At 47.9% G+C, this 72,089-nt stretch overlaps 1 protein-coding gene, 1 long non-coding RNA gene and 1 pseudogene across 2 annotated transcripts; 1 reads left to right on the forward strand and 2 right to left on the reverse strand.

Moving 5' to 3' along the window:
• Positions 1 to 25,960: 25,960 nt before the first annotated feature.
• On the forward strand, positions 25,961 to 30,715 carry LOC147984044 (uncharacterized; annotated as a pseudogene).
• Positions 30,716 to 38,734: 8,019 nt separating this feature from the next.
• Positions 38,735 to 42,192, reverse strand: LOC147984045 (uncharacterized). Its single transcript, XR_015615821.1, has 2 exons — positions 41,646 to 42,192; positions 38,735 to 40,678 (listed from the first exon to the last, which is right to left on the reverse strand). It is a non-coding gene; the product is annotated as an uncharacterized LOC147984045 (long non-coding RNA).
• A 2,163-nt stretch (positions 42,193 to 44,355) lies between these two features.
• On the reverse strand, positions 44,356 to 52,587 carry LOC147984046 (uncharacterized). The gene is made up of 3 exons (XM_087543328.1): positions 52,219 to 52,587; positions 44,609 to 44,738; positions 44,356 to 44,426 (listed from the first exon to the last, which is right to left on the reverse strand). Exons 1-3 carry the CDS (start codon positions 52,585 to 52,587, stop codon positions 44,356 to 44,358), a joined length of 570 nt encoding a protein of 189 aa, XP_087399454.1.
• Positions 52,588 to 72,089: the final 19,502 nt, after the last annotated feature.

The raw sequence follows: 72,089 nt of genomic DNA on the forward strand, positions 1-72,089 counted from the left end.
GAAACCAATGTCAGCAAATTGAGTATGACGCTGGCTTATTGACCTGGATTTTCTAAAAGGAGGAAATGACAAGGACTTAAGGATGATCAGGTGCCGGTTTACAAGAATTCTTAACCCGGAGCACAACCTGTCAAGTTTGTTCTTGTGTTTATTTTACAGGATCAGTTTAACATGGATAAATCCAAATTAAACTGGGGGCTAATGTCGGGGATATACCCCGTGGCGTAAACCGGCCGGAAGTATAACCCGGCCGGACTGGACGACTCACTGGTAACCCGCCCAGAGCTTGGCGGTTCATTAGTAACCCGGTGGGCGGGTCAGATGGATGAGGAGGCCCATGGCCCAGAAGGCCGGTTCACGTTTAATGATGGGCCGGTTTATGAGGAAAGCACAAGGAATATTCCCTTACAAAGGAAGCAAGACTAGGACTCCACTTGTAATAGAGTAATCCTAATCCAACTAGGACTAGTCATGTAAACCGCCCCTTCAACATATATAAGGAGGGGCAGGGCTGACAGGCTACAAGCAAGAAACAATCTCTAGGGCGAGACACAAAGAGCCAGTTTACGGCGTTTCCCTCGTGATGATAATGAGACCTAGCCACAAACAGCATGTAGGGCTATTCCGGATGATGTTTCCCGGGGCCCGAAGCTGTCTAAATCCTTGTCTTGTGTGTTGATCCGCCCTGCATCTCTCGTCCCACTCAACCCCTCTCAAGCTACCACATAGATGCGTTGGCCTCGCGACTAAGTCTTGACACTAAGGACATCTGCCGTGACAAATCCACGACAGATACTTGAGGTGACATTGGAGTATCTAGGTGACATTAGGGTTTTGGTTGATTTGTGTCTTAAGGTGTTATTCTAGTATGAACTCTAGGATAGATTGAACGAAAAGAATAGCTTCATGTTATTTTACTACGGACTCTTGAATAGATCGATCAGAAAGGATAACTTTGAGGTGGTTTCGTACCCTACCATAATCTCTTCGTTTGTTCTCCGCTGTTAGTGACTTTTTGTTACATGTTGAGGGATAGTTATATGATCCAATTATGTTATTATTGTTGAGAGAACTTTCGCTAGTGAAAGTATGAACCCTAGGCCGTGTTTCAACGCATTGCAACACCGTTTGTTCTCACTTTTTCCATTAGTTACCTTGCTGTTTTTATATTTTCAGATTACAAAAACCTATATCTATCATCCATATTGCACTTGTATCACCATCTCTTCACTGAACTAGTGCACCTATACAATTTACCATTGTATTGGGTGTGTTGGGGACACAAGAGACTCTTTGTTATTTGGTTGCAGGGTTGTTTGAGAGAGACCATCTTCATCCTACGCCTCCCACGTATTGATAGACCTTAGGTCATCCACTTGAGGGAAATTTGTTATTGTCCTACAAACCTCTGCACTTGGAGGCCCAACAATGTCTACAAGAAGAAGGTTGTGTAGTAGACATCACCCCCCCTCCCCCGTATATAAAGGAGTGGAGGAGGGGGAGGGACGGCCCCTCTATGGCGTGCCCAAGGGGAGTCCTACTCCCACCGGGAGTAGGATTCCCCCTCCCCTTCCCTAGTTGGATTAGGAGAGGAAGGAAGGGGGAGAGGGGGGAAGGAAAGGGGGGCCGGCCCCCCGCCCAATTCGGATTGGGCTTGGGGGGCGCCCCCTCCTAGGCTCCCTTCTCCTCTCTCCCACTATAGCCCAATAAGGCCCACATACTTCCCGGGGGTTCCGGTAACCTCCGGGTACTCCGGTATATGCCTGAACTCACCCGGAACCATTTCGATGTCCAAACATAGGCTTCCAATATATCGATATTTATGTCTCGACCATTCCGAGACTCTTTGTCATGTCCGTGATCATATCCGGGACTCCGAACTACCTTCAGTACATCAAAACACATGAACTCATAATACCGATCGTCACCGAACATTAAGCGTGCGGACCCTACGGGTTCGAGAACTATGTAGACATGACCGAGACTCATCTCCGGTCAATAACCAATAGCGGAACCTAGATGCTCATATTGGTTCCTACATATTTTATGAAGATCTTTATCGGTCAAACCGCATAACAACATACGTTGTTCCCTTTGTCATTGGTATGTTACTTGCACGAGTTTGATCGTCGGTATCTCAATACCTAGTTCAATCTCGTTACCGGTAAGTCTATTTACTCGTTCTGTAATGCTACATCCCGTAACTAACTCATTAGTTATATTGCTTGCAAGGCTTATAGTGATGTGCATTACCGAGAGGGCCTAGAGATACGTCTCCGATACACAGAGTGACAAATCCTAATCTTGATATATGCCAACTCAACAAACACCATCGGAGACACATGTAGAACATCTCTATAGTCACCCAGTTATGTTGTGATGTTTGATAGCACACTAAGTGTTCCTCTGGTATTCGGGAGTTGCATAATCTCATAGTCATATAGGAACATGTATAAGTTATGGAGAAAGCAATAGCAGTAAACTAAACGATCATTGTGCTAAGCTATCGGATGGGTCAAGTCAATCATATCATTCTCTAATGATCTTATCCCGTTAATCAAATGACAACTCATGTCTATGGTTAGGAAACATAACCATCCTTCACTAACTGATTAACGAGCTAGTCAAGTAGAGGCATACTAGTGACACTTTGTTTGTCTATGTATTCACACATGTTCTAAGTTTCTGGTTAATACAATTCTAGCATGAATAATAAACATTTAACATGATATAAGGAAATATAAATAACAACTTTATTATTGCCTCTAGGGCATATTTCCTTCAGTTTCCCACTTGCACTAGAGTCACTAATCTAGATTACATTGTAATGATTCTAACACCCATGGAGTCTTGGTGCTGATCATGTTTTGCTTGTGAGAGAGTCTTAGTCAAAGGGTTTGCAACATTCAGATCCGTATGTATCTTGCAAATCTCTATGTCCCCCTCCTTGAATTGATCGCGGATGGAATTGAAGTGTCTCTTAATGTGCTTGGTTCTCTTGTGAAATCTGGATTCCTTTGACAAGGCAATTGCACCAGTATTGACACAAAAGATTTTCATTGGACCCGATGCACTAGGTATTACACCTAGATCGGATATGAACTCCTTCATCCAGACTCCTTCATTTGCTGCTTGCGAAGCAGCTATGTACTCCGCTTCACACGTTGATCCTGCCATGACGCTTTGCTTGGAACTGCACCAGCTGACAGCTCCACAATTCAATAAAAAATACATATCCGGTTTGTGACTTAGAGTCATCCGGATCAGTGTCAAAGCTTGCATCGACATAACCGTTTACGACGAGCTCTTTGTCACCTCCATAAACGAGAAACATATCTTTAGTCCTTTTCAGGTATTTCAGGATGTTCTTGACCGCTGTCTAGTGATCTACTCCTGGATTACTTTGGTATCTCCCTGCTAAACTAATAGCAAGGCACACATCAGGTCTGGTACACAACATTGCATACATGATAGAACCTATGGCTGAAGCATAGGGAATGACTTTCATTTTCTCTCTATCTTCTGTTGTGGTCAGGCATTGAGTCTGACTCAACTTCACACCTTGTAACACAGGCAAGAAACCTTTCTTTGCTTGATCCATTTTGAATTTCTTCAAAACTTTATCAAGGTATGTGCTTTCTGAAAGTCCAATTAAGCGTCTTGATCTATCTCTATAGATCTTTATGCCCAATATATAAGCAGCTTCACCGAGGTCTTTCACTGAAAAATTCTTATTCAAGTATCCTTTTATGCTATTTAGAAATTCAGTATCATTTCTGATCAGCAATATGTCATTCACATATAATATCAGAAATGCTACATAGCTCCCACTCACTTTCTTGTAAATACAGACTTCTCCAAAAGTATGTATAAAACCATATGCTTTGATCACACTATCAAAGCGTATATTCCAACTCCGAGAAGCTTGCACCAGTCCATAAATGGATCGCTGGAGCTTGCACACTTTGTTAGCACCTTTTGGATCGACAAAACCTTCTGGTTGCATCATATACAACTCTTCTTTAAGATATCCGTTAAGGAATGCAGTTTTGACATCCATTTGCCAAATTTCATAATCATAAAATGTGGCAATTGCTAACATGATTCGGACGGACTTAAGCATCACTATGGGTGTGAAGGTCTCATCTTAGTCAACTCCTTAAACTTGTCAAAAACCTTTTGCAACAAGTCGAGCTTTGTAGACAGTAACATTACCGTCAGCGTCAGTCTTCTTCTTCAAGATCCATTTATTCTCTATGGCCTGCCGAGGAACGGGCAAGTCAACCAAAGTCCACACTTTGTTCTCATACATGGATCCCATCTCAGATTTCATGGCCTCAAGCCATTTTGCGGAATCTAGGCTCATCATCGCTTCCTCATAGTTTGTAGGTTCGTCATTGTCAAGTAACATGACCTCCAGAACAGGATTACCATACCACTCTGGTGCGGATCTTATTCTGGTTGACCTACGAAGTTCGGTAGTAACTTGATCAGAAGTTTCATGATCATCATCATTGGCTTCCTCACTTACTGGTGTAGGAATCACTGCAACTGATTTTTGTGATGAACTACTTTCCAATAAGGGAGTAGTTACAATTACCTCGTCAAGTTCTACTTTCCTCCCACTCACTTCTTTCGAGAGAAACTCCTTCTCTTGAAAGGATCCATTCTTAGCAACAAATATCTTGCCTTCAGGTCTGTGATAGAAGGTGTACCCAACAGTCTCCTTTGGGTATCCTATGAAGACACATTTCTCCGATATGGGTTCGAGCTTATTAGGTTGAAGCTTTTTACATAAGCATCGCAGCCCCAAACTTTGAGAAACGACAACTTGGGTTTCTTGCCAAACCACAGTTCATAAGGTGTCGTCTCAACGGATTTTGATGGTGCCCTATTTGACGTGAATGCAGCTGTCTCTAAAGCATAACCCCAAAACAATAGCGGTAAATCAGTGAGAGACATCATAGATCGCACCATAACTAATAAAGTGCGGTTACGACGTTTTGACACACCATTACGCTGTGGTATTCCAGGTGGCGTGAGTTGCGAAACTATTTCGCATTGTTTCAAATGAAGACCAAACTCGTAACTCAAATATTATCCTCCATGATCAGATCATAGAAACTAATTTTCTTGTTACGATGATTTTCCACTTCACTCTAAAATTCTTTGAACTTTTCAAATGTTTCAAACTTATGTTTCATCAAGTAGATATACCCATATCTGCTCAGATCATCTGTGAAGGTAAGAAAATAACGATACCCGCCGCGAGCATCAACACTCATCAGACCGCATACATCAGTATGTATTATTTCCAACAAGTCTGTTGCTCGCTCCATTGTTTCGGAGAACGGAGTCTTACCCATGAGGCATGGTTCGCAAGCATCAAGTGATTCCAAAAGCCCATCAGCATGGAGTTTCTTCATGCGCTTTACACCAATATGACCAAAACGGCATTGCCACAAATAAGTTGCGCTATCATTATTAAATGTATATATTTTGGCTTCAATACTATGAACATGTGTATCACTACTATCAAGATTTGGTAAAAACAGACCACTCATCAAGGGTGCATGACCATAAAAGATATTACTCATATAAATAGAACAACCATTATTCTCTGATTTAAATGAATAACCGTCTCACTTCAAACAAGATCCAGATATAATGTTCATGCTCAACGCTGGCACCAAATAACAATTATTTAGGTCTAAAACTAATCCCGAAGGTAGATGTAGAGGTAGCGTGCCGACGGAAATCACATCGACTTTGGAACCATTTCCCATGCGCATTGTCACCTCGTCCTTAGCCAATCTTTGCTTAATCCGTAGCCCCTGTTTCGAGTTGCAAATATTAGCAACATAACCAGTATCAAATACCCAGGCACTACTGCGAGCATTAGTAAGGTACACATCAATAACATGTATACCAAATATACCTTTCACTTTGCCACCCTTCTGCTCTGCCAAATACTTGGGGCAGTTCCGCTTCTAGTGACCAGTCCCTTTGTAGTAGAAGCACTGAGTCTTAGGCTTAGGTCCAGACTTGGGCTTCTTCACTTGAGCACAATTTGCTTGTCGTTCTTCTTGAAGTTTCCCTTCTTCCCTTTACCCTTTTTCTTGAAACTGGTGGTCTTATTGACCATCAAGACTTGATGCTCCTTCTTGATTTCTACCTACGCAGCCTTTAGCATTGCGAAGAGCTCGGGAATTGTCTTATCCATCCCTTGCATATTATAGTTAATCACGAAGCTTTTGTAGTTTGGTGGCAGTGATTGAGAACTGTGTCAATGACACTATCATCAGGAAGGTTAACTCCCAGCTGAGTCAAGTGGTTGTGGTACCCAGACATTCTGAGTATATGTTCACTGACAGAACTATTCTCCTCCATTTTGCAGCTGTAGAACTTATTGGAGACTTCATATATCTCAATCCTGGCATTTGCTTCAAATATTAACTTCAACTCCTGGAACATCTCATATGCTCCATGACGTTCAAAACGTCGTTGAAGTCCCGGTTCTAAGCCGTAAAGCATGGCACACTGAACTATCGAGTAGTCATCAGCTTTGCTCTGCCAAACGTTCATAACATCTGGTGTTGCTCCTGCACCAGGTTTGTCACCTAGCGTTGCTTCCAGGACGTAATTCTTCTGTGCAGCAATGAGGATAACCCTCAAGTTACGGACCCAGTCCATGTAATTGCTACCATCATCTTTCAACTTAGCTTTCGTTAGGAACGCATTAAAATTCAACGGAACAACAGCACGTGCCATCTATCTACAACATCATAAACATGCAAAATACTATCAGCTACTAAGTTCATGATAAATTAAAGTTCAATTAATCAAATTACTTAAGAACTCCCACTTAGATAGAAATCCCTCTAATCATCTAAGTGATCACGTGATCCATATCAACTAAACCATGTCCGATCATCATGTGAGATGGAGTAGTTTTCAATGGTGAACAACCTATGTTGATCATATCTATGCTACCTCTTGAGCACTGCGTTGGTTTTCCCCGAAGAGGAAGGGATGATGCAGCAAAGTAGCGTAAGTATTTCCCTCAGTTTTTGAGAACCAAGGTATCAATCCAGTAGGAGGCTACGCGCGAGTCCCTCGTACCTGCACAAAACAAATAAATCCTCGCAACCAACGCAAATAGGGGTTGTCAATCCCTATAAGGCCACTTACGAGAGTGAGATCTGATAGATATGATAAAGATAATATTTTTGGTATTTTTATGATAAAGATGCAAAGTAAAATAAAGGCAAAGTAAATAGCAAAGGAAATAACTAAGTAGTAGGAGATCAATATGATAAAGATAGACCCGGGGGCCATAGGTTTCACTAGTGGCTTCTCTCGAGAGCATAAATATTCTACGGTGGGTGAACAAATTACTGTTGAGCAATTGACAGAATTGAGCATAGTTATGAGAATATCTAGGTATGATCATGTATATAGGCATCACGTCCGAGACAAGTAGACCGACTCCTGCTTGCATCTACTACTATTACTCCACTCGTCGACCGCTATCCAGCATGCATCTAGAGTATTAAGTTAAAAACAGAGTAACGCCTTAAGCAAGATGACATGATGTAGAGGGATAGACTCATGCAATATGAAGAAAACCCCATCTTGTTATCCTCGATGGCAACAATACAATACGTGCCTTGCTGCCCCTACTGTCACTGGGAAAGGACACCGCAAGATTGAACCCAAAGCTAAGCACTTCTCCCATTGCAAGAAAGATTAATCTAGTAGGCCAAACCAAACTGATAATTCAAAGAGACTTGCAAAGATAACCAATCATACATAAAAGAATTTAGAGAAGATTCAAATATTATTCATAGATAGACTTGATCATAAACCCACAATTCATCGGTCTCAACAAACACACCGCAAAAAGAAGATTACATCGAATAGTTCTCCAAAAGAGAGGGGGAGAACATTGTATTGAGATCCAAAAAGAGAGAAGAAGCCATCAAGCTACTAACTATGGACCCGTAGGTCTGAGGTAAACTACTCACACTTCATCGGAGAGGCTATGGTGTTGATGTAGAAGACCTCCGTGATCGATGCCCCCTCCGGCGGAGCTCCGAAACAGGCCCCAAGATGGGATCTCGTGGATACAGAAAGTTGCGGCGGTGGAATTAGGTTTTTGGTTCCGTATCTGATCGTTTGGGGGTATGTAGGTATATATAGGAGGAACGAGTACGTCGGTGGAGCAACAGGGGGCCCACGAGGGTGGAGGGTGCGCCGGGGGGGGGGGGGGGGGGGGGTAGGCGCGCCCCCTACCTCGTGGCCTCTTGTTTCTTTTCTTGACGTAGGGTCCAAGTCTCCCGGATCATAATCTTCCTAAAAATCACGTTCCCAAAGGTTTCATTCCGTTTGGACTCCGTTTGATATTCCTTTTCTTCAAAACCCTAAAACAGGCAAAAACAGCAATTCTGGGCTGGGCCTCCGGTTAAAAGGTTAGTCCCAAAAATAATATAAAAGTGGATAATAAAGCCCAATAATGTCCAAAACATTAGATAATATAGCATGGAGCAATCAAAAATTATAGATACGTTGGAGACGTATCAAGCATCCCCAAGCTTAATTCCTGCTCGTCCTCGAGTAGGTAAATGATAAAAATAGAATTTTTGATGCGGAGTGCTACTTGGCATAATTTTAATGTAATTCTTCTTAATTGTGGTATGAATATTCAGATCCGAAAGATTCAAGACAAAAGTTCATATTGACATAAAAATAATAATACTTCAAGCATACTAACAAAGCAATTATGTCTTCTCAAAATAACATGGCTAAAGAAAGTTATCCCTAAAAAATCATATAGTCTGGCTATGCTCTGTCTTCACCACACAAAGTATTTAAATCATGCACAACCCCGATGACAAGCCAAGAAATTGTTTCATACTTTTGACATTCTCAAAACTTTTTCAATTTTCACGCAATACATGAGCGTGAGCCATGGACATAGCACTATAGGTGGAATAGAGTGGTGGTTGTGGAGAAGACAAAAAAGGGAGAAGATAGTCTCACATCGACTAGGCGTATCAACGGGCTATGGAGATGCCCATCAATAGATATCAATGTGAGTGAGTAGGGATTGCCATGCAACGGATGCACTAGAGCTATAAGTAGATGAAAGCTCAAGAAGAAACTAAGTGGGTGTGCATCCAACTTGCTTGCTCATGAAGACCTAGAGAATTTTGAGGAAGCCCATCATTAGAATATACAAGCCAAGTTCTATAATGAAAAATCCCCACTAGTATATGAAAGTGATAACATGAGAGACTCTCTACTATGAAGATCATGGTGCTACTTTGAAGCACAAGTGTGGTAAAAGGATAGTAACATTGTCCCTTCTCTCTTTTTCTCTCATTTGTTTTATTTTTCATCCGGAGTCTCATCCCAACTTGTGGGGGAATCATAGTCTCCATCATCCTTTCCTCACTGGGACAATGCTCTAATAATGATGATCATCACACTTTTATTTTTCTTACAACTCAACAATTACAACTCGATACTTAGAACAAAATATGACTCTATATGAATGCCTCCGGCGGTGTACCGGGATATTAAATGACTCATGAGTGACATGTATGAAAGAATTATGAACGGTGGCTTTGTCACAAATACGATGTCGACTACATGATCATGCTAAGCAATATGACAATGATGGAGTGTGTCATAATAAACAGAACGGTGGAAAGTTGCATGGCAATATATCTCGGAATGGCTATGGAAATGCCATAATAGGTAGGTATGGTGGCTGTTTTGAGGAAGATATATGGTGGGTGTATGATACCGGTGAAAGGTGCGCGGTATTAGAGTGGCTAGCAAAGGTGGAAGGGCGAGAGTGCGTATAATCCACGGACTCAACATTAGTCATAAATAACTCATATACTTATTGCAAAAATCTACAAGCTAATCAAAGCAAAGTATTACGCGCATGCTCCTAGGGGGTAGATTGGTAGGAAAAGACTATCGCTCGTCCCCGACCGCCACTCATAAGGAAGACAATCAATAAATAAATCATGCTCTGACTTCATCACATAACGGTTCACCATACGTGCATGCTACGGGAATCACAAGCTTCAACACAAGTATTTCTCAAATTCACAACTACTCAACTAGCATGACTTTAATATCACCATCTCCATATCTCAAAACAATTATCAAGTATCAAACTTATCATAGTATTCAACACACTCATAAGAAAGTTTTATTATTAATCTTGTGTACCAAGCATATTAGGATTTTAAGAAAATTACCATGCTATTTAAGACTCTCAAAATAATCTAAGTGAAGCATGAGAGATCAATAGTTTCTATAAAACAAATCCACCACCGTGCTCTAAAAGATATAAGTGAAGCACTAGAGCAAAATTATATAACTAAAAAGATATAAGCGAAGCACATAGAGTATTCTAACAAATTCCAAATCATATATGGCTCTATCAAAAGGTGTGTACATCAAGGATGATTGTGGTAAACTAACAAGCAAAGACTCAAATAATACAAGACGCTCCAAGCAAAACACATATCATGTGGCGAATAAAAATATAGCTCCAAGTAAAGTTACCGATAGAAGTAGACGAAAGAGGGGATGCCTTCCGGGGCATCCCCAAGCTTTGGCTTTTAGGTGTCATTAGATTATCTTGGGGGTTCCATGGGCATCCCCAAGCTTAGGCTCTTTGAGGGAGTCCTGGATTAGGGGGTCTCCGGACAGCCAGACTATCTCCATTGGCCGGACTGTTAGACTATGAAAATACAAGATTGAAGACTTCGTCTCGCGTCCAGATGGGACTCTACTTGGCGTGGAAGGCAAGCTAGGCAATACGGATATGTATATCTCCTCCTTTGTAACTGACCTTGTGTAACCCTAACCCTCTCCGGTGTCTATATGAACCGAAGGGTTTTAGTCCGTAGCACAACATACAATCATACCATAGGCTAGCTTCTAGGGTTTAGCCTCTCTGATTCATGGTAGATCTACTCTTGTACTACCCATATCATCAATATTAATCAAGCAGGATGTTGGGTTTTACCTCCATCAAGAGGGCCCGAACCTGGGTAAAACATCGTGTCCCGTGCCTCCTGTTACCATCCGGCCTAGACGCATAGTTCGGGACCCCCTACCTGAGATCTGCCGGTTTTGACATCGACATTGGTGCTTTCATTGAGAGTTCCTCTGTGTCGTCGCCGTTAGGCTTGATGGCTCCTACTACCATCGATAGCGATGCGGTCCGGGGTGAGACTTTTCTCCCCGGACAGATCTTCGTATTCGGCGGCTTCGCATTGCGGGCTAATTCGCTTGGCCATCTGGAGCAGATTGAAAGCTACGCCCCTGGCCGTCAGGTCAGATTTGGAAGTTTGAACTACACGGCCGACATCCGTGGAGACTTGATCTTCGACGGATTCGAGCCGCAGCCGGATGCGCCGCACTGTCATGATGGGTATGACCTAGCTCTGCCGTTGAAGAGTACCCCAGAGGTTGCGCCCGCATCAGCTGCGACCCTTAGCTCGAAGCCGACTGCGCCAATTGAGGACGGGTGGTTAGACACCGCCTCAGGGGCTGCAGTCTCAACGACGATCGAGCCGAACACCAGCATAATCCTCTGCGCAGCCCGTGACTCCAAGGTGCCGGACTCTTTTTCTGACTCCGAACCGCCCGCGCCCCTGCCAATCGAATCCGATTGGGCGCCGATCATGGAATTCACCGCCGTGGATATCTTTTAGCACTCGCCCTTCGGCGACATTCTGAATTCACTAAGGTCTCTCTCTTTGTCAGGAGAGCCCTGGCCGGATTATGGCCAGCAGGATTGGGATGCGGACGACGAAGAAATTCGACGCCCACCCACCACCCACTTAATAGCCACTGTCGATGACTCAACCGACATGCTCGACTTCGACTCCGAATACATCAACGGTATGGACGACGATGCGGGAGGCGAAGAGGAACCACCGCCCACTGGGCGCTGGACGTCCACCTCATCATATGACGTATAAATGGTGGACACACCAAAAGAAGACGACGACAAGGAACGGAAGGACGCACCGAAGGCTTGTTCCCTCGAGAAGCAGTCAAAGCAAGCGCCGCCCCAAATCCCGCCTCGGCAGAAATAACGATCATACAGACCCACCGTTGGAGCAGGGCGAACCACTGCCGGACCACGGCAATACGGAGAATCAAACCGAACAAACCAATTCTGTCAAAGATAATAGTCCGGACGACATAACGCCGGACAGGCACCCGGAGCAGCAGAATGCCCGTCAAAGGCTTGTTGCCACCGCGAGGAGTCTCAAAAAGCAGAAGCAAAGGCCCAAGGCTACGCAGGACACACTCCAAATCAGATGGAGTAAAGTACTCAACACAGCAGCGAAGTACGGCGGCAATCGCCCCACCAAGAGCTACCCAAAGCGGAAGTTGCTACATGAATTCGATGAGGAGGCCTCAGACCCCCCACAACCAAAAATCAAAACGGCCACCTGGCCGGATAGACGACCTCACGGCCAGCATAGAGCGGCAAACAACGCCACTCACAAGCCAATACGCGATCCACGCGAGGGCTCGCACCAAAAGGACGGCGCAACCAGATCCATCTATGGACCACGCAAGCGCGCCCCAGCATACGATGTAACACAACAAACATCCGAACAACGCGGTACACCCAGATACAGGGGTGCCACACACCCCCTATGTTTCACCGATGAGGTGCTGGACCATGAATTTCCAGAGGGATTCAAACCCGTAAACATAGAGGCATACGATGGAACAACAGACCCTGGGGTCTGGATTGAGGACTATATCCTCCATATCCATATGGCTCAAGGAGATGATCTCCACACCATCAAGTACTTACCCCTCAAGCTCAAAGGGCCAGCTCGTCACTGGCTTAAAAGCCTCCCCGAAAACTCCATTGGAAGCTGGGAAGAGCTCGAAGACGCTTTTTAGGCAAATTTTCAAGGGACTTATGTCCGACCTCCGGACGCGGATGATTTGAGTCATATAACTCAACAGCCCGGAGAGTCAGCCCGAAAGCTTTGGAACAGGTTTCTTACTAAAAAGAACCAAATTGTCGACTGTCCGGACGCTGAAGCCTTGGCAGCTTTTAAGCATATCGTCCGTGACGAATGGCTTGCCAGACACCTCGGCCAAGAAAAGCCGAGAAGAATGGCAGCATTAACCAGCCTCATGACCCGCTTTTGCGCGGGTGAGGACAGCTGGCTAGCCAGATGCAGCACCAGCGACCCCGGTACATCTGAAGTTAGAGATGGAAACGGGAAATCACGGCGCAACAGCAATAACAAACGCCGGAATAAAGAAAACAGCACGAAGAGCACGGCAGTAAACGCCGGATTCAAAAGCTCTCGGCCAGGTCAGCAAAAGCTGCCCTCTAAAGGCGCCAGAGACGAACTGTCCAGCCTAAACAAAATTCTGGACCAAATATATCAGATCCATAGCACCCCTGGTAAACCCGCTTAATCATACCCACAGGGAATGTTGGGTCTTCAAGCAGTCCGGCAAGCTCAACGCCATACACAAGGGGGAGGATACACCAAGCGAAGACGAGGATGAGCCTCTCAAGCAAGACACTGGGAAACAAAAGAAATTTCCACCAGAAGTCAAAACAGTAAACGTGTTACACGTGATCAAGGGGAGAAACAAAACGGCACTCCCAGAAAAATATGCCCAAAGACATATCACCGCGGAGTCCTGCCACTGGTCGTCTCAACCGATCACTTTCGACCATCGTGATTACTCAGCAAGTATCCGGCGTGCAGGATGGGCTGCCCTGGTATTATACCCAATAATTGATGGATACCACTTCACACGAGTCCTGATGGACGGTGGCAGCAGTCTCAACCTGATATACCAGGATACAATCCGCGAAATGGGGATAGACCCAACGAAAATTTGCCATAGCAATACTACCTTTAAAGGAGTAACGCCAGGCCCAGGGGCTCATTGCACGGGCTCCCTGCTACTAAAGGTTATATTTGGCTTCCCCGATAACTTCCGTAGCGAACATTTAACCTTCCACATCGCTCTGTTCCAAAGTGGCTATCAAGCACTACTTGGACGCGAAGCTTTTGCTCGCTTTAATGCAATACCACATTACGCTTCCCTAACGCTCAAGATGCCCGGTCCACGCGGCATCATTACAGTGAACGGAAGTATTAAGCGATCTTTGCGCGCCGAAGAGAATGCGACTGCCTTGGCAGCCGCACACTAAAAACGGCCTCACCAACTAAAGCATTTGATAGGTCGTCAAGACCACGGATGCGGTTAGACGAGTCCGGCGCTGCTCTATGTAATTTGTACCGGATTGATGGCCACACCCCTATTACAGATACAAGGGGCTCAACACGTGCAGACAAGTGGCAATTTCTACTCATTTTTAGTTATACATGGTTTCTTTAAAAACTATCTTTTTGCACGACAACTTTTTCACCTAAGTCCCTCTCTTTTACAGATGATCATCGTGCTACACCCGTCCAGGATACGGCACAATGGAGACACAGGCGCAGACGTGCAGCAGGGACCCGCTCCAAGGATTCTTTTTAGATTAAGACCCTGCGTAAACCTTTTTTACTGTCTCTTGTTGATACAGATCCCTCGAATTCTCAGTACAATTGAGAAGGATGCTAACGTCTTGGCATGTGGCCACGTCAGAATAATGCATGTACCTGGACACAAGGGGCTTCTTACAAAGGGCACTATTTAGGCCCGATTTATACCATAAAGACCGAATACCTTAGGGAGTGTTCGGCTTCGCGAGTTTGGCCTTATATGCATCAGCTCCGAATCATTGTCTTTGGTCAAATGTTGGGTTTGCCCGGCTCCTGTGTTTTGGTGCCTTATGTTCCGCTTTATCGGCTAAGGCGGCACCAGGAGAACTACTGCGATTGTGCCCTGGTTTATCCGGACGAGCACCTCAGTAGAGAAAGCCGAAAACTGACTGTCATGATATAGCGTGAGACTGGTCAACCACTCGATGACCTATCGGAATGTTAGAATTCCTCCGCCTTAACGAAGGGCCGTTTTTCGGCCAGGCATGTACGCACCCCGAGATCGGGAGAGTGCGGAGCCACCAGGGGCTATCTAGTAGCCTCACTGTCAAACTCCTATGGCTAACTGAAAGTGTTAAAGCATTATAGTCCGGTTGCCTCGTTCGCTGCGCTATCACCTCCTTAATAGGACCAAGACGTTGGGTTAAGTGTGAACACGCGTTTTTTGCGAGCACCTCTGCATTATATGCGTGGGGGTTGAAGCCGACGACTGCAATCTTTCAGGTTATATACATATATACGCAAACGGCCGCACAGAAGGCATCACATTACTTTCCGGCAAAAGTATAAATACAGCCTTACTATATTTCATAAAAACATTGTGTTTACAATGGGAATACATGTCATTCAAACATAATATTCTTCGAGCACTGGGACTCTATCAAACGAGCACCCTCAAGAACCTCTTCAAAATAGTGCTCGGCAGCTACTCGGCCTATGGCTGAACCTTGCGCCGCAACAGTAGTAGCATCCATCTCCGCCCAGTATGCCTTAACACGGGCAAAGGCCATCCGCGAGCCTTCTATGCACGCTGACCTCTTCATCGCGTTGATGCGCGGCACCGCACCAAGGAACTGCTGCACTAAGCTGAAATAGATGTTCGGCTTCGGCTTCTCCAGCCACAAATGATCTACAACAGACCTCATGGCGAGTCCGGACAACCTATTAAGTTTGGCCCATTCGGCTAGCTAATCAATCAAGGGAAGCGGACGCTCTGGAACGTTGAATTGCGACCAGAATAGCTTGTCCACTTCACGATCTGATTGATCTTGGAAGTATTCGACCGCATCGACAGCGCTCACCGCCAAGTCCATATATGCGTCTGCCGAACTCCACAGCTGATCCATAGGGGCATACCGCGGATCTCCGAACTTCCTCCACAGTAGAAAGGGCTTCCCAACCGCAATATCCCCGGCTTCACACAGCTCCTCCTTCTTCGCCCTCATAGCAGAGCGACTGTCTTTGGTCGCCATAGTGGCCTTCTCAAGGTCCGCTGCCTTCACTCGGTTCTCTTCTTCAAGGAACTGGCAACGGTCGGCAGTGCCTTTTAATTCTACAGCCATCTTGGCCATCTCTTCTTTGCTTTCGCAATGGGCGGCCTTCTCGGCTCTTAACTCTTCGGCCGCCTTCAAAGCAGCCGCATTACTAACCCTCGCTTGTTCCTTGGCTCGGGCGAGTTCCGCCCGAAGGGTCTCCACGGTGGCAGCTCCGTCTGCAGTCACAACATATTAAAGATACTGGCATCATGCCGCTCTTATTGTGTGACATTCACCAGAAAACATTACTTACCCTGTGATTCGTCAAGCCGCTTGTTAACAAGCTCGATGTCGACGTCTGCCGCATCCAGTTGCCATTTTAATTCGGCAAACTCACTAGTCCGGCTAGCCACCGGAGCTTCCACCACCTGCACATAAAGGCAGTCTGGTTATTGCCTGGGACTATGATCCTCTGTTAGCCACCATTATTGATGACAACCAGAGTCTCAGGGGCTACTATCTACACAGGGCACACCTAACATGTGCGGTACTATCACATATTATTTCACGTACCTCAAAGCCTGTCAGTAGACTCATAAAGGCTTCATGTAATCCGCTTTCGGCGAACGAAATTCTTTCCATCACCGTACCCATCAGCGTACGGTGTTCTTCTGAGATGGCCGCTCGCCCCAACAGCTCCCTCAGAACGTCCGACCGCATACCAGACGGTGCCGGACTCTTTTGTTTGCTCTCTTTCAGAGCCGGATGCTGGGGACTTTGGGGGTCTATGGGATTATCTTCTGGCCTCACCGGATCCGGAGAGGCCCTCCGTGACGACACTTCGGGGTCGCCCGCTTCTTGAGCGGAGGAGTCCGGGGGAGGCATTTCGCTTTCCATCATCTCTGGAAGAAGATCCCCCGAAGACGAGCTCAGCTGAGAAGGGCTAAGACCCGAACTGCGAGATATATGTGGCGGTTATTTTCTCAGAAGAAAGATAGTATACATTCACTATTAAAGCATTTTTTGGATCACTTATGACTCGTTGGAGGGCTGATCCCCCCGTGGACTTTGTGCGGCAAGAGCACCCCCCGAGGCAGGACCCTCTGTTGGAGACTTCTTCTCTCGTTTGGAGGCCTCGGCTTCTGGATCCTCGGAAGTAGTCCTCTTCCTCTCCCGGATATCCTCCTTTAAGGAGGCGCTCATTCCTTCGGTTGGAACTGGCAGCGATGGGGGCCCGCTTCCGCCCATATTATTCCCCCATGTATCTTCCTTCGAGGGCTCCAGGCAAGGTACGAGCTCGAGCATCTTTTCCAATACCGGATTTTCCAAACCCTCAGGGAGGGGGGCCGAACACCGAATCATCTTCGCCTTTGTTAGCCAGTCCTGGTCAAAGAGCGATCTCTTAGAAATAACTTCATGATAAATAAAGGACAGTGTGTTCGGCTAGAGGATTTCTTCCTTGTTCGGCGGCGCAGTTACTGCTCAGGCCCATGTCCTCAGTAGCATCCGGACACTCTATTTGAGGTCCGAAGAATGACTTGTACATCTCCTCGTGCGCCAGGCAGAGGAAACTTTGAATGGCACGTGGTCCTTCTGGGTTGAACTCCCACAAGCGAAGGGACCGGCGTTTGCAAGGCTGGACTTGACGAACTAGCATAACTTTTATTACCACGACCAAATTAAAATCTCCCTCGAAGAGATCTCGAATGCGGCTTTGCAGTATAGGCACGTCCTTGGCTGGACCCCAGCTCAGACCTCTGCTAATCCATGACATTAGTCGTGGTGGGGGGCCCGAGCGGAAAGCGGGGGCAGCTGCCCACTTGGCACTTCTGGGAGGTGTGATGTAAAACCACTCCCGTTGCCATAATTCGGACACCTCTGGAAAGGAACCTTTCGGCCAGGGAGCTCCTGCCATCTTGCCTATTGATGCACCTCCGCACGTTGCATGTTGCCCCTCTATCATCTTCGGCTTCACTTCAAAGGTCTTGAGCCACAGGCCGAAGTGAGGGGTAATGCGGAGGAAGGCCTCACACACGACAATAAATGTCGAGATGTGGAGAAAGGAGTCCGGAGCTAGATCGTGGAAATCTAGCCCGTAATAGAACATCAAACCCCTGACGAAGGGATCCAGAGTGAGGCCTAGGCCTCGGAGGAAGTGGGAGACGAACACGACGTTCTCGTTGGGTTCGGGAGTAGGGATGACCTGCCCTCGAGCAGGAAGCCGATGCGAAACCTCGGCGGTCAGGTATCTGGCCTCCCTCAACTTCTTGATGTCCTCTTCCGTCACGGAGGATGGCATCCATCGGCCTTGAAGGCTGGATCCGGACATGATTGAAGATCCGAAGCACCTAACCTAGGCTTTGGGTGTTGGAACTCGAGGCGGGGGAAGGGTTTGATTAAGCACGAGAGGGAAAAAGCGAAAACCTTGTCCCTTTATAAAGAGGGTGAATATCAAGCGTCCTCTCCGTAGCCGTTTAGGACTTGCCTATAATCTAGGAGTCCTAGACACGGTTGGGTTACCCACGACCGCATTAATGAGAATGCCGTAATTGGGGGAACATGATCTCTGCTTTGACAAGACGTGTCAAGAAACTGCCTCGCGTTATGTGTGGAGCTGGTTGAAGAAAAATGGTTCGAATAATCACCGGGCCATGACATAACGTCATGCTGCCAAAACAAGTCAGCAAATTGGAATTGCGAAAATATTATTCACTCTAGGGCGGTATGTGGAACTTATTTTGCAGGGTCGGACACTATCCTCGTATTCAAATTCTTCTGTGATGTATTCGGAGAAGGAACCCGCCTTGCAATGCCGAAGACAATACTGCGCGCCGGACTCATCGTCATTGAAGCCTGGTTCAGGGGCTACTGAGGGAGTCCTAGATTAGGGGGTCTCCGGACAGCCGGACTATCTCCATTGGCCGAACCGTTGGACTATGAAGATACAAGATTGAAGACTTTGTCTCGTGTCCGGATGGGACTCTACTTGGCGTGGAAGGCAAGCTAGGCAATACGGATATGGATATCTCCTCCTTTGTAACCGACCTTGTGTAACCCTAACCCTCTCCGGTGTCTATATAAACCGAAGGGTTTTAGTCCGTAGCACAACAATCGCAACATACAATCATACCATAGGCTAGCTTCTAGGGTTTAGCCTCTCTGATCTCGTGGTAGATCTACTCTTGTACTACCCATATCATCAATATTAATCAAGCAGGACGTAGGGTTTTACCTCCATCAAGAGGGCCCAAACCTGGGTAAAACATCGTGTCCCCTGCCTCCTGTTACCATCCGGCCTAGACGCACAGTTTGGGACCCCCTATCCGAGATCTGCCGGTTTTGACACCGACACTCTTGCCACTCCTTGTTCCATAATCCATCAAATCTTTACCCAAAACTTGAAAACTTCACAACACAAAACTTAAAGTAGAAAATCTCATGAGCTCCGTTAGCGAAAGAAAATAAAAGACCACTTTAAGGAACTGTAATGAACTCATTATTTATTTATATTGGTGTTATACCTACTGTATTCCAACTTCTCTATGGTTTATAAACTATTTTACTAGCCATAGATTCATCAAAATAAGCAAACAACACACGAAAAACAGAATTTGTCAAAAACAGAACAGTCTCTGTAGCTAGCGCAAGATCTGGAAGCCTAAAAATTCTAAAATAAATTGCCGGACGTGAGGAATTTATCTATTAATCATTTGCAAAAAGAATTAACTAAATATCACTTTCCAAATAAAAATGGCAGTAGTTCTCGTGAGCGCTAAAATTTCTGTTTTTTACAGCAAGTTCAACAAGACTTTCCCCAAGTCTTCCCAACGGTTCTACTTGGCACAAACACTAATTAAACACAAAAAACACAACCAAAACAGAGGCTAGATAAATTATTTATTACTAAACAAGAGCAAAAGGCAAGGAATAAAAATAAAATTGGGTTGCCTCCCAACAAGCGCTATCGTTTAACGCCCCTAGCTAGGCATAACAAGCAAGAATAGATCTAGGTATTGCCATAATGGTAAGATAGATTATTAAAATTCATTTCATATTCTCTATGTTCGGCAGCAAGTTTTCTTTGAGGCAAGCAAAAGTAATCAAAAGGGCTAAATTTCATGTGACAAAAGTCCCCAAGATCAACCTTGGGAGGTATAGGTTCCTCCTTTGGTCCTTCATATTGCACAACCAATTCATCATTATAAGCATTCTTTTGACAGAACTTTGTGAGCCTATACTCAAGAGAATATCCTAGTTCATTATTTCGAATAGCCAAATCATCATTAAGTTCAGAGATTCTGTTAACTAAAACATTGGTAGGAACCCTTTTTCTAAGATTTTCATTGAAAGCAACATAGTCTAGAGATTGAAAACGCATTATTTCTTCTTGATCAAAGAGGGTAGCCTCTGTGGGAGGACGGCAAGCGTCCACCCTATAATGTGCAAAGATTTCTTTGGCCTCTTTTATTATGAATCTAAACTCATGAGCCAAAAAGATAGTAGCGGCACGCTTAACAGAAGAATGCTCAATATTAGAAAATTCCTGAAAAATCCTTTGTATGGAAGGATGCATGGGCATGAATTGTCTTTAAAGTTCAACTACAAGCATGGCAATAGCGTCCGCAAGACTACTAGTTCTATGAAGGATAGAACTACCCATAGAAGGTAAAGCACCGACACAAGTAAAGAAATTTTCAATAATTCCTTTTCCAATAATATTACCATTACCAACACGGAATCTTTTTGTATGTGAGATAGTGGGTTCTTTAGTAGGAGCATCAGAATTATTATCGACAATAGTTTCCCCAATTTCAGACATAGAGGCAGAATGTAAATGACTAGCCATAACGACAAGCAAACAAACTAACACACGAGCAATCAAAAGCAAGCAGGCAAAAGAGGCAGATAGAGAAAGAGAGGGAGGATAGAGAGAGAGGGCGAATAAAACGGCAAGGGTGAAGTGGGGGAGAGGAAAACGAGAGGCAAATGGCAAATAATGTAATGCGGGAGATAAGGGTATGGGATGGGTACTTGGTATGTTGACTTTTGCATAGGCCTCCCCGGCAACGGCACCAGAAATCCTTCTTGCTACCTCTTGAGCACTGCGTTGGTTTTCCCCGAAGAGGAAGGGATGATGCAGCAAAGTAGCGTAAGTATGTCCCTCAGTTTTTGAGAACCAAGGTATCAATCCAGTAGGAGGCTACGCGCGAGTCCCTCGTACCTGCACAAAACAAATAAATCCTCGCAACCAACGCAAATAGGGGTTGTCAATCCCTATAAGGCCACTTATGAGAGTGAGATCTGATAGATATGATAAAGATAATATTTTTGGTATTTTTATGATAAAGATGCAAAGTAAAATAAAGGCAAAGTAAATAGCAAAGGAAATAACTAAGTAGTAGGAGATCAATATGATAAACATAGACCCGGGGCCATAGGTTTCACTAGTGGCTTCTCTCGAGAGCATAAGTATTCTATGGTGGGTGAACAAATTACTGTTGAGCAATTGACAGAATTGAGCATAGTTATGAGAATATCTAGGTATGATCATGTATATAAGCATCACGTCCGAGACAAGTAGACCGACTCCTGCTTGCATCTACTACTACTACTCCACTCATCGACCGCTATCCAGCATGCATCTAGAGTATTAAGTTAAAAACAGAGTAACGTCTTAAGCAAGATGACATGATGTAGAGGGATAGACTCATGCAATATGAAGAAAACCCCATCTTGTTATCCTCGATGGCAACAATACAATACGTGCCTTGGTTCCCCTACTGTCACTAGGAAAGGACACCGCAAGATTGAACCCAAAGCTAAGCACTTCTCCCATTGCAAGAAAGATCAATCTAGTAGGCCAAACCAAACTGATAATTCGAAGAGACTTGCAAAGATAACCAATCATACATAAAAGAATTTAGAGAAGATTCAAATATTATTCATAGATAGACTTGATCAAAAACCCACAATTCATCGGTCTCAACAAACACACCGCAAAAAGAAGATTACATCGAATAGTTCTCCACAAGAGAGGGGGAGAACATTGTATTGAGATCCAAAAAGAGAGAAGAAGCCATCAAGCTACTAACTATGGACCCGTAGGTCTGAGGTAAACTACTCACACTTCATCGGAGAGGCTATGGTGTTGATGTAGAAGACCTCCGTGATCGATGCCCCCTCCGGCGGAGCTCCGGAACAGGCCCCAAGATGGGATCTCGTGGATACAGAAAGTTGCGGCGATGGAATTAGGTTTTTGGCTTCGTATCTGATCATTTGGGGGTACGTAGGTATATATAGGAGGAAGAAGTACGTCGGTGGAGCAACAGGGGGGCCACGAGGGTGGAGGGCGCGCCTGGGGGGGAGGCGCGCCCCCTACCTCGTGGCATCATGTTTCTTTTCTTGACGTAGGGTCCAAGTCTCCCGGATCATAATCTTCCTAAAAATCACGTTCCCAAAGGTTTCATTCCGTTTGGACTCCGTTTGATATTCCTTTTCTTCGAAACCCTAACACAGGCAAAAACCAGCAATTCTGGGCTGGGCCTCCGATTAATAGGTTAGTCCCAAAATAATATAAAAGTGGATAATAAAGCCCAATAATGTCCCAAACAGTAGATAATATAGCATGGAGCAATCAAAAATTATAGATACATTGGAGACGTATCAATCTACTATATGATTCACGCTCGACCTTTCGGTATCAGTGTTCCGAGGCCATATCTGCATATGCTAGGCTCGTCAAGTTTAACCCGAGTATTCTGCGTGTGCAAAACTGGCTTGCACCCGTTGTATGTGAACGTAGAGCTTATCACACCCGATCATCACGTGGTGTCTCGGCACGGCAAACTGTAGCAATGGTGCATACTCAGGGAGAACATTTATACCTTGAAATTTAGTGAGAGATCATCTTATAATGCAGTCGAACTAAGCAAAATAGGATGCACAAAGGATAAACATCACATGCAATCAATATAAGTGATATGGTATGGTCATCATGATCTTGTGCCTTTGATCTCCATCTTCAAAGCATCGTCATGATCACCATCGTCACCGGCTTGACACCTTGATCTCCATAGAAGCATCATTGTCGTCTCGCCAACTATTGCTTCTACGACTATCGCTACCGCTTAGTGATAAAGTAAAGCAATTACATGGCGATTGCATTTCATACAATAAAGCGACAACCATATGGCTCCTGCCAGTTGCCGATAACTCTGTTACAAAACATGATCATCTCATACAATAAAATTTAGCATCATGTCTTGACCATATCACATCACAACATGCCCTACAAAAACAAGTTAGACGTCCTCTACTTTGTTGTTGCAACTTTTACGTGGCTGCTACGGGCTGAGCAAGAACCGTTCTTACCTACGCATCAAAAACCACAACGCGGTATAGTGATTGCTTTTTGATCTTCAGGAAGAACCCTGTTCATTGGATCTGATTCAACTAAAGTATTTGTAGAAACTGACACCCACCAGGCACCTATGTGCGAAGCACGTCGGTAGAACCAGTCTCGCGTAAGCGTACGCGTAATGTCGGTCTGAGCCGTTTCATCCAACAATACCGTTGAATCAAGAATCAACTAGTGATGGCAAGCAATATGTATATACCCACGCTCACAACTCCTTTGTGTTCTACTCGTGCATATAACATCTACGCATAGACCTGGCTCGGATGCCACTGTTGGGGAACGGAGTAATTTCAAAAAAAATTCCTACACACATGCAAGATCCATCTAGGTGATGGATAGCAACGAGAGGGGAAGAGTGTTGTCCAAGTACCCTCGTAGACCATAAGCGGAAGCATTATGACAACGCGGTTGATGTAGTCGTACGTCTTCACGATCCGACCGATCCTAGCACTGAAGGTACGACACCTCCGTGATCTGCACACGTTCAGCTCGGTGACGTCCCGCGAACTCTAGATCTAGCTGAGTGTCGAGGGAGAGTTTCGTCAGCACGGCGGCGTTATGATGGTGATGATGAAGCTACCGGCGCAGGGCTTCGCCTAAGCACTGCAATGATATGACCGAGGTGGAAATATGTGGAGGGGGGCACCGCACACGGCTAAACAATCAACTTGTGTGTCTATGGGGTGCCCCCTCCCCCGTATATAAAGGAGTGGAGGAGGGGGAGGGTCAGCCCCTCTATGGCACGCCCAAGGGGAGTCCTACTCCCACCGGGAGTAGGATTCCCCCCTTCCCTAGTTGGATTAGGACAGGAAGGAAAGGGGAGAGAGGGGGAAGGAAAGGGGGGCCGGTCCCCCACCCAATTCGGATTGGGCTTGGGGGGGGGCGCCCCCTCCTAGGCTCCCTTCTCCTCTCTCCCACTATGGCCCAATAAGGCCCATATACTTCCCTGGGGGTTCCAGTAACCTCCCAGTACTCCGGTATATGACCAAACTCACCCGGAACCATTCCGATGTCCAAACATAGGTTTCAGATATATCTATCTTTATGCCTCGACCATTCCGAGACTCCTCGTCATGTCCGTGATCATATCCGGGACTCCGAAGGTACATCAAAACACATAAACTCATAATACCGATCATCACCGAACGTTAAGCGTGCGGACCCTACAGGTTCGAGAACTATGTAGACATGACCGAGACTCATCTACGGTCAATAACCAATAGCGGAACCTGGATGCTCATATTGGTTCCTACATATTCTATGAAGATCTTTATCGGTCAAACCGCATAACAACATACGTTGTTCCCTTTCTCATCGGTATGTTACTTGCCCGAGATTCGATCGTCGGTATCTCAATACCTAGTTCAATCTCGTTACCGGTAAGTCTCTTTACTCGTTCCGTAATGCTACATCCCGTAACTAACTCATTACTTACATTGCTTGCAAGGCTTATAGTGATGTGCATTACCGAGAGGGCCTAGAGATACCTCTCCGATACACGGAGTGACAAATCCTAATCTCGATCTATGCCAACTCAACAAACACCATCGGAGACACCTGTAGAGCATCTTTATAGTCACCCAGTTACGTTGTGGCATTTGATAGCACACTAAGTGTTCCTCCGGTATTCAGGAGTTGCATAATCTCATAGTCATAGGAACATGTATAAGTTATGGAGAAAGCAATAGCAGTAAACTAAACGATCATCGTGCTAAGCTATCGGATGGGTCAAGTCAATCATATCATTCTCTAATGATGTGATCCTGTTAATCAAATGACAACTCATGTCTATGGTTAGGAAACATAACCATCTTTGATTAATTGATTAACAAGCTAGTCAAGTAGAGGCATACTAGTGACACTTTGTTTGTCTATGTATTCACACATGTACTAAGTTTCCGGTTAATACAATTCTAGCATGAATAATAAACATTTATCATGATATAAGGAAATATAAATAACAACTTTATTATTGCCTCTAGGGCATATTTCCTTCAGATTTCCCCCTCCCGGAGGAATGTTTCCCCGGCAGAACAGCTCCGCCGAAGCCCTAGATTGGTTCCGCCTTGAGACGGCGGCGCTTCGTCCTAAAAGCTTCCTTCTTATTTTTTTCAGGGAGAAAGACTTCATATAGCAAAAGATGGGCACCGGAGGCCTGCCAGGGGGCCTACGAGGCAGGGGGTGCGCCCATGGGGGTAGGGCGCGCCGCCCACCCTCGTGGACGGTGGGTGGCCCCCCTCTGGTGCTTTCTTTGCCCAATATTTTTTATATATTCCAAAACTGACTTCCGTGGAGTTTCAAGACTTTTGGAGTTATGCAAAATAGGTCTCTAATATTTGCTCCTTTTCCAGCCCAGAATTCCAGCTGCCGGCATTCTCCCTCTTCATGTAAACCTTGTAAAATAAGAGAGAAAAGGCATAAGTATTGTGACATAATGTGTAATAACAGTCCATAATGCAATAGATATCGTTATAAAATCATCATGCAAAATGGACGTATCACCGGGTAGTATTAGAGTATATTCGGTTTTGCATAGTTTTGGTAGTTCAAATTGTAATCTATCTCTAGTATTCTTGGACTCCAAGACTTGTATCTTATATAAAGAGCCCATCGAGGCCCCAATACATATTCAAAAATCTTATAATCTTCATGGTATCAGTCGCCTAGGTTCTATCCTCACCATGGCTTTTTCGCCGACCCCTCCCCCTTCCCACCTCTGTCGGCGCAACATCTCTTTACCACGGCTGAGTTCCACGCCGCCAGAACTCCCACCTCCTCTTCTTCTCCTCCAACCCTAGTTCTCTAACCCACCACCAATACAATCTTCCGCCACCTCAGATTTCTCTAGCAGATACAATTGCTGATGTCTCATCGTTCATCCCAATCTCCCTTTATCTCGCTGCTCACAACTACTACCATTGGCGCCATCTTTTCCACATACACCTTGGTCGCTACGGCCTGCGCCACCACATTGATCCATCCTCTAGCCCGCAGCCCGCCGATCCTCGCGGGGTGAAGGATGACCTTACGATCATCCAATGGATTTACACCCAGATGTCCACCGAGCTCTTCAACCTTGTCTCAAACGACGATGCCACCGCTGCCGAGCTTTCGGCCTCTCTTCAACAGTTGTTTCGGGACAACTCCGACGCCCGCATCAACGCGATTCACAACGAGCTCCGCACCATCACCCAAGGTGACTCCCCGGTCACCATTTTCTGTCAACGGATCAAGTCAATTGGTGATGAACTCTGGTAGTTTAGCGATCACGTTGACGATCGCGCTCTCATCAACGCCCTCCTCGTCGGCCTCAGTGAGCAGTTTGAGAAATAGGTGGCCTTTATCCCCATGCCGCGGCCCTATCCTTCCTTCGCCGAGGTCCGCTCTCTCCTGTAGCTCGAGGCTCAGAACCAAGCTCGCAAGACCACTGGTCCGCACATGTTTCACTCCACCACCAAGCCTCCTGCTCTGGTTCCATCTACTTCATCGCCGGCACATGCACAGCCTCCTCTAGGTTGGCGCCCGAGCCCTAACTACCACGGGAAGCACCCTGTGTATCGGCCGCCACAGCCTCGCTCTGCCGTCACTTCCTCGCCATCGTCATTGTCTTCACCGGCCTTTGCTCCATCGATATGGCACCCGCAGCAAGACCCTTGGACCAGGCTTGTTCAGGCATGGCCTATGCCTTGGTCCGCTCCATCTCCGTACGGCGCTCCTCTAGCATACATGGGCTCCTGGAGCCCGGGTCTTCGCCCCGCTACCAACTCTCATGGCCTCCTCGGACCCGGCCTCCGGCTCACGTCTACACCGCCATGACTACACCAACCTAGCCCGGTGCACCAAGACCTCCGCCAGGCTACCCCAACTTGATGGCCTCCTATGCGCCTGGTGCTCCTTCACCATACGTATACGGCCAGCATGCACCCATGAATGTGCCCGTGCCATCAGCTTCAACCACATCACCAAGCTGGGATCAGGCTGCCTTCATCGCCGCCATGAAAAATTTCACCCTAAACAACGAAGGTATGGATTGGATTTTCGATTTTGGTGCATCCTCGCATATGTCTTCAAATATGATTTTTTTTCCCAGCATGCTTTCCTTCTACCTTCTCCTCAATTACCATCGGTGATGGCTCTACTATTCCTGTTTCTTGCACCGGTGACTCTTACATACCATCTTCTTCTGCCAATTTTCGCTTGCGCAATATTCTTGTTGTCCCGTCTTTAATCTCCAATCTTATCTCGGTTCGACAGTTTACCATGGACAATCAAGTTATTCTTGCTTTTGACCCCTTTGGTTTATCTGTGAAGGATTTGAAAACAGGGGAGGTTCTCGCTCGGTATAATAGCACGGGCGATCTTTATCCTCTTCATGGCACAACCACTTCCACTCCCTGCGACATGCTTGCATCGGTTGATTTATGGCATCGTCGGCTTGGTAATCCCAATAAAGCTACATTGTCGTCTTTACTACAGGAATTTTGTATCCCTAGTTCTAGTGTCTCTCATGATTCCTCTCTTTGTAATGCCTGTCAATGTGGCAAACATGTTAGACTACCTTTTGGCACATCTTCTACTATTAGTACTTTTCCGTTTGAATTACTCCATTGTGATTTATGGACCTCTCCAATCCCTAGTGTTTCTGGTTATAAATATTACCTTGTAATTCTTGATGATTATTCTCATTATGTTTGGACCTTTCCTCCACGAGCCAAGTTTGATGTACACCCAATTTTCCTTAACTTTTTTCAATATGTTCTAACACACTTTGGCCTCCCAATTCGCTTTATTCAATGCGACAATGGACGTGAATTTGATAATACTCGCAACCGCACTTTCTTTCTCTCTCACGGCATACTTCTTCGTTTTTATTGCCCCTATACATCCTCCCAAAACGGCAAAGCAGAACACTCTCTTCGTTCCATAAATGATATTATTCGCACTTTGATTATTCAAGCTTCTCTCCCTCCCCGTTTTTGGGTTTAAGCTCTACGTACTGCTACACTTCTTCTAAATATTCGACCAACCAAAACATGTCCTCTCTACACCCCCTTTGAATCTCTTTTTCTTTCCCATCCTGACTATTTTTCTCTTCGTGTTTTTGGTTGTCTCTGTTTTCCCAACATCACTTCCACGACCTCTCATAAACTAGAGCCCAGGTCTTTACCTTGCGTCTATCTCGGTCTCTTCGATGATCATAAGGGCTCTCGCTGCTTCGACCCTTCGTTGGGCCATGTCATTATTTCATGTCACGTTACCTTTGATGAACACACCTTTCCCTACGTGCCATAAAATCCCCACCTATACACCACCCTTCCCACGCCAACACCACATCTCCCCTACTGCCTCTTCTAACTCCTACCGCCACCTCTATTACGACGGAGCATTGCCCTACACCCAGCCCACAGTAGCCTGACGCAACCCCACAACAGTCTCCCGCCATCTCACAATAGCCTTCCGCGCCCCCCAACTCCTCCCTCGACGGCAGCCAATTCTTCCGCCATGACAGACACTTCTCCTGCCACACCCATCTCTCCTGCCCTCACATCTCCTTCCCCTTCCTCCACACCGTCTCTTCCGTCTAATGTTGTTCCTATCGTACCTCCCACCAACGACCACATCATGTGCACTCATGGTAAGCATGGTTTTCATCTCCCTGCATGGTGTCTTAATCTCACGGCTTTGCCCATTGTCTCTCCTATTCCTACATCTTATAAACATGCTCTTCTCGACCCCCTCCGGCATTCTGCTATGCGTGATGAGTTTGATGCTCTTCAGCAAATAACACCTGGACCCTTGTTCCCGAACCGCCCGGTGTCAATGTTGTTTTCGGCAAATGGGTTTTTGTCACAAATTTCATGCTGACGGCACCCTTGCACGTTATAAAGCTTGCTGGGTATGTCATGGTTTTTCTCAACAACACGGTGTTGATTTTGATGGGACCTTTTCTCCTATTGTAAAACCTAGTGCAATTCATGTTGTTCTTAGTCATGTTGTCTCCTCTTCTTGGCCAATTCATCAACTCGACGTTAAAAATGCTTTTCCTCATGGCACTCTCAATGAAACCGTCTGTTGTCAACAACCTTCTGGTTTTGAGAATCCCTCTTCTCCTGATTTTGTTTGCCTTCTTCACAAATCTATGTATGGTCTTAAACAAGCTCCTCGTGCTTGGTTCCATCGCTTCGCCACCTTTATTCAAACAATAGGTTTTACCTCATCTAAATCTGATTCTTCTCTCTTTATTTTTCGTTCCTCCTCCCATACGGCATATCTTTTACTATATGTTGATGATATCATTCTCACCGCCTCTTCTAATTCTTTTTTACAACATATTATCTCTTCTCTTAATCGTGAATTTTCCATGACTGATCTTGGCCTTCTTCATCATTTTCTTGGGATCACTGTCTCTCGCACTTCATCTACACTCTTCCTCTCTCAACGCCAATATCTCCTTGATTTGTTATCTCGTGCGGGGATGACTGACTGTCAACTCTGTCGTATGCCGATGACGTTGGTGCCAAGTTGTCGGCCGATGGTGAGCCTGTTTCTGATCCCACTCTATATCGCAATATCACTGATGCTCTCCAATATGCTACACTCACTCGTCCTGATATATCCTATTCTGTTCAACAAGCATGCTTATACATGCATGATCCCCGTGTTCCTCATTTTTCTCATGTCAAGCGAATACTTAGGTATCTCAAAGGAACTATTGATCATGGTCTTCTTCTTAATTCTTCATCTCCCACAGCTTGACAGTTTATTCTGATGCAGACTGGGCAGGTTGTCCAGATACTCGACGATCTACATCCGGCTATTGTGTTTATTTGGGTGATAATCTTGTTTCTTAGTCTTCTATAAGGCAGGTTACAGTTTTCAGGTCTTCTACAGAAGCTGAATATAGGTCTGTTGCTCATTCCGTGGCCGAGGCGGTGTGGCTCCGCCAGCTTCTTGTTGAGCTTCATCGACCACTCGAGCGTGCAACAATTGTTTATTGTGACAATATTTCTGCAGTCTATATGGCGTCCAATCTTGTTCAGCACCGTCGCACCAAACACATAGAGATTGATATCCACTTTGTTCGTGAGAAAGTGACTCTTGGCAAGGTCCGTGTGCTTCATGTTCCAACTAGTGCGCAATTTGATGATATTTTCACCAAGGGGCTCCCGACTGCATCCTTCACCGACATCCGCTCCGATCTCAACATCGTTCCACCTGACGTTGACACTGCGGAGAAATATTAGAGTATATTCGGTTTTGCATAGTTTTGGTAGTTCAAATTGTAATCTATCTCTACTATTCTTTGACTCCAAGACTTGTATCTTATATAAACAGCCCATCGAGGCCCCAATACATATTCAGAAATCTTATAATCTTCAGGTAGCACTCGATCAAGGTGGGCGAGACGCGCACGGTCTCCTCCGAGGCCGAGGCCGCCGACGCGGCGAGGAGGAAGAGGGTCAAGAGAAGGCCGGGGGAGCATGAAAGCGCGGAGGTCGCCATTGCGTTGCCGAACGGTCTGAGCCCAACCCGCGCGGCGTGCCTTAGTAGGTGGTAAAAGGTGATGTGATTTTGCTGAGAAGAAATGGTGGTGGTGGTTTTGTTTGCTCAGAAGAACCAGGGAGAAACAAATGAGAGCTAGGTAGGTGCGTGCGTGTGTGACAGGCACAGGATCGAGGTTCATCAGCTGTGAGCCTGCTAGTGGTGTTGTGACGCCCTCGATTCAATCGTACACTAATCATGCACGCGAATGTGTACGATCAAGATCAAGGACTCATGGGAAGATATCACAACACAACTCTAGACACAAAATAAAATAATACAAGCTTTATATTACAAGCCAGGGGCCTCGAGGGCTCGAATACACAAGCTCGAATACATAAGAGTCAGCGGAAGCGACAATATCTGAGTACAGACATGAGTTAAACAAGTTTGCCTTAAGAAGGCTAGCACAAAAGCAACGTCGATCAAAAAGGCAAGGCCTCCTACCTGGGAGCCTCCTAACAACTCCTGGTCGTCGGCGGTCTCCACGTAGTAGTAGGCATTGGCGGTGGCATCTGGCTCCTGGGCTTCGACATCTGGTTGCATCAACCGGAAAGAAGAAGAAAGGGGAAAAGGGGGAAGCAAAGCAACCGTGAGTACTCAACCAAAGTACTCGCAAGCAAGGATCTACACTACATATGCAACATTATCAAAGGAAGGCTGTATATGTGGACTGGACTGCAGAAATGCAAGAATAAGAGGGGGAGAAGCTAGTCCTATCGAAAACTAGCATCTTCTGGAAACCACCATCTTGCAGCAACAGGAGGGAGTAGAGTAGCATAAAGTAAAGTAGTAGAAGTGTTATCAACCTCGGCCAGAGATCCTTTCTCGACTCCCTGCGAGAAAGCAATCCCAAAGCCATACTATCCAAGTGTCATCACAAACTAATTCTCATCACCATCCAGTTCTCATCACAAGTATCCAGTTCTAGTTGTATCGATCGGGATACAACTCCAAGTGTCCGTTACCGTAGGATAGGCTATCGATAGATGTTTTCTTCCCTGCAGGGGTGCACCAACTTACCCACCACGCTCGATTAACTCCGTCCGAACACACTGTCCTGGGTCATGCCCGGCCTCAGCCAAACAATACGCCGCAACCCGGCCTAGGCTTAATAGAGAGGTCAGCACGCCGGACTAAACCTATGCCCCCAGGGGTCATGGGCCATCTCCCCGGGAACTCCTACACGTTGCGAACGCGGCCGGTGAGCAGACCTAGCTACCTCCTTCAACAAGGCAGGAGCTTACGTAGTCCAACCCGGCGCGCGCCGCTCAGTTGCTGAAGTCTATTAAGCTTCGGCTGATGTATACGACGCAGAACGCCCATACTATGCCCACGTGATGGTTAGTGCTATCAGGCCAGAGGCCCCTCGGATCAAATATCCAAATCGTAGTGGATTAGGAACGCACGGTAACGAGCAGAGACTCACGATCGATGTGACCCCGTCGCCCCATCTCGAGTACTTGCGGCAAGAGCTAAGAATGCCCGGCCACGCCTCGTAAGTATCTCGTGGGCACCTTCCAGGTCAACCCGACTCCACATCACTCGCTATTAAGCTCGCGCGGGTACCCCTCAGGGCCGACCCGTCTTTAGTAACATGGCTCAGTGCAAAGTCATAGTAACCATAGTAAATGTGTGTCTAACACCAAGGGGAAAACCCGAGGAATCACCCCCGGTGAATTCCACTCGATGTAATCATCAAGGTGAATGTAAGAGGAATCACCCCCGGTTCACACTTGATGGGTTGCACGACAGAGTCGTATCGGAAGTGGGTAAGGAGGAAATCACCCTCGATGACCACGACCGAATAGCTACACTACAGGGTTAACATCAGAAGTGCTGAAGAGGTCTCAGCCTCGGCACTCGATAGTAACCCGGTAGTGTCGAGCAACTAAGGGGAAAGTGATGTGCGGTGCCGGGGCCTGGTCTTCGATCCCGTTGATCGGGTCTACGATGATGAAGCAGGGGCAACAAGGACAAGGTGGGGGTCACTGATGGATCACTAACCAACCTATACTAAGCAGTTTATGATAAGCAGGTAAGGTACAACAGCAGATACAAAAGCAGGCTATGCATCAGAATAGGAGCAACCAATAACAGTAGCAAAATCTAATGCAAGCATGAGAGAATGGAATGGGCGATATCGGGATGATCAAAGGGGGGCTTGCCTGGTTGCTCTGGCAAGGAGGGGGTCGTCGTCGACGTAGTCGATCACAGGGACATCAGCAACGGTCTTGGGGTCTACCGGAGAGAAGAGGGGGACAAAACAGTAAATAGAGAGCAAACAGATAGAGGACAAGCAATAAGCAGTACTAGGGGTGTTCTAACGCAGTACTACGTGATATAGGTGAAGGGGGGAATTTAACCGGGAATGTTTTCCCGGTTCCGGACCTGTGTCAGACAGATGACCGGAGGGGGAATTGTTCCATGTTCAGATAGTTAGAGGCATCTGACAGGTAAACAGATCGCGTATTCGGATTCGCCTCATCGTTCTGAGCAACTTTCATGTACAAAGTATTTTCATCCGAGCTACGGATTATTTTATATGAATTTACGAAGTTTTATTAATTTCCTAAAATTACTGGATTTAATTTAATTTGAATTATCCAAAACAGTGCAAACCCTTTTACACACAACAGAAGCTAGCCTTAGAGTATGACAGGTGGGGCCAGGTCAACTGTTGACTGGGGAGTCAACAGTTGACTGGTCAAAGGTGAACAGTTCTGCGGGGCCTACATGTCATAGAGCCAGGTTTTAACTAGAGTTAAATTAAACCTTTTATATTACCCAGGGGGGCACATGTCATTGACACAGTTTTAGTAAACTTATTTAGCCACGTTTTATTAGCAGGAGGACCCACATGTAAGCGCTGGATTAGTAAAAGGTTAAGTTAAATGAGTTAATTAGGCCAACTAATCTAGTTGGGTTAGCCCACTAGCAGAGGCACAACCAGCCTGCCAGGCAGGGCACACACGAACGCACAAGGCGTCGGCGGCCAGAGGTTTGCTCGGGGCCATGGCAGGGCGGAGCCCGGCTCGGCGCAGCCGGCCATCAGGGCCGCGGTGGAGGAGTGGGGCGACGGGCGCGCGCCGGAAACAGCGACGAGCAGCGGCAGCAAGGCAGCGCACAGCAGCCGGCGGGAGCAGCGTAGCAGGGGAGGGCGGTCAGGCGGCGACGGCCATGAAACCGGCGACGAGGGAAAGAGAGGAGGGCGGACGGGGCTCACAAGGGGGCTCGCGTGCGAGCTCGAGGGGTGGTGCTGGGGCGGTCCGGCGAGGAGGGCTCCGCGCAGCAGCGGGGTCGGGCGGTGAGGCGACGGCGACGACGTCGAGCGGTGGCGTCGTCGGGGCGCCGCGGCGAGGCTAGAGGTGGTGGCACAAGGGCGTGCGTGAGGGGCTGTGGGGTGAGGACGGCGCTGAGCGCGGGCATGGTCGTCGGGGCGTCGTTGGGGAGGAGGTCGAGGACAGGGAGGCGTTTGGCGGGTAGGCGGTCCGGCGAGGGAGGGGGGTTCCGAGCGGCGGCAGGGCAGTCCGGTGGGTGGCGGCGTCGCCAGGTCAGGGCAGCGCCGACGACGGGTGGTTTTGGGGCGCCGGCGTCGGGTGGCGGCGACGGCGGAGCCACTCCCCTCCCGATCCACACAGGATCGAGCAGAGGAGAGTCGGGGGAGAGGGGGGTCGGCGATGAGGGGAAACGGACGGGGCAGCGTCGGGGAGGCAGGGTCCCGATCCAGATCGGGATCATGGGAGGAGTGGAGCGGGGGATCGGGAGGAGTGTGGGGTAGGCACGGTCGGGCCCTAGGGTTTGGTGGAGTGGGGATATATGTAGGAGGGATGGGCCGGCCTGGCGGTCCAGCTAGGCCGAGGCCAAGTGAGAGGGGAGGTCAGGGCTTTTCCTTTCTCTCTTTGCCTTTTTTAAACTATTTTTTTGTCTTCTTATAAATTGTAAAACTAAAAGAGTTTTGATAGAAAAGAGACTTGTTAACTAAAACAAGCACATTAATTCTAAGAGTCACAAAAAGTTTAAGGCCGAAAGTAGTTGTCCAAGTATTTTTAGAAATTTAAGAAGCCAATTTTAAATGCTGCTGGATCACTAAATAATTTCCAGGGGCACTCTCGAAAACCAAAGGAGGGTTGTTCCAACATGACAAATATCACGGGATTATTTGCCACACTTTGAACATTTTAGCTTTCATGTTTGGCAAATTGGAATTTTTGACTTTAAATTTCGAGTTTGAATTTGAATCGGTTTTGAATCAAAGTGAGATTAGCAACAGTAACAGTGATGACTTGGCATCATTAGTAGGGGATTACTGGAGCTTGATTAACCGGGCGTTACAAATCTATTCCACTACAAGAAATCTCGTCCCGAGATTTAAGAGCTGGAGTAAGGGGAAGCTATAAGGACGAATGTCTGAAAGGATGAGCATCCGATAGTTTCTCAAGGAAGGAGATTTTAGAAGCACCAAGAAATGTATCGAGAGTGCTATAAGGAGGTTCAACAAGTTTCAACCAGGTAGGGATCCAACGGATGCCTAAAACAAGTGATGATGGGGGGGGGAAGGGTTCAGAGCAAAGAAGAAGAATGTTGCCTTTGATACCAAAATGAAACATGGTGAGGAAGTTAGTTCGAGTATTACATACGAAGCCAAGTGCCAAGAATATTTTGGAATCAAGGTTGTACAGAAGAGTCCGGTTTCGATCATGTGGAACTGTGGGTTAGGGGCCCACCATGTGGGTGAAGGGGTAGAAAGGGGCATGGCATCTTGCATGGTCATGATAGTAGGGCATGTCAGAGAAAAATTTGTCAGTTATGTTGGCAACAACGTTGGTACCAAGGGCGAGGGACGAAGAGAACCATTTTCCTGCTCGTTGAAACGAGGCGGACCAATAAGCAAAGTTCTCGTCCATTGGTGGTTACCGGAATGTCATCAACTATAGTAACAGGGTCACTCTGACAGAGTTGTAAACCGAGGTGTTTCCATAAGCAGGGAATTATTTCTACTTATAACATATATAGATCACAAGAAAGGTTAAGCAAACCAATGGAAAGGAAAATATGTTTATACACAAGATTTAGGAGTGTATCTTTTCCCAAGGAAAAGTAGAGCATGATATACATGTTGGATCAACAAGTACATCACCATTTGGATAAGGGGCAAGGGAATTCATGATGTTATCCATACCACAGTGTTTGGATAATAGAGCAAGAAACATTTAGCATTGCGCCTCCAATGTTCTTAATGATGTTCGGAGTAACACAGTCATGCTTCGGGATAGCATCGATATGGTTAGTAGGTAAAGGTCGGATTTCAGAAACACAAGGATCCAACAGGAACTGCTAGAACATCTCGTGCAATTCTATTAGGAAAAGATGAGGATATGGCCGATGGGTTCAGCAGTAATCCATCGACATGTCAAAAAGATGTATTTCCAAAATTTATATGAACAAATTTGTGTTGGGGAGAAGACAAGAATGTTGTTGATGATAACATAAATCATTGAGGGGCAAGGATGGTATTGTTCATCACGAATTCGATTGATATACCGAAAGAGCTCAGAATGTTGATGATGAGCACACCACAATTGTCTTGATCGGCGATGACATCAAGTCAAAGGAATGATGAAGCGAAAGGTTATTGGTACCATGGGTACGACACAAACTTTGGTTCATGCTTGTTGTTCCAGGTGGAATGAAAAAATGAGGAAGATCGACGTAAGCTTCGCTCATCGTCGAAAATTGTGCTCCGGGAAGGACCAGGTAGCATAGTTAAAATTTAGCACGGTAATGACATAGCCGGCCAGGCTAGGAATGACTTGAAGGATTATTAAACTCGTAAGCAATGAAAATTACTTAGAGTTATTGAATCAGAGTGCGGAATCGATTCACTTATCGATGTTCTCGGTTGACAAACAACCCAAAACCCATGAAGTGACAAAGACAGGGTAAGGTAGTACTCCATCAAAAGTTCATAAGATGTAGTGCAATGGCATGATATCCTCGAGATACCGGAGGGTAATAATCGAAGGAAGATCAAAATAGAGGTTGCGGAGATGTATTGATCTGCAGAAGGCAAGTACCTTAACTTGTCCGAGAAATGGGATCAAAGGGGAACACTCATGGTCAGAACCATAGTTGCAAAGGATCAAATCCCAGATATAAGATGATCTTATACCATGGGGATAATTAATTTTAAGAGAAGCTTCCATGATAAGATCTACATCGTGTCCATGGGCATGAACATAAAGTTCAAGGTCGACTCCCACTTCTTCAATGCATATCATTTCATTTACTTCTCGCTTTCGATGAAGTTGTAGTGTTGAAAAGTTATCTGGCTAAACACCAGAAGAGTAAGACTCGTTAAAAAAAACTCTCGGGTTCAAACGGATTATGGGAGGCATAGGTTCAACTCATAGGGGCATCTTAGGAACCTATTCCACGAACTTCCGTAGTAAACAACACAAGCTCGAAAGCAGAGCATGGTTGACAAAAGGAGAGGATAAAATTACCAAAGGCATTATGTATCTGGGAAAGAACTTCACGAGGTTCTTTGAATTTGAAGGACACTGTCGGATGATAATCCAATAATGGATCTGGTGATCCACAACGGAGCTGATGTGAGTATCGATATTCAATCAGAAGAAGAAATAATGCAGAGGTATCGGATTTTGGGAATATCTGATAATTCCAAAGCTTAAACGCAAGGGAATTATGATTTCGAATTCAGGGGATCAGAAGCAGATGCTCTAATCAAAAGATTAGCAAGTTGAAAGGACATAAACCGACAATCGTTCAAGGTTTGATTTGCCAAGAACCAGCTCATGCCCGAAGTGGAGTCTGAGCCAGAAGGATAAATAATTACCAGGGAATAACTAATGAATGTGTGCATTCTAGCACATGCCGAATCAATAGGATATGAATGACAAACTCAAGGGAGTTTAATGAATATTGTTAGACATATGGAATTAACCATAATGTAATACGATAAGGAAGAACAGGAGCAATAGGCTACTGAGGATTATCGGAAGATCGAATAGTATTCAAAGAATTTTGTGAGACATAAGATCAACTTGGGGTGAACGAATCCCTGATAAGTGTGAGGAATTTTTCGTAGGGGTATTCAGGCGGAAAAAGAGCTGCAAGGCAGCAGGCGCAAAGGATTCTCGAAAAATCACAAAGTATTTCAGGGTATCTTGTAGTAACAAGAGCAATTGGAAATGAAGGTATCGACGGAAAGTGTATGTAGCTATCCATGGGGATTTATCAGTGGTAGGGAATTGCAACAGCGAAGGGCACAAGGGTTTCGAGAAAAACATCGGAGAGTACCTTCGGAGTCTTCTGGTGCACCAAGCGATCATCTAGAATGAAGGGCTCTCCGGGAGGAAATGGTTACGAGAACCTAATGTTAGAGTTAATAAAATCATTTAACCCGAATGGAAGAGAGATTAGAATCCCAGAGTATAGGCGAGGAGTAAAAGATCCTAATACCACCCAATTGGCGGCGTGGGCCCGTAAGCCACACAGCCAAGTTAGTAAAACAGTTTTCGGACGACTAGACTCAACTTCGGCCAAGGAGTTGGAAAGGGGGCTTCCTACAGGCAGTCGGCTCTGAAACCAACTTGTGACTCCCTCGATTCAATCGTACACTAATCATGCACGCAAATGTGTACGATCAAGATCAAGGACTCACGGGAAGATATCACAACACAACTCTAGACACAAAATAAAATAATACAAGCTTTATATTACAAGCCAGGGGCCTCGAGGGCTCGAATACACAAGAGCCAGCGGAAGCAACAATATCTGAGTACAGACATGAGTTAAACAAGTTTGCCTTAAGAAGGCTAGCACAAAAGCAACGTCGATCGAAAAGGCAAGGCCTCCTGCCTGGGAGCCTCCTAACAACTCCTGGTCGTCGGCGGTCTCCACGTAGTAGTAGGCATTGGCGGTGGCATCTGGCTCCTGGGCTTTGACATCTAGTTGCATCAACCGGAAAGAAGAAGAAAGGGGAAAAGGGGGAAGCAAAGCAACCGTGAGTACTCATCCTAAGTACTCGCAAGCAAGGATCTACACTACATATGCAACATTATCAAAGGAAGGCTGTATATGTGGACTGGACTGCAGAAATGCAAGAATAAGAGGGGGAGAAGCTAGTCCTATCGAAAACTAGCATCTTCTGGAAACCACCATCTTGCAGCAACAGGAGGGAGTAGAGTAGCATAAAGTAAAGTAGTAGAAGTGTTATCAACCTCGGCCAGAGATCCTTTCTCGACTCCCTGCGAGAAAGCAATCCCAAAGCCATACTATCCAAGTGTCATCACAAACTAATTCTCATCACCATCCAGTTCTCATCACAAGTATCCAGTTCTAGTTGTATCGATCGGGATACAACTCCAAGTGTCCGTTACCGTAGGACAGGCTATCGATAGATGTTTTCTTCCCTGCAGGGGTGCACCAACTTACCCACCACGCTCGATTAACTCCGGCCGGACACACTGTCCTAGGTCATGCCCGGCCTCGGCCAAACAATACGCCGCAACCCGACCTAGGCTTAATAGAGAGGTCAGCACGCCAGACTAAACCTATGCCCCCAGGGGTCATGGGCCATCTCCCCGGGAACTCCTACACGTTGCGAACGCGACCAGCTACCTCCTTCAACAAGGCAGGAGCTTACGCAGTCCAACCCGGCGCGCGCCGCTCAGTTGCTGACGTCTATTAAGCTTCGGCTGATGTATACGACGCAGAACGCCCATACTATGCCCACATGATGGTTAGTGCTATCATGCCAGAGGCCCCTCGGATCAAATATCCAAATCGTAGTGGATTAGGAACGCGCGGTAACGAGCAGAGACTCACGATCGATGTGACCCCGTCGCCACGTCTCGAGTACTTGCGGCAAGGGCTAAGAATGCCCGGCCACACCTCGTAAGTATCTCGCGGGCACCTTCCAGGTCAACCCGACTCCACATCACTCGCTATTAAGCTCGCGCGGGTACCCCTCAGGGCCGACCCGTCTTTAGTGACATGGCTCAGTGCAAAGTCATAGTAACCATAGTAAATGTGTGTCTAACACCAAGGGGAAAACCCGAGGAATCACCCCCGGTGAATTCCACTCGATGTAATCATCAAGGTGAATGTAAGAGGAATCACCCCCGGTTCACACTTGAGGGGTCGCACGACAGAGTCGTATCGGAAGTGGTTAAGGAGGAAATCACCCTCGATGACCACGACCGAATAGCTACACTACAGGGTTAACATTAGAAGTGCTGAAGAGGTCTCACCCTTGGCACTCGATAGTAACCCGGTAGTGTCGAGCAACTAAGGGGAAAGTGATGTGCGGTGCCGGGGCCTAGTCTTCGATCCCGTTGATCGGGTTTTCGATGATGAAGCAGGGGCAACAAGGACAAGGTGGGGGTCACTGATGGATCACTAACCAACCTATACTAAGCAGTTTATGATAAGCAGGTAAGGTACAACAACAGATACAAAAGCAGGCTATGCATCAGAATAGGAGCAAACAATAACAGTAGCAAAATCTAATGCAAGCATGAGAGAATGGAATGGGCGATATCGGGATGATTAAAGGGGGGCTTGCCTGGTTGCTCTGGCAAGGAGGGGGTCGTCGTCGACGTAGTCGATCACAGGGACATCAGCAACGGTCTCGGGGTCTACCGAAGAGAAGAGGGGGAAGAAACAGTAAATAGAGAGCAAACAGATACAGGACAAGCAATAAGCAATACTAGGGGGTGTTCTAACGCAGTACTACATGATATAAGTGAAGGGGGAAATTTTTAACCGAGAATGTTTTCCCGGTTCCGGACCTGTGTCAGAGTTCCATGTTCAGATAGTTAGAGGCATTTGATAGGTAAACAGATCGCGTATTCGGATTCGCCTCATCGTTCTGAGCAACTTTCATGTACAAAGTATTTTCATCCGAGCTACGGATTATTTTTTATGAATTTACGAAGTTTTATTAATTCGCTAAAATTACTGGATTTAATTTAATTTGAATTATCCAAAACGGTGCAAACCCTTTTACACACAACAGCAGCTAGCCTTAGAGTATGACAGATGGGGCCAGGTCAACTGTTGACTGAGGAGTCAACAGTTGACTGGTCAAAGGTGAACAGTTCTGCGGGGCCTACATGTCATGGAGCCAGGTTTTAACTAGAGTTAAATTAAACCTTTTATATTACCCAGGGGGCCACATGTCATTGACACAGTTTTAGTAAACTTATTTAGCCACGTTTTATTAGCAGGAGGACCCACATGTAAGCGCTGGATTAGTAAAAGGTTAAGTTAAATGAGTTAATTAGGCCAACTAATCTAGTTGGGTTGGCCCACTAGCAGAGGCACAACCGGCCTGCCAGGCAGGGCACACACGAACGCACAAGGCGTCGGCGGCCAGAGATCTGCTCGGGGCCATGGCAGGGCGGAGCCCGGCTCGGCGCAGCCGGCCATCAGGGCCGCGGTGGAGGAGTGGGGCGGCGGGCGCGCGCCGGAAACAGCGACGAGCAGCGGCGGCAAGGCAGTGCACAGCACCCGCCGGGAGCAGCGTAGCAGGGGAGCGCGGTCAGGCGGCGACGGCCATGAAACCGGCGACGAGGGAAAGAGAGGAGGGCGGACGGGGCTCACAGGGGGGCTCGCGTGCGAGCTCGAGGGGTGGTGCTGGGGCGGTCCGGCGAGGAGGGCTCCGCGCGGCAGCGGGGTCGGGCGGTGAGGCGACGGCGGCGACGCCGCCGTCGGGCGGTGGCGTCGTCGGGGAGCCGCGGCGAGGCTGGAGGTGGTGGCGCAAGGGCGCGCGCGAGGGGCTGCGGGGTGAGGACGGCGGTGAGCGCGGGCGTGGTCGTCGGGGCGTCGTTGGGGAGGAGGTCGAGGACGGGGAGGCGTTTGGCGGGGAGGCGGTCCGGCGAGGGAGGGGGGTTCCGAGCGGCAGCGGGTCAGTCCGGTGGGTGGCGGCGTCGCCAGGTCAGGGCAGCACCGGCGACGGGTGGTGTTGGGGCGCCGGCGTCGGGTGGCGGCGACGGCGGAGCCACTCCCCTCCCGATCCACACAGGATCGAGCAGAGGAGAGTCGGGGGAGAGGGGTGTCGGCGATGAGGGGAAACGGACGGGGCAGCGTCGTCGCAGCGTCGGGGAGGCAGGGTCCCGATCCAGATCGGGATCGTGGGAGGAGTGGAGCGGGGGGTCGGGAGGGGGGGGGGGAGGGGGGGGGGGGGGGGGGGATATATGTAGGAGGGATGGGCCTGCCTGGCGGTCCAGCTGGGCCGAGGCCGAGTGAGAGGGGAGGTCAGGGCTTTTCCTTTCTCTCTTTGCCTTTTTTTAAACCCCTTTTTTTGTCTTCTTATAAATTGTAAAACTAAAAGAGTTTTGATATAAAAGAGACTTGTCAACTAAAACAAGCACATTAATTCTAAGAGTCACAAAAAGTTTAAGGCCGAAAGTAGTTGTCCAACTATTTTTAGAAATTTAAGATGCCAATTTTAAATGCTGCTGGATCACTAAATAATTTCCAGGGGCACTCTCGAAAACCAAAAGAGGTTGGTTCCAACATGAAAAATATCACGGGATTATTTGCCACACTTTGAACATTTTAGCTTTCATGTTTGACAAATTGGAATTTTTGACTTTAAATTTCAAGTTTGAATTTGAATCGATTTTGAATCAAAGTGAGATTAGCAACAGTAACAGTGATGACTTGGCATCATTAGTAGGGGATTACTGGAGCTTGATTAACCGGGCGTTACAGGTGTGTACCACCGCCTACCATTTCCCTATCTGGAATGGAATGGAATGGAAATTGACCCAACCAACGCCTACTAGTTGACGCTTAGACATAAATCATGCCGTAAAACCTAGCGAGAATGGCAATGAGTAGCTGCTCTCCTCTTGTCGTCGTTTATTCGGCGGCGTCTGAAACGAATTACTCCTACTACCATGCATGCATGTGTGCATTATGCATGCAGCGAAATGGACACAAGAAAGAAAGGAAGAAAGAGAGAAGAGAGTGCTTGGAAAGTGATGCTGCAAGTGCTGCGTGCCAGTTGAGTTTGCTATTCTGGGCGCCTCATGCTATCACTTTACGTACGAACTTCGCCCATGGCCATGGACACGGAGCATGAACCGATATAATCTACTCTCTTCGTTTCTAAATATTAGTTTTTCTAAACATTTCGAATGACTACTATATACGGATGTATGTAGACATATTTTAGAGTGTAGATTCACTCATTTTGCTTTGTATGTAGTCATTTATTGAAATGCCTAGAAAGACAAGTATTTAAGAACGGAGGGAGTAGGTGGCAGGTAGAACCAGGGAGAAACAGAAGAGAGCTAGGCTAGCTGCACACCAACGACATGGCAAAGGAACGAGCCATGCATGGTTGCCACATGAGATGCACAAAGCCGAGCCGGCAAGCAGCTAGCGCATGGTCCGTCCTCGTTACTTTCGCCCATGGACCGAGTAGGCATCGTGTTGGACACATACGAGACTGGTACATAAGTCCACAGGTGGTAGCTCGATCGGAGTAATGACGTGCCTTGCCTGCCAGCGCTGCGTGCCGATAGACGATCGATATATAGTACTAGTAGCTGTGTCTCAACGTTCACATGCTGGCTCTCACAACCTGTTTGGTAACCAAAGGGAAGGGGAAGGGGAGTTACCACGAGGAGTTCATCGAGGGAGTAGGCGTGGTAAATAAAACTTTATTCCCGTTTTCTTGTTTGATATATGATGAAAATTAGTTTGGGATAGAGGTTCGTCCGCAAATTAACAGGGTCCCCCATTACAAGTTAACTACACGGCTCGATCATATCATGCATCATGCAGGCAAGTAAACAGTTGATCAAACTGGCCGGAGTGCCATTCGTGCAAGTCTGCTTAATCAATGACCACAACTCACGACATGCTCACATCACACACATAACTCAACGAAACTGAAACAGAAGTAGGCATGCACCTAACTCGTCGATGGACACCACGCGAACACACGCGCGCGCGCACACACACAGTGTAGTTTGTTGCAGTTTGCTCTGTCACGTGTGTGCTGACTGCCTGGAGATAATTAAGGAAACATGTAAGAAAAACTGAACGTAATTGCATACGGTTTTATCTCAAACAAAAATCGAGCACGGTTTTATTGCATTTCTGACATCACGTCATCGTTTTAACCAACATGAGCATGTAAATATATAGGCAAGCAAAAGTAAAATGATGCATGATTTTTACCAGCAGAAAACTTTTTCTACTCCACACATCACGAACATGCATGCATGCCGCTAAGAAATTCGAATTTACTAGACAATAGAGAGTATGTTAACGTACATTGCATTCTTCTCTTCACCGGTCAGTTGAGAACATTAGCGATTGTCAGCAACAGGTTGACGAACTGCATGGCTACAAGGGCGTAGAGGAGACCTGTTGGAAACCAAAAGTTTGTTGTATTAGTACCATTCGTTCTCCTTTTAGAAGAAAAAAATGTACCATTCGTTCTGGAACAACGAAAAAAGAAGCAAATTAAGATTGCAGCCCATGGTTGTCTCCGAGAATAAATCAAGAACAAGCTTTCCAAGAGAAAATGATCGATCAGGGAAACTCACCGGTAGTAAGGTTGCTGAAGCCGTTGGAGTCGCTGGGGTCGCTGGGTTCGCTGCGAGGCACCAGCGCAGTGGAGACCAGTGTGGTGGCCGAGGGGGCGACGGTGTCGGCGTAGGACACGAAGCAGCCGTCCACTACCGGAATTGCACCCTATGCCGACGGCCCTGAATGGCCGTCGGGACAGGCCTATGCCGACGGCATCCGTCGGCATAGGGCCGTCGGCAACATATCCGTCGGCGTAGCCAGGAATGTCGTCGGCATAGGCCCTATCCCGACGGTGTCCGTACATCTATGAAGACGGCCCCGGCCGTCGGCAACGTTATCGCCTAACGGCGGCCGCCGTCAAGTGCTGACCAATGCTTGCTCGCCACGTGGCAGGTCTGTGCCGACGGTCTAGCCGTCGGCATAGCTGTCGGCTTAGGTTGAAACTATGCCGACGGCTAGACCGTCGGCATAGACCTGCCACGTGGCAGCCACTGGGAGCTCCTGGAGCAGGCCTATGCCGACGGCTTAGCCGTCGGCTTAGTTTGAAACTATGCCGACGGCTAAGCCGTCGGCATAGACCTGCCACGTGGCAGGCACTGGGAGCTCACGGCAGCTCTATGCCGACGGCCTAGCCGTCGGCATAGTTTCTGTCTGTTTTTTTCTGTTTTGTTTCAGCTCAATTCATTTGAATATATACAGCACACAACAAATATATGCATCACATAACAGCTGGCCCAGCAGCATCACAGAACAAATTCATCATCACACATCATAAGAAGCATCGCAAAGCATAAACATATAAGTATCATCACCACCAAGCATAAGAATCTCACAAACAACAATAAGAAACATCACAAGCATATAAATAGATCCGACGCCATAAAGCCTCTGATGCCACGCCATGGTCTCCTGGCGTGTGTACTCCATGTAGGCCTACGGTATGACATGATGGAACTCATAAAACTACTAAATGCGGAAAATGAAGTGAGAAATGAAGATAAGAGGGAAAATACTTACAGATTGTTGCTCCTGAAAGAGGTACTGTGTACTAGTCACTGGCTGGCTCGTGCGCTGGCTCAGGCTCGGGTCGATCCGACGAAGCTGTGTGTAGGAGATACTAGGAGTGATCACAGCATCGAGAACCGCCTCCCGACCGTGCTCCTTGGGCCCCATCCTCACCACCGCCATGTCGTCCAGAGGCGCCGCAATGGGGTCAGGTGTGTCAGGATGTAACTCCAGATACACTTCGGAGTAGGCCTTCTTCCTCCCTGCGGTCTTCTTGCCGTAGTACTTGGGCTCGCCAGGCTTGGGGTCCTTCCGCGTATGGGCGATCTCCCACGCCTGCATGTGTGAGAGCGGCCGCTTCAGTTTCTCCTCCTGCACCATCAAACAGAGGTTAGTCATACATAAGAAAGTGATGGTAAATAGAAGAAGAAGAATGTTTAATGGGGTTAGTCATACATTAACTGCCTTGTGAAGATAGTGGTTTCGGTTTCCCTGAGCATGTACTCCCTCCGTCCCTCGGTTAGCCTTATTTTTGGTTCTCATAGCCGCCCAGACTCCAGCCTCATCACACCAAAGATCCACCAATGCCGCCCAGGACTCGTCTTTTCCATAACACCAATTTGGACACACCTACATAATAAAAGCATAATAGCATGTAGGTGTGTCCAAATTGATGTTATGGAAGCATAAAGCATAAAGCATAATGTACCATAAGGTAATGAAAGCATAATGAAAAATCTTTTATACTTACCGCCAAGAACTCGGGCCTCTCCAAGGTAATGCCCATCCTCCGCGCTTCTTCCTTGGTCATCTTCACACCAAGATAGTCGTGGTAGTATGTGGAGATGGCCACATAGCGCACCTCGTACTGCATCTGGCGGGCCTTCTTCTTGCATTGGCGCAGCACGATCTGGTCCGCTCTAGCCCTGTGCTCCGGAAGAACTCGATAGAATTTCTACAATCATGCATGAAACAAGAATGGGAGAAGCCATGAGTTAAATCATTCATGAAACTAGAATGGACTTGTGCTTCTGAAGAGAACTCACCCAGAAAGTAGTGATCACGGCCTTGGCATGGGTCTCATGGTCCGCGTGGGATGCTCAGGGGGACCAACGCGCCGGACAACGGTCACTCCAATGAAATGCTAAACCACAAAGCCTGCAAATTCCATCGCGACAAAAAATAGAACATCACAACTCATAGAGCATATTTAAAACATTTAAACATGCATTCATTTATTTTTGCATCATGTAGGCAAAAAAACTAATAACATTAACAATATATTCATCATCGTCATCACATATTCATCATCATCATTATCACCTATTCGTCTAACCAAATATTTTTACTACCTATATTCATCATCGTCATCACATATTCATCATTGTCATCACATATTCATCATCGCCATCACATATTCATCATTGTCACCAATTTTTTTTCAAGGTATGCAACATATAGCATCTCATATAACCAAAAAATTGTACTACCTATCTCACTATCTATCTAACTATCTACCTATCTAACTATCTATCTAACTATGTATCTAACTATCTAAATACCTATCTAACTATCTATATCTAACTAGCTACAAAATTACTAAAAAACACTAAAAACTTCAAAAAAAATCACCTTCGAGAGGGCCGGCCGGAGTTGGGGCGGGGAGGCGCGGGGTAGGGGCGGGGCGGCCGGCGCGAGGTCGGGGCAGGGAGCCGCGGGGTCGGGGCGGGGCGACCGGAGTGGGGGCGGGGAGGCACGGGGTCGGGGCGAGGCGGCCGGAGTTGGGGCGGGGAGGCGCGGGGTCGGGGCGGGGCGGCGCGGGGTCGGTGCCGCCGACCGGCGCGGGTCGGGGAGGGGCGGCGCGGAGTCGGGGCGAGGCGGCGCGGGCGGCGGCGGGCTCGGGGCGGGGCGGCGCGGGGTCGGGGCGGGGAGGCGCGGGCGGCGGCGGGCTCGGGGCCGGGGGTGGCATGCTCGGCGCGGGTGTGGGTCGGGGAGGAAGAGGGAGATGGCGAATGGGTGGTGCGGGGGCGAACCGCAAGGGGATAAGGCCGGCCCTATGCCGACGGCCTGGCCGTCGGCATAGGCCCGCCACTTTGCCACGTCATCGATCCGTGGACATGTGCGTTTCTATGCTGACGGCAAGGCCGTCGGCATAGATAGGAGGCCTATGCCGTAGGCATAGATGGCAACTGCTTTTTTTAAAAAAATAGTCCCACCTCGCCGAGGGAAAAGAAACTTGACCTATTTAAATAGTTCACTAATCCATACGTTATAAGCTCCGGTATTCATTAGACTTACATGAAGAAAATGGACAGTTGCTGTGAACTTTTCAGTGCTCGGTATTAGACGTTCTGCGGTAACGATGCCATCGCCGTCCGTGAGGGGGGGGGCCACGCCCCGGAGACGCGTCCCGCCTCTTCGGACATGCCACCACACCACCCCGCATGTATGATGGCCCGGTGCGACGCTCCGGTGGCATTGCTACCCCCCCAGTGCCCCCGTCCCGCCTAATCCTGTAGCGTTTGACCACGGGATATACCCCTTTGACTTTGCACGGACGGGCTTTGACCAGTGGACCTCCCCACTCGGTTGTGTTAGGTCAGCCCATAGGAACACTTTGGAGCAACATCCGGGCCAGACCCACAGCAAGATCCCCTCCGTGTAGAGCCCACGCGTCCGTTTCCCCCCTCCAGGTGCCGGCGGCAGCGCCGTCCGTGAGGGGGGCACACCCGGACACGCGTGCCGGGCGTTTGCAACCGCCAGAACACTTCCAGACTTGTGAGAGGCCACTGGCGCAAGATTTGGCGGCATGCTAGCCCCCGGAGGCCGCCGGCCATAGCCGTAGACGCGCGAAGGGCAATCCGCGTAGAGGGAATTTTTCGGATACTTCTCCATCACCAAAAATTATGAAAAAAATACCATCGTTCCTATAGCACATGTGCCCACGTCGTGCAAAAAAACTCATGATTTTATCGCGCTCCAAGTATTTAGTAATATTGACGCCGCATCGTTACCGCAGAACGTCTACTACCGTGTCATCGCCGTCCGTGAGGGGGGCCACGCCCCGGAGACGCGTCCCGCCTCTTCGGACATGCCACCACACCACCCCGCATGTATGAGGGCCCGGTGCGACGCTCCGGTGGCATTGCTACCCCCCAGTGCCCCCGTCCCGCCTAACCCTGTAGCGTTTGACCACGGGATCTACCCCTTTGACTTTGCACGGACGGGCTTTGATCAGTGGACCTCCCCACCCGGTTGTGTTAGGTCAGCCCATAGGAACACTTTGGAGCAACATCCGGGCCAGACCCACAGCGAGATCCCCTCCGTGTAGACCCCACGCGTCCGTTTCCCCCTTCCAGGTGCCGGCGGCGGCGCCGTCCGTGAGGGGGGCACACCCCGGACACGCGTGCCGGGCGTTTGCAACCGCCAGAACACTTCCAGACTTGTGAGAGGCCGCTTACGCAAGATTTGGCGGCATGCTAGCCCCCGGAGGCCGCCGGCCACAGCCGTAGACGCGCGAAGGGCAATCCGCGTAGAGGGAATTTTTCGGATACTTCTCCATCACCAAAAATTATGAAAAAATACCATCGTTCCTATAGCACATGTGCCCACATCGTGCAAAAAAATCATGATTTTATCGCGCTCCGAGTATTTAGTAATATTGACGCCGCATCGTTACCGCAGAACGTCTACTACCGTGTCATCGCCGTCCATGAGGGGGGCCACGCCCCGGAGACGCGTCCCGCCTCTTCGGACATGCCACCACACCACCCCGCATGTATGAGGGCCCGGTGCGACGCTCCGGTGGCATTGCTACCCCCCAGTGCCCCCGTCCCGCCTAACCCTGTAGCGACCACGGGATCTAGCTCTTTGACTTTGCACGGACGGGCTTTGACCAGTGGACCTCCCCACCCGGTTGTGTTAGGTCAGCCCATAGGAACACTTTGGAGGAACATCCGGGCCAGACCCACAGCAAGATCCCCTCCGTGTAGACCCCACGCGTCCGTTTCCCCCTTCCAGGTGCCGGCGGCGGCGCCGTCCGTGAGGGGGGGCACACCCCGGACACGCGTGCTAGGCGTTTGCAACCGCCAGAACACCTCCAGACTTGTGAGAGGCCACCTACGCAAGATTTGGCGGCATGCTAGCCTCCGGAGGCCGCCGGCCACAGCCGTAGACGCGGGAAGGGCAATCCGCGTAGAGGGAATTTTTCGGATACTTCTCCATCACCAAAAATTATGAAAAAATACCATCATCCCTATAGCACATGTGCCCACGTCGTGCAAAAAATCTCATGATTTTATCGCGCTCCGAGTATTTAGTAATATTGACGCCGCATCGTTACCGCACAACGTCTACTACCGTGTCATCGCCGTCCGTGAGGGGGGGGGCACGCACCGGAGACGCGTCCCGCCTCTTCAGACATGCCACCACACCACCCCGCATGTATGAGGGCCTGGTGCGACGCTCCGGTGGCATTGCTACCCCCAGTGCCCCCGTCCCGCCTAACCCTGTAGCGTTTGACCACGGGATCTACCCCTTTGACTTTGCACGGACGGGCTTTGACCAGTGGACCTCCCCACCCGGTTGTGTTAGGTCAGCCCATAGGAACACTTTGGAGCAACATCCGGGCCAGACCCACAGCAAGATCCCCTCCGTGTAGACCCCACGTGTCCGTTTTCCCCCTCCAGGTGCCGGCGGCGGCGCCGTCCGTGAGGGGGGGCACACCCTGGACACGCGTGCCGGGCATTTGCAACCGCCACAACACTTCCAGACTTGTGAGAGGCCACCTACGCAAGATTTGGTGGCATGCTAGCCCCTGGAGGCCGCCGGCCACAGCCGTAGACGCGCGAAGGGCAATCCGCGTAGAGGGAATTTTTCGGATACTTCTCCATCACCAAAAATTATGAAAAAAATACCATCGTTCCTATAGCACATGTGCCCACGTCGTGCAAAAAAACTCATGATTTTATCGCGCTCCAAGTATTTAGTAATATTGACGCCGCATCGTTACCGCAGAACGTCTACTACCGTGTCATCGCCGTCCGTGAGGGGGGGCCACGCACCGGAGACGCGTCCCGCCTCTTCGGACATGCCACCACACCACCCCGCATGTATGAGGGCCCGGTGCGACACTCCGGTGGCATTGCTACCCCCCCAGTGCCCCCGTCCCGCCTAACCCTGTAGCGTTTGACCACGGGATCTAGCCCTTTGACTTTGCACGGACGGGTTTTGACCAGTGGACCTCCCCACCCGGTTGTGTTAGGTCAGTCCATAGGAACACTTTGGAGCAACATCCGGGCCAGATGTTGCCGTGGGCCTCTGGGCTGACCTTACACAACCGGGTGCATACGTCTACTGCTCAAAGCCCGTCCGTGCAAAGTCAAAGGGGTAGATCCCGTGGTCAAACGCTACAGGGTTAGGCGGGACGGGGGCCCTAGGGGGGTAGCAATGCCACCGGAGCGTCGCACCGGGACCTCATACAAGCCGCGTGCCGGGTTCCTACGCCTGCCACCATGCTTATATAACCGTAGGAGGGCCACCGCAATACCTGGCGGCATTGCTACCCCCCAGGTACCCCGTCCCATCTAACCCTGACACAGACGACCGCCGGGTCTATCCCTTTGACTTTCGCTGGACGTAGTTTGACCGGTGGACCTTTTCACCTTGTTGTTATAGCCCAGCCATAGCTACACCCCCCCAACACAGTCCCGGCACAACCCACCCCAAGATTCCCTCTGCGTCGGCCCGACGTGGCCGTTTCCCTCCTCCGGGGCACGGCGGCATCGACGCCCGTGAGGGGGGAGGGGGCACACCCCGGAGCCGCGTGCCTGCGCCTGCCACCACGTTTCCACAACCGTAGGAGGGCCCACCGCAACACCTGGCGGCATTGCTACCCCCCACAGGTACCCGGCCCGTCCCGTCCAACCTCTCCGTGACACGACGGAAGAAGGCCCGTGTGGGGGGCAATCGATATATGTTTTCTGTACATTTAAGTTAATGAAATTAGTATTGGAAAAAAATAAAAAAAAATAAGAGAAAATACAAAAAATATAAAAATATTATTAGAAATCTATGCCTACGGCAAAGCCGTCGGCATAGCTACGGCTACGGAACGGTAGAGCCCTGGATCGATGACGTGGCGTAGGGCGGGGATCAATGACGTGGCAAAAACCATGGGCCAAGCCTATGCCGACGGCCTAGCCGTCGGCATAGAAATGCCACCCCACGGGATCGATGCGGATCGATGACGTGGCGGCGCGGCAAATCGATGACGTCGGCATAGCTATGCCGACGGCTCAGCCGTCGGCATAGCTATGCCGACGGCCACCGTTAGCCCGTCGGCGTAGCCGGACGCCGTCAAACTGCCGTCGCCGCCCGGGTAGACGGGCCCACACGATATGCTGACGGCCTGCTCTATGCCGACGGCCCCCGTCGGTATATTCGGAAAAACGCCGACGGCTTATCTATGCCGACGGCCCCCGTCGGCATAGATGGTTATACGCCGACGGCCTTTCTACGCCGACGGCTTTAGTTGTGCCGTCGGGGTATGCCCATATATGCCGACGGGGGCCGTCGGCATAGATATGGCCGTCGGCAAAACAAGTTTTTCTGGTAGTGCGTCGTTCCAGACGCCGGCAAGCCGGGTGGTGGCGCCGCAGCCGTCGGTCAGGTTCTTGGCCGCCACGGACAGGCACGCGAGGCAGTCGGACGGCGCGTCGTCGCCAAAGCAGACCCCGCGGGCGAGCGCGTGGTCGGACCGCAGGGACGCGAAGCCCGTCGGCGCGGCGGCGGATGGGAGCGCGCCGAGGAGTGGGAGGAGGCTGGCGCGGAACGCCGTCGCGTTGAAGCTGCTGTTGTTGGTGGCCGCCGGGTAACACCCGATGACGGTGGGCGTGACGCGCACGCGCTCCCCCGAGGCCGAGGCCGCACACACGGCGAGGAGGAAGACCAGGAGAAGGCCGGAGGAGAAGGAACGCGCGGAGGTCGTCATTGCGTTGCCGGACGGTCTGAGCACTGCCCGCGCTCCTTGGTAGGTTGTGGTTTTGCTAAGAAGAATTGGTGGTGGTGGTTTTGCTCAGAAGAAATGGTGGTGGTATGGTAGCAGTCTAACAGTGCAGGCCAGTCTGGTGCATCTCATCTCAGCGAAAATGGACACAAGAAAGAAAGAAAGAAGGAAGAGCTAGCTTGTATTGGTTGCTTGGAGTGATGATGGCCTGCTGCTGCAAGTGCTGCCCGCCAAAAGCACTAGTTTTGCTACTCTGGGCATACGTCCATACAGGTGCTAGCTTAGTCTCACAACACATCTGAACATGCACCGAGTCAATTATTTACTGCCCGGAGCGACTCTAATCCCATGCATCACATGACGGGGGCCGCTACGCCGATGGTAGAGTCGCTCCGGGCCTGACTTTTAGAGATTTGCCAGTCGTTCTATGTTTTTTTTTAAATAGAGGCAAAAGATTTGCCTCGTCGATTAATTAAGCAGAAGAGAATTGTCCAGTTAATTAACGAAAAATCGGGCGAAAACCGATACAAACCCATCACATGTGGACGACTAACCGAGCATGCAACCGCATAAGCGCATGACTAGCAACACCCACCAATCCCCACAACACGCAACGATCACCAACCACCACACTGCTACATCGCAAAGAAACCCCCAACGAGAGAATCCGTTGAAGACCACGGGCACCACAAGAATCCAAGCAATCATCAAGCAGCTGCGGACGCCTTTCCCATGGCCTCACTCTTCTTTGTTTTGCCTTAAGGGCCTCCTCCACAACCTTCTTTTCAGATCCAGGGCTAACCCTCTCTAAACGTGCGAGCAAGCTGTGAAGCTCAACCTCAAAGAGAATATCATCGACCTTCTCACGCACAGTCGTCACCTTTCCCGCGACCACGTGCGGGTCGGTAACCGCAACATCAGAACCTCCACGGTCCACAAAGGCGAGTGGCTGGCTGGGCGTCGAATGATCAGGCGCTAACATACTGAACTCCTCAACATCATTAGCCTGAACTCCTCAACATCATTAGCCATAGGTGTCACCGACACAAAGAATTTAGGCGCCTCCAATTGCCCACATGACAAAGGCAAATCATGTCCCTCACACGAGTTCGCCGACGAGTCGGCCTCCATATGCTCAACAGAAGAGGCGAAGTAGGTCTCACATATTGATGTTGAAGCTCGGACATGATCTGCAGTACCGGGGCGACGACCACGGCGACGGCCTCGCCCGCAACAGATAATGGCGAAGAACTGACCCCAACACGAGGGGAGAAACAACCGAAGAGCTCCGTCCCCTTGTCTTTCGTGGAACCAACATCGAAAACACCAGGAGGACACGGAGTCAGAGCAATCGGCAACATAGCTGGCACGAGGGAGAGCTCGCCGAGAGTAGCCTCCGCCCGCTCTAGAAAGCTCTCAACACGCGACACCAGACCTTGCAGCACTTTGGACTGATCTGCCAGAGCGAACTGCAGCTCCACATCAGACATGACAACCGAGCCAGTGATACCAGAGACGACAGATGCCAAAGATCCACGACGAGGCGCCTCAGAGGGAAGCACAGACTTCAAGGGACCTTCATAGGAAGTTGGAGCTTGACGATGCGCGATCGCGATGTCAAGGCGCGGCATGACAAGGCATGCCAGCAAGCTGAAAGGACACCATGGGTTGCGGCACTCACGCGCACGGTGACCGTTCTCCAAACAGCGGGAACATCGAAATGGGTCTCTGCAAATAGCCGCACGGTGCCCAGGAGCAAGACATCTGCAGCTTCTGCCGTGAAGCCACGCGGGAATGGTGTTGGAATTTCCCAAGGATCAAACACACGATCACGCTGCAGCTCAACTGGTCGTATACGCGCAACTCGCCTTGACGTATAAGAACTAGCTGTAGCACTTGATATCGCGCCGGCGCTCACGCAAACACCGGGACAAGAATACACGCATATGAACGCAGCAACTCAAAGTTGGCCAGAGGCACATGTGGTGCCTCGTAATAATATTTTTATTGCTTTTCGTTTTTCTGGTACAAAACTCACGTACCCTGTCCCTGTATATATATGTGCAGGACTTGACTCACGCCACCGACCCAAACTCTCTTTTCCTAACCTATACGGACTAGTACTCGTATATGGAAAGTGTATATGGAAAGCTAACACATCAATCCTGATCGATCTTAACTCCTGCCATACTAGTACATGACGCCTATACACGGAAGAATAAACCAACTCAATAAACTATTCTAGTTTTACTATGTTTGGATTACTAACATTCACCCCCTAATCCAAACTTTTGACTCGTAGATTCAGAACCATCACATCACCTGGATTACCAGTCCATGTCATCATATCTTAGCATGCTACATGTAGACTAAACACATAGGCTCTCATGCAGAAACTTAACTTAACCGGCCGCATCCATCTTCACGCTGGCCTTCGTCTTCTCGCCGAGACACACGGACCACTCAAACACAAACAAAACTAAAGACACGACTCTTTTTTGTTTTTGTTTTTTTTTTCAATCGCCGCTTCTTCATTAAGCAACCTTGGGTTGTCATCCATGCCCACTTCAGCTAGTTGTAGTGTCCCGTGCTCCTTCTTTGCCTCCTTCCGCGGATTAGGACACTCGTGAATAGTGTCCATGGTCCTGACAATTGTAGCAATGGACTTTAGATTTGTCGAACTTTCGGTATTTCTGCTTATCTTTCTCCCTACTGCGCGAGAACATCAACTGCTCCTTTTCTTGGCCGCGTTCACGCCCCTTCAATGTCAACTCATAGGTCTTCAGCCTCCCGATCACCTCCATCACCGACATCTTCGTCACATCGCCCCACTGCTCTATGGTGCCAACGATCGGTAAAAACTTATCGAGAACGGCTCGTAGTAACTTCTCCACAACTGCGATGTCCTCCATCTTTGATTCGAGAGCCCACATCTCATTAACCAGGGATGTTAGCTTCAACGCAAATTCACCGACCCTTCTGATTCTTTCATGCTCATCCTCTCGAACTCCCTCCTTAGAGCTTGAACACGAGCCTTCTTCACACGATCATCTCCAGCATGCATCTCCTTGAGAGCTTCCCAAGCTTCCTTTGCCATCTCTTTCTCCGATATGGTCATGAAAACGGCATCTAGCACAGCTTGGGCTATGGCGGCGAAAGCCTCTTGGTCCTTTATCTCTTCGACCGCGTCGTCACCTTCCACCGCTGCCCAGACTCCACGTGCACGCATGAAGATCTTCATCTTCACAGCGCACACCCCATAATTGTCGCCTTCAAGCATGGGGTACTGGATGGTCACACCACCACCACTTGCCTTCGAAGTCGACATGATCCTCTTCAATTTTCCGTCGTCCGTGACACAACTTGACGGGGACGAAAAATCCTTTAACTCCGCCGTGACGCAACTTGACAGCAAAGCCTTCACACCTTGCTCTGATACCAATTGTTGAAATTTCTCAAGGATCGAACACATGATCATGCTGCAGCTCAACTGGTCGTATACGCACAACTCGCCTTGACGTATAAGAACTAGCTGTAGCACTTGATATCGCGCCGGCACTCACGCAAACACCGGGACCAAAACACACGCACACGAACGCAGCAACTCGAAGTTGGCCAGAGGCACGTGTTGTGTCTCGTAATAATCTTTTTATTGCTTTTCGTTTTTCTGATAAAAAACTCACGTACCCTGCCCCTGTATATATAGGTGCAGGACTTGACTCACGCCACGGACCCAAACTCCCTTTTCCTAACCTATACGGACTAGTACTCGTATATGGAAAGCTAACACATCAATCCTGATTGATCTTAACTCCTGCCATACTAGTACATGACGCTTATTACACGGAAGAACAAACCGACTCAATAAACTATTCTAGTTTTACTATGTTTAGATTACTAACAAACGGGACGAGGAGCCGATGTCAGGGCCGGCAGACGCCGCGGACCATGCCGTGGCAGCACCTCCTGCCATCCCTCCCTTGCGTCCGGCCCGTGCCCCACACACACCTCGGCAAACGCGGGCTGCTCTCGATCCAAATCGGGCTGAGCAGTTGACGAGGATGACGGGAAGACGGGGAGGTGGCCAGCCGAAGCAGCGGCGTTGTTGTCAACTTCTTCGTCGACATGTCAGCTACATGAAACAAGTTGCTCCGTGTCTAATCCCGTTGTAGTGCCGACAGGACATGGGGGTGGCACGGCTTGAGCAGGAGTCGAGGACGATGAAGCGGCTTCGGCAAGAGTCGCGGACGACGCTTTGGAAGCAACGGTAGGGGGTGATGGCGCGGCGCCGGCAGGAGCCATGAGCGGTGCTTCCTCAGCAGCAGTCTAGGGTGATGGTGCGGCGCCGGCAGGAATCATGGACGGTGTTGCGTCAGCAGAAGCTGAGGATGGGGGCGCCCGAGCAGCGGCAGCAGGAGGTTGGATGTGCATGCAATGGAAAGTTTCACTGTCTAATTCGTCACCCCGAAGAATCAAGAATGTGATGTACTAGTAGTCACTGTTACAACGAATACTTCAGTTCAGATTCTATCTAACTGCGCCCCGTGCACTATATAGAACCTGCCATGAGTTTTTGGAAGAAATTTTCTCTAACTATTTGCCTTTCACCGCAGTTATCAGACGCTTTCATGCATATGTTTTCAGGTGATGTTCATTACTGAACTGCATATTTGAACTTTCAGAAGGTCGCGTTGTTGCTTGCTGTTTTTTTTCTTTAGGCTTGTTGAGCTGTGCCCTCAGCAGAACCTCGTATTATTTGTCGTGTTGTGACTCTGTGTGTGTGGTTGTGAACCTGATTGCACTCGTTGGTTGTGGTGATGATTTGCTTTATTTATAAAGCGGGGCGAAAGCCTTTTTCGGTAACTTTCAGATGCTCTATTTTCTTTTTCATTGTTTGTCCAGTTTCTCATTAGGGTATATCAATGCAAAATTGTGTGTTTCTTCTCCGAGAGGGGATGACTTGTAGATTTTTTTTTTCAAATTTATATGTAAGTGACATATGACACGATAATTTATCTCCGAGCCCGGGCTCTACTATTCCCAATAAACAGTGAATTTGTTAAAAATAGCAAAAAAACTAAATTTTCTTGTAGTGCAAGATGCTTGTGTGCGTGATGCTCGTGCCAAATTTTGTGAAGTTTGGTCATTCAAGGGGACCGTGTTAAAAAAGACAAAATGACCTTCGAACAGTATAAAATTTCAAAATTTCTTTCAGGCCTGACTTATTTTCACAGAGCTCCTCAAATGTTCAAACTTCATCAAATTTGGCACGGACATCACGCATTGAAGCTTCTTTCACCATAAAAAGAAAACATATCTTTTGTAGTTTTTTATACTTCTGCCCTTTGCTGAGTCCAGCTATTTGTTTTCGTCTTTACCGTTCATGTATACTATTCAGTTATGTGCTGTTATAAAAATCGCCTTGTGATCACAGTCTAAAGACCCACCAGAGCTAGCCACTCTTCTCCTAGCGCTCCCCTTCCCCACCCCGGGCACTCCGCGCCGGCGGCCACCAGATTTGCCGCTCTCCACTCCGAAGGCGGCGCCCACTTCCCCCTGCGGAGGCATGGCGTCTAGGGTTTCTCTCTATGGTTCGGACGCGTCGGAGTTCGACGCTCCTCTGCTCTCCCCGCCTCGCGCTGCTCCTCCCCCGGCGCACATGCAGCCGATGCCCTCGGCGCCGCCGAGGCTACAACTCAGGTCCGCCATCGTCGTCCCCGAGATCCTGGGCACCGCCTTCGGGCCGGTGGTCCAGGGTGGTGGAGCTGGTCCTTCGCGTGCCCTGGCCCCTCTGCTGGCGAACGGCGGTTGGCAGACCAATGTGGGCCACCGGCCGGGGCCTTCGCCTGTCCGTGCCCCGCGTCCGCGATGCCGTCGCCCGGTGGGTGAGCCGCGCATGCTTACCGCCGCTCGTCCCCCCCCCTCCCCCCAATTCCAAGCTCCCGGCGGAGCTCGATGGCTGCTGCTACAACTGCGGCAGTGAGGGTCACATCTCCAGGGAGTGCACCAACCCCACGTTCTGTGTTCGTTGCCGTGGTGCTGGCCACACCTCGCGCGGGTGCACCCGTCCTCGCAGTCCATCTCCGGTGGAGCAGCCACCACGCCTGCCGCCCGCTCTACGGCACCGTGTGGCTGCGGAGGACCCTTCCCCGCCGCCGGCATCGCCGCGTCGCTCGCTGTCGACCTTACCGCTGATACATCTCCAATGTATCTATAATTTTTGATTGTTCCATGCTATTATATTATCTGTTTTGGATGTTAATGGGCTTTATTTTACACTTTCATATTATTTTTGGTACTAACCTATTAACCCAAGGCCCAGTGTAAATTGTTGTTTTTTTGCCTATTTCAGTGTTTTGCAGAAAATGAATATCAAACGGAGTCCAAACGGAATGAAACCTTCGGGGGGCGTGATTTTTGGAACAAACATGATCCAGATGACTTGGAGTGGACGTCAAGAAACGAACGAGGTGTCCATGAGGCAGGGGGCGCGCCTACTGTCGGTGTCAAAATCGGCGGATCTTGGGTAGGGGGACTCGTACTGTGCATCTAAGATCGATGGTAACAGGAGACAGGGGACACAATGTTTACCCAGGTTCGGGCCCTCTCTACGGACGTAATACGCTACTTCCTGCTTGATTGATCTTGATGAATATGAGTATTACAAGAGTTGATCTACCACGAGATCGTAATGGCTAAAACCCTAGAAGTCTAGCATGTATGACTATGGTAATGAGTATATCCTATCTAGACTAAGTCCTCCGGTTTATATAGACACCGGGAGGATCTAGGGTTACACAAGGTCGGTTACAAAGAAGGGAATCTATATATTCTGTCGCCAAGCTTGCCTTCCACGCCAAGGAGAGTCCCATACGGACACGGGTGCAGTCTTCGGTCTTCGTATCTTCACAGCCCATCAGTCCGGCCCATAGCTAACAGGACGGACGCCCGGGGACCCCTTAGTCCAGGACTCCCTCAGTAGCCCCTGAACCTGGCTTCAATGACAAGGTATCCGACGCGTAGTGCTGTCTTCGGCATTGCAAGGCGGGTTCCTCCTTCCGAACTCGAAAAATAGTCTTCGGACGAAACAAACGTGTCCGGATCTGCAACACACAGCCGTAGAGAGTATAGCACTTTCATGAATCCGATCTACTGACAACTTCAGTAATGTGACGTCACGCCTTCCCGGCCTTTATTTCGAACCGTTTCCCGTCCCGCCGTTCCACGTTTCGGGGCATGGTTTTTATTGGCACGTCTTGTCGAAGCAGGGATCGTGCCCCTTATTGTGCGATTTTCATCAATACGAGCATGGGTAACCCAACCGTCCTGCGAGAAAGATTCCTTAGGAATAGGCAGGTTCTTAGGCTTTGATAGAGGCAAAGGTGTCCCGATGTTTCGATGAGATGGTGGCTATCGTTTCTGTGGGAGTCGACCTTGACGATCCGACTACGAACGTGCGAGACGTCGCGCCTTAGCAATCACTAAACCAACTTCCGAGGGGTTATTGACCACGCCGGAGCACGATCAACCTGACCACGAGGGTCTGTTTCCTGCAAGCAAACGAAGAACAAGCAAGAAACTGAGATTGCAATCTGGATATTGCGAATATAAGATGAAAGCTTTATTGATCAAGGTGGGGTTCTGTGAAGTCTTGGTCTGGTCGTTGGACACAAACGAAGTACGAGAAGTTGCAGCTATGGCGAACTTTTAATCTAAACAAAACCCAAAGTCTAAACGACGCCCTATGGGCTGTATATATGGAGGAAGATGGCGGAACTTCGTGGCCCTTGAGGGTGGGGTCCGAAACCAACCCTAACTCTTGTTTCCCCACACATACGGACTCTAAAAATAGCCTATACTTAAGTATTTCGAAATTACATGGGCCTGGCCCATTAATAAGGTGACGCAGCACCTAGATTAGCCTATGGACGAATATTATGAAGTGGCATCTTGTATATTTCGTCCAAGGCTTCATGCACTCCTTATGGTGGCTTCAAAGTCCTGAAATCATCACTTGTAACTCCGTTCTTGATCCCCTTGCGCATGTCATCAACTCCATGCGTGTTCTTGCTCCAATGTTCATCCTTATCCAAGCTAGGCCCTTCATTTGTAAGCAAAACAAATGTATCCAATTTAGGCAGCATCATATTCTCATGAACATTAGAATCATTACCAAGAAACAAAAGTACCTGGTAATTTAATTGGCATGCGCGAGCTCTCGTAATTGGTCCAGTATATGTAACAGTAGGGGTTGTGGGTGTAACAATGGTATTAATGTCCTCATCATCCTCCCCTTCTTGAAATGAAGTCGTCCTCGACGGAAGCTCATCTTCCTCACCCAAATAAGGCTTCAAATATGCAATGTTAAAAGTGAGACTAACCCCAAAAACTGCAGGTAGCTCAAGTTTATATGCATTATCATTTATTTTATCTAACACCTTAAAAGGACCATCAGCACATGGCATTAGCTTTGATTTGCGCAAATTAGGAAATCTATCTTTACGCAAATGTAACCAAACAAGATCTCCAGGTGCAAACACAACATGTTTTCTACCCTTATCTCTAGCAAGTTTATATTTAGCATTCATACGCTCAATGTTTTCCTTAGTTAACTCATGCATTTTTTAAATCAATTCAGAATGTTCTTTAGCATCAAAATTAACCTTCTCCGAAGATGGAAGAGGCAACAAATCAATAGGTGCATGAGGTAGGAAACCATACACAATTTCAAAAGGGCACATCTTAGTAGTAGAATGCAATGAACGGTTATAAGAAAATTCAATATGAGGCAAGCATTCTTCCCACATTTTCTTATTATTCTTCAAAACAGCTCTAAGTAGAGTAGACAATGTTCTATTGACTACTTCAGTTTGTCCATCAGTTTGAGGGTGACAAGTAGTACTAAAAAGCAGTTTAGTCCCCAAGTTAGCCCATAAACATCTCCAAAAGTGGCTAAGAAATTTAGTATCACGATCTGAAACAATAGTATTTGGCACACCATGTAAGCGAATAATTTCACGAAAGAACAAATCAGCAACATTAACAGCATCATCGCTTTTATGACATGGTATAAAGTGTGCCATTTTCAAGAATCTATCCACGACAACAAATATGCTATCCCTCCCCTTCTTTGTTCGAGGTAAACCTAAAACAAAGTCCATAGATATATCCTCCCAAGGAACACTAGGTACAGGCAAAGGCATATATAAACCATGAGGATTGAGTCATGACTTAGCTTTTTGACATGTAGTGCAGCGAGCAACAAAACGCTCAACATCCCGTCTCATCTTTGGCTAAAAGAAATGTGTAGCAAGTATATCCTCCGTCTTCTTCACGCCAAAGTGTCCCATTAGTCCTCCTCCATGCGCCTCCTGCAACAACAAAAGACGAACGGAGCTAGCTGGAATGCATAGCCTGTTAGAACGAAACACAAATCCATCATTAATGACGAACTTGTTCCATGTTCTACCTTCTTTACAATTCTGCCATACATCTTTAAATTCAGCATCATGCACATATTGATCTTTGATGGTCTCCAAACCAAATATTTTAAAGTCAAGTTGTGAAAGCATAGTATAACGACGAGACAATGCATCAGCAATAACATTTTCTTTACCCTTCTTGTGTTTAATGACATAAGGGAAAGTCTCAATGAATTCAACCCATTTAGCATGTCTACGGTTCAATTTTGCTTGACTTTTAATGTGTTTCAAAGATTCATGATCAGAATGTATAACAAATTCTTTGGGCCATAAATAACGTTGCCAAGTTTCTAAAGTCCGAACAAGAGCATATAATTCTTTATCATAAGTAGAATAGTTCAGACTAGGCCCACTCAATTTTTCAGAAAAGTATGCAACAGGTTTGCCATCTTGTAATAGCACACCTCCTAATCCAATTCCACTAGCATCACATTCAAGCTCAAAAGTCTATTGAAATTAGGATGTTGGAGTAAAGGAGCATGTGTCAACTTATCTTTCAATACCATGAAGGCTTCTTCCTGTGCGGTACCCCAAACAAAAGGCTCATCCTTCTTTGTAAGCTCGTTGAGAGGTGCAGCAATGGTGCTGAAATCTCTCACAAAACGCCTATAGGAACCAGCGAGGCCAAGGAAACTCCTCACTTGTGTGACCGTTTTGGGCTGCGGCCAACTCTCAATAGCTTCAATCTTGGCTTTATCAACTTCAATTCCCTGTGGAGTAACAACATAGCCAAGAAAAGATACTCGGTCGGTGCAAAAGGTGCACTTTCCAAGGTTACCAAACAAACGTGCATCACGTAGAGCAATAAAAACATCACGTAAATGTTCCAAATGTTCCTCCAAAGATTTGCTATAAATCAATATGTCATCAAAGTAAACTACCACAAATCGTCCAATGAAAGCACGTAAAACTTCGTTCATTAACCTCATGAAAGTAATAGGTGCATTAGTTAACCCAAAAGGCATGACTAACCACTCATATAATCCAAACTTAGTTTTAAATGTTGTTTTCCATTCATCTCCTAATTTCATACGAATTTGATGGTATCCACTACGCAAATCAACTTTGGAAAATATTGTAGAGCCACTCAATTCATCAAGCATATCATCTAGCCTAGGAATAGGATGACGATAACGAATAGTAATATTATTAATGCCTCTACAATCAACGCACATACGCGACGTATCATCCTTTTTCGGCACTAAAATGATAGGAACAGCACAAGGACTAAGGGATTCGCGTATATAACCTTTGTCGAGCAGTTCTTGTACTTGACGCATAATCTCCTTCGTCTCCTCTGGATTGGTACGGTATGGTGCACGGTTGGGTAATGATGCATCGGGAATTAAGTCAATTTGATGCTCAATCCCTCGAATAGGTGGTAATCCCGGTGGCACGTCTTGTGGAAAGACGTCAGCGAACTCCTACAAAATGTTAGTGATAACAGGAGGCAAAGAGGAAGGCACGTCCTTGAATGAAAATAATGCCTCTTTGCACACAAAAGCATAGCAAACAGATTTGCTAAAATCTAGATCATCAATATCAGATTTGGTGGCAAGTAAACATGCACTTTTCAATTTAATTTCAGAAGCAACACTAGATTGTTTATTATTAGGCTGCATTTGTTGCTGAAATTCTTTTGCCACAATCTGATTTTCACTCTTATTTTTCTCCTGTTTTGCTTTATTAGCTCTATTAATACCATCTTTCAAAATGGAATCAGGAGTCATAGGAAGCAAAGTAATATTTTTATCCTTATGAACAAGAGTATACTGATTGTTTCTACCATGGTGTACAGAATTTTTATCAAATTGCCATGGTCTACCAAGTAATAAGGAACATGCTTGCATAGGTACCACATCACAATCAACATAATCAGCATATGTAGAGATACTAAAATGCACACGAACAGTACGTGTTACCTTAACCTTGCCGCTGTTGTTGAACCATTGGATGCAGTAAGGATGTGGATGTGGTCTTGTGGTGAGAGATAGCTTCTCCACCATCTCCATGCTAGCCAAGTTATTGCAGCTCCCTCCATCTATGATGACGTGAACAGAACGTTCCTTCACAACTCCCTTTGTATGGAACAAATTATGCCTCTGATTTTGCTCAGCTTGTGTAACCTGCACACTCAAAACACGTTGAGCAACTAAACATTCATACCTATCAGCATCTTCAGCAGCCATGTATTGCGTCTCATGATCAGAATCATCTCCACCGTGTTCTTCACGTGTAATAAGAGCCAAAGTCTCCTCATCATAGTCACTAGCGGACTCATACCCACCATCCTCAGTAGCAATCATCACACGCTGAGATTGGCATTCTCTCGCAAAATGTCCTCTTCTCTTACAACGACGACAAATAATATCACTTGTGTGCCCTGTTGATGCGATGGAAGAAGAAGAGCTCTTCGCAGGTCCAGCAGGTGTGCTCTTGGCAGATAGTGGTGGTTGTGCCTGCTTTCTTGTATCACGGCTGGAGGTGGCACCTGATGGAGGTGCTGGTGGAGTGGGAGTAGAGGATGCACGTGGTGTCCATGATGAAGATCGACCTGCAGAAAAGTTAGTTCGCGCCAATGCCTGTCGATCCTGCACTTCACGTTCAGCTTTACAAGCAAGATGGAATAAACGAGTGATATTATTATACTCCTTATACTCTAGGATGGTCTGAATCTCTCTATTTATCCACCCATAAAACGTGCAAGCATAGCTTCATTCTCCTCAACAATACCACATCTAATCATGCCAGTTTGTAATTCCTGATAATATTCTTCTATCGAATTTTTTCCTTGTCTTAAACGCTGCAATTTTTGAAGTAATTCACGTTGATAATACGGTGCAACCCAACGAGTACGCATAGCAGTTTTCAAAGCAGCCCAAGTAGCTGGAATAGGATATAATCTACAATGCTCAGACCACCAAACACATGCAAAACTAGTGAATGCACAAACAACACGTCTCTCCTCGGGATATTGTAAACATGTAAATCATTGTTCAGTTTCTAACTCCCAAGTAAGATATATATCAGGAACATATCTATCCTCAAATGGTGGAATATTCAATTTTAGTTTAGGGAGATGGTCATGATCTCGTACCTGAGGGTGAGCCCTACCATTGCCATTATTTGCATGTGGACGACCTGGTGGTTGCTGTGCTGGTGGTGGCACGTAGTTCTGATTTTGATCAACCTCATCCTCATAATCTCCCACATAATCATCCTCCTCCACGTCAGCAGCAGGAGCCACAGAAGTATCAACAGCAGCACCAGCAGTTTGGCCAGGCTGAAGAGGGACACGGCTCGCTCGGCAAAGGGCTGTTTCCCGACATGGAGGTAGTCGGTGTTGTTGCTGTTGTTGCAGAGGTGCGGCAGGATCAGCCGGTGGTGGTGGTGGAAAACGCGAAAGCAATTCAGCAAACTTGTTATCGAGGTTTGTTTCAAACGTCTTCTCCATGCCATCTATCTTCTCCATGGCCTCTTCAAATCTGTTTAGCACATCTTGCACCTGTCCACTTATCATTTGCTGAAACTTATCATGAAGCTCCTTGTTCGTCAAGTTCTCCCAGTCAGTCTCGTCGGCTTGTGATCCTGGCATGGTTAGCAGCAATAGAAACACAAAAGAATATGATCCTACAGACTACTAACAAGTAGTGGTGGTGGCAGGTGTCACAAATCCGTCAAGCAAATCTCAAATTCTTACCCGTTCTTACCCAGCAGCAGGCGGTGATCGGCAACCGTTGTAGTCAAAACTCTCAAAAGCTTGGATAGAGCGATTTCCAGGGAGAGTCAAACGCACGACGTAGATGTATGTGGAGCTGGGAAGGCTTATAGTATGGTAGCAAAAAGGGTCAGCAATAATCAATTCAGAGATGCAAAGTTGAATAAACGCTCAATGACGGTACTGTGCTGGTCCTAGGCTAGACCGTGCTAGAGACGCGTGCCTAGAACACTAACAAAATCACGACACTGCACGGAAACAAGGGAAAAGCACACTCTGGAAAAAAATCGCTCTCTTTTTTTTGCGCTCCTCTTTTTTTTGTGAAAAATCACTATAATGGCGAGTGTCTCAAAGCTCTTCCTAGGTCAAACTGACAGGATGGGTACGAAATTTTTTTGACAATTTTTTTTTGGAAATCAGGGCAGCGGTGACGAAAAAGTGCGACAAAAAATCACTATGATGGCGAGTGTCTCAAAAGACTCAGAACAGCCTAAAAATAGGATAGGGAAAAAAATCGGTCGCCGAAATTTTGGCCTAAAAACTGCCCGGGGGTCTCCAAACTCTTTTTTTTCTGAGACCTACGCAGGCAAGGAAACACGAATCGGAATTTATATGGATCTAAAAAAAACCTAATATGAGAAGAACTCGGATTGGTGGTGGATATATGGTGGTGGTATATGGTAGCGGTGGTGGTATATGGTAGCGGTGGTGGTATATGGATACAGATTGGTGGTGGTATATGGATACGGATTGATGGTGGTATATGGATACGGATTCAGAGCGGTGGCGGATTAGCAATGGTGGTAGATGGCAAGGCGATGATGATGGTGCAGCGGCGGCGTGACAACTTATGACCAGAACTCGAAACTCTAAAAGACTAGACGCTAAGACCAGCAACTTGACACGACGATGCAACCGCAAATTCAACAAAGCAACAACCCTAAAAAGATTATGCAAAGGCTCAGATTGGTTCGGATACGATGAACTAACCCTAATTTTTTTGTGGCTTTTTTTGTGGACTGTAGGTATGAAGAACAGAATTGATCTAATCTATGAAAAACTGTAAAATCTCACCGAGCAACCTGAAAATCTGATACCACTTGATAAAGGCAAAGGTGTCCCGATGTTTCGATGAGATGGTGGCTATCGTTTCTGTGGGAGTCGACCTTGACGATCCGACTACGAACGTGCGAGATGTCGCGCCTTAGCAATAGCTAAACCAACTTCCGAGGGGTTATTGACCACGCCGGAGCACGATCAACCTGACCACGAGGGTCTGTTTCCTGCAAGCAAACGAAGAACAAGCAAGAAACTGAGATTGCAATCTGGATATTGCGAATATAAGATGAAAGCTTTATTGATCAATGTGGGCTTCTATGACGTCTTGGTCTGGTCGTTGGACACAAACGAAGTACGAGAAGTTGCAGCTATGGCGAACTTTTAATCTAAACAAAACCCAAAGTCTAAACAACGCCCTAAGGGTTGTACATATGGAGGAAGAGGGGGGAATTTCGTGGCCCTTGAGGGTGGGGTCCGAAGCCAACCCTAACTCTTGTTTCCCCACACATACGGACTCTAAAAATAGCCTATACTTAAGTATTTCAAAATTACATGGGCCTGGCCCATTAATAAGGTGACGCAGCACCTAGAATAGCCTATGGACGAATATTATGAAGTGGCATCTTGTATATTTCGTCCAAGGCTTCATGCACTCCTTATGGTGGCTTCAAAGTCCTGAAATCATCACTTGTAACTCCGTTCTTGATCCCCTTGCGCATGCCATCAACTCCATGCATGTTCTTGCTCCAGTGTTCATCCTTCTCCAAGCTAGGACCTTCATTTGTAAGCAAAACAAATGTATCCAATTTAGGCAGCATCATATTCTCATGAACATTAGAATCATTACCAAGAAATGAAAGTACCTGGTAATTTAATTGGCGTGCGCGAGCTCTAGTAATTGGTCCAGTATATGTAATAGTAGGCGCTGTGGGTGTAACAATGGTATTGATGTCCTCATCAGGCTTAGGAGGAGGCGTTCAATACCGGAGGCCTTTATAAAGGAACCAAGGGCCGTCTTTTTTATGCCAAACTTCTCCTCAGTCTCCCCAACCCCGAGTTCCAGCACCCAAGGTTCGACTTCATTGCTTCCAGCCTTCCCATCATGTCCGGATCCAGCTCCCAAGGCTGATGGGTGGCTTCCTCTGTTATAGAGGAGGATATCGCAAAGCTTTGGGCGGCCAGATATTTGACCGCAGAGGTCCACCACCGGCTTCCTGCTCAAGGACAGGTTATTCCGACCCCCAGATCCGGCAAGAGGGTTGTATTCATCTCACACTTCCTTTGGGGATTAGGGTTCGCTCTTCACCCCTTCGTCTGAGGGCTAATGTTTTATTACGGGCTAGATTTTCATGATCTTGCCCCGGACTCTATCCTCCACGTCTCGGCGTTTATAATTACATGTGAGGCCTTCCTTCGAATCCCCCCACAATTCAGCTTATGGCTCAAGACCTTCAGTGTGAAGCCGAAGGTAGTTGACGGGGAACAGGTGGAGTGCGGCAGTGCTATGATCAACCAACTCACCAACACTCCTTGGGTAAAAGGTTCTTTTATCGAGACTTCCAATCACTGGCAGCGGGAGTGGTTTTACATTACAGAGCCCCGCAACACCAAGTGGGTAGCTGCACCCACCTTCCATCCTGGCCCACCATTACAGCTTGCATCATGGGTCAACAAGGGGCTGGACTGGGGATCAGTTGATTAAGTGCGGACTTTACAGAGCCGCATCCGAACCCTCCTCGAGAGAGATATCGATCTTGTCAACGTGATCTTAATCCAGAAGGACCACGAACCCTCCAAAACTTCTTCGGCACCACACACGAAGGGATGTGGAAGTTATTTTTCGGGAAGCGGAAACATTGGCCGGACACTGCCGAGGACGCTGACCTTAACTGCAATCGTCCGGATACCCCGGTAAGCACTTGGCTTCCAAATACTTTGTAATTATGCATACCATAATATGGTACTGAGCAAGCTATCTTCTTCCAGGGCTGGATAAAGAAGGCGGAACTGATTATGTGTTCGGCTCCTCTGCCCGAGGGCCCAGCGAATCATGTTCTTACAAGGATGCTGGCCTTGGCACCGTACCAGATGCCTGTGAAGGAGGGCGAGGCGGAGAATGAGAGGACCAAAGATGGCCCCTATTCCCAGGGTACATCGGACTTTGTGTCCGGAGGAATCAAAATCCCCTCATCCGAAGACAAAGGTGAAGGGGGGGGGCACTGTCTCCTTCCCTCCAAGGAAGAAAAGGACCGCTTCCGAAGATTGGGAGAAGCAGGCTCCTAAGCGAGGCAAGATGCCTCTGGTGGGTGGCTCAGGCTTGGAGGATGTCGAAGCGCAGTCTCATGATGAGGACAAGCCTCAGGCCGAATCGTAAGTGAACAAGGTTGTTTTAAGCATGTCCCGTTCTTTTCTTATAATGCCTGGAATATATATTTTTTTGCAGCTCAGCGCGCGGTCTCCTTCAACAATCCTCTTACTCAGGGGACCTTCTCCCGGAGATGATGGAAAGCGAGACGCCCCCACCGGTCTCTCCGTCCAATAGGGCGGACGACTTCGAGGTGTCGTCGTGGAGGGTCTCCCCCGACCAACAAGTGGTGCAAGGGATGATGAAGACATTACATGAAGGTGATACTTCGGCGGCCCAGGGTCCGGGCAACAACAATGAAGACCCCGAACAATCCGGAATACAGTCGGATAAGAATAAACGGATCCCTTCAAAGGGTGGTCGTACTCCTGCAGCAGCCTCCGGAGACCTGGAGGCGCCGGATATCTTGACGAACATGCTGCGGTAGGCATCCATTTCAGAGGAACATCGTACCTTGATGGGTACGGTGGTTTAAAAGGTCCTATCCGCGAAGAGCGGATTGAGTGAGGCCTTTGCGAGCCTACTAAGAGGCTTCGAGGTTTGCACTATAATATGTGCAATTGTGTTTTATTCAGAAAATACACCTGTGTATAGATAGTAGCCCCTGAGACTTGGGTTGGCTTCCCATGGGAGGCGAACGGAGGATCAAGAACAAATATTCAAGGACTAATATGATTAACTTTGAACACAGGCTGCTTCCCCCCTGGCCACTTCCCAGACTGCGGATGTTGCCGAGCTGCAACGGAAGCTTGATGTGACCGGGGATGACATTACGTTAATCAATACACGACTTGACGAGTCGCAAGGTATGTATTCGGAGCAGTCCCTGCACATACATTTTTGTGATATAAGCATACGCTGAAAGTTATGCATGGCTGCAGATGGCGCTGCCACCATTGAAATTCTTCAAGCGGAGCTAGCCCGGGCCAAGGAGCAAGCCCGGTGTTGTAATGTGGCTCCCGAAAAGGCATCAACTGAGTTAAAAGCCGAACGAGCTGCTCGGCATCAAGACGATGAGAAGATATCCACGATGGCGCTCGAGCTAAAAAATGCTGCTAGCCGCTGTGAACTCCTTGAGAAGGAGAATGAAGCCAAAATGGCTGAAATTAGCAAGGCATTACAAGAAGCGAGAGAAGCGCGGTCTGAATCCAGAGCAGCCCGTGAGGAGATCTGGCAAGCTGGGGAGATTGAGGCTGGTAAGCCATTTTTGCTACAGACTAAGTTCGGTGATCCGAACTATGCTCAGCTTAACGAATTGTGGAGTTCTCCGGACGAGTTTTAGACTTGCCGAAGAGTTCTTCCGATGCGGCGCAGTTTTACCAGGCGCGAGAGGGGTATGCAACGGAGAAGCTTTTCTGGTCACAATTCGGCGCCTTGAAGCACCCCCTGTTGCTGAATGAGCAGATGTCCCAGTGGGCCGAGCTTCATAGGATATCTAGCGCTGCCATGAAGAATGTCATAATCCGGCTATGGCCAACTGAGCCTGTTCTGAATAGTTCCTTCAGCTTGGTGCAGCGGCTTGTTGACACGGTGCCATGTATCGATGTTGTGAAGCGGTCGGTGTGCATCGAGGGTGCACGGATGGCCTTTGCCTGAGTCAAGACATTCTGGGGGAAGATGAAGGCCATCGATGTTGCGGTGAAGAGTCCACCCAAGGGCAAGGACCGCCACGAACCGGAACATTATTTTGAAGATGTCCTAGTAGCCGCCCGCTTGATAGAGGGTCAATGCTCGGAAGACATAATGTTCAAGTGAGGTGTATGAGAATTGTACGAGACAATTTTATAGTTAATCTATTTGTATATTTTGCTCGAAAGCTTGTGTTCCTCCTGTGCGGCCGTTTTAATAGAATCTGAAAGTTTTCCCGTCGTCGGCTTCAGCCCCCTTGTAGGAAGTACAGGGGTGTTCAAAAAAGCATCTGATCACTCTTGACCCAACGTCTTGGTCCGTGAAGGAGGTGTCAATGCGGCGAACCAGGCAACCGGACTTTAGGGCGTTAACACTTTCACTTAGCCATAAGAGTTTTATGGTGGGTCTACGACATAGCCCCTGGTATGTATGCGGCTTATTCATACCATGCATTTACATATTTGACCGAAAAGAGGTCCTTCATGTGACATGGAGGAATCGCGAAAGATTCTGATAAGTCATCAAGTGGTTGACCAGCTCTCGCCACATCATGATAGTCAGTTTTCGGCTTTCTCTACTGAGGTGCTTAACCAGGTGAACCGGTAGCACAATCGTAGTAGTTCTCCCTTTACTACCCTAGCCTATAGAGCGGAACGTAGGATAGCAAGCACAGGAGCCGAGCAACCCAACTATTGACCCAAGACATGATTCGGAGCTGATGCATATAAGGCCAAAATCACGACGCCGAAGTACGCTATAAAAGCTGTTCGGACTTTGTTGGCAACTCATTTGTTCCCGTACCGAGCCCCTGGCAAGTTAAGCCGGGGTGTATATGTGAAACAACCATAGGAGGCGTATTCGTTTGCGGAAAGACGTGGATGATTAATTCGGATAATGTGAATTGGGACCTGAGCGATATGCCAATGATTAATTGATATATATATATATAAAGGCCATGACCCCGGCTATTTGATATGCCCTGGGTCGAAGGCAGAGGAAAAAGGCATGTTACAGGCTCGAAAAAGAGTGCGGTCTACAAAAAGTTATTTTGGACCTCCTGTCCCACGTCTGCGCCACCTGTCCTCAGCGAGGGGAATCCTTGAAGGAAGTAGCCCCGTAGGTGAGTGTATGGATCCGAACTCCGATGGAGTTGGTCTTAGGTGTTTCTCCTTTGCGCCACCTGTTTTTAAGAGATAATGAAGAAAGAAAAAAGGAAAGTAGATAAAAATGTTAC

The sequence above is a fragment of the Triticum urartu genome, chromosome 2A, assembly GCF_056163025.1.
Source record: "Triticum urartu cultivar PI428250 chromosome 2A, HENAU_Tu73, whole genome shotgun sequence".
Lineage (NCBI taxonomy): Eukaryota > Viridiplantae > Streptophyta > Magnoliopsida > Poales > Poaceae > Triticum > Triticum urartu.

What these genes read in the sequence shown, in the direction of transcription:
- LOC147984046 (XM_087543328.1), bottom strand. Translation starts at nt 52,587, where the DNA reads ATGACGACCTCCGCGCGTTCCTTCTCCTCCGGCCTTCTCCTGGTCTTC. An exon ending in GGCTTGCCGGCGTCTGGAAC is followed by an intron (nt 44,739 to 52,218) that starts GACGCACTACCA and finishes ATTCCGGTAGTG; the next exon opens with GACGGCTGCTTCGTGTCCTA. An exon ending in CTTCAGCAACCTTACTACCG is followed by an intron (nt 44,427 to 44,608) that starts GTGAGTTTCCCT and finishes GGTTTCCAACAG; the next exon opens with GTCTCCTCTACGCCCTTGTA.